The sequence below is a fragment of the Cervus canadensis genome, chromosome 32 (assembly GCF_019320065.1).
Source record: "Cervus canadensis isolate Bull #8, Minnesota chromosome 32, ASM1932006v1, whole genome shotgun sequence".
Lineage (NCBI taxonomy): Eukaryota > Metazoa > Chordata > Mammalia > Artiodactyla > Cervidae > Cervus > Cervus canadensis.
The window spans coordinates 31,957,164-32,028,755 of NC_057417.1; the positions used below are offsets into that span (position 1 = coordinate 31,957,164).

At 44.2% G+C, this 71,592-nt stretch overlaps 2 protein-coding genes, 1 long non-coding RNA gene and 1 pseudogene across 7 annotated transcripts; 3 read left to right on the top strand and 1 right to left on the bottom strand.

The window, feature by feature from the left end:
* Positions 1-812: 812 nt before the first annotated feature.
* Positions 813-34,383, bottom strand: ZNF12 (zinc finger protein 12). 5 transcript variants are annotated; one of them, XM_043454765.1, is made up of 5 exons: positions 34,247-34,383; positions 33,201-33,265; positions 29,558-29,684; positions 28,967-29,062; positions 813-1,238 (listed from the first exon to the last, which is right to left on the bottom strand). In XM_043454765.1, exons 2-5 carry the CDS (start codon positions 33,213-33,215, stop codon positions 1,204-1,206), a joined length of 273 nt encoding a protein of 90 aa, XP_043310700.1. In that variant the 5' UTR covers positions 33,216-33,265; positions 34,247-34,383; the 3' UTR covers positions 813-1,203. The 5 variants fall into 5 exon arrangements, with proteins under 5 accessions (XP_043310700.1, XP_043310699.1, XP_043310695.1 ...); XM_043454764.1 differs by lacking the exon at positions 813-1,238 and adding an exon at positions 10,069-10,318; XM_043454760.1 differs by lacking the exon at positions 813-1,238 and adding an exon at positions 20,380-26,812.
* LOC122432726 lies at positions 7,919-14,928 on the top strand. The gene is made up of 5 exons (XR_006266947.1): positions 7,919-8,227; positions 9,579-9,637; positions 11,276-11,416; positions 11,693-11,783; positions 12,121-14,928. It is a non-coding gene; the product is annotated as an uncharacterized LOC122432726 (long non-coding RNA).
* An 8,417-nt stretch (positions 34,384-42,800) lies between the features above and the next one.
* Positions 42,801-50,236, top strand: LOC122432898 (annotated as a pseudogene).
* Positions 50,237-52,260: 2,024 nt separating this feature from the next.
* Positions 52,261-63,081, top strand: RBAK (RB associated KRAB zinc finger). The gene is made up of 5 exons (XM_043454759.1): positions 52,261-52,775; positions 53,757-53,814; positions 59,171-59,297; positions 59,565-59,660; positions 59,826-63,081. Exons 2-5 carry the CDS (start codon positions 53,800-53,802, stop codon positions 61,727-61,729), a joined length of 2,142 nt encoding a protein of 713 aa, XP_043310694.1. The 5' UTR covers positions 52,261-52,775; positions 53,757-53,799; the 3' UTR covers positions 61,730-63,081.
* The last annotated feature ends 8,511 nt before the right edge of the window (positions 63,082-71,592 follow it).

The following is a 71,592-nucleotide window of genomic DNA, read 5'->3' on the forward strand; positions in this document are numbered from 1 at the left end:
GAGACGATTTTTTGAGAGTCGTTTTAATCCATTGCAGTTACTATTCTTTTCCTTTAGAGTTATCTAAACTCTAGTACTTTTTTGTTTTTTTACTGTTCTTATTAATGCTCAAATTGTTCCATCTATAGCTAACTGGAGCCTCTTGAACTTGGCTCTAATATCCTTTTACTCAACAGTAACAATCATTAGTAGCTTCCTTACTTCCTTATATGAAAGGATGTCCCAGGCTTACCTTGAAAATTTCCTACCCAAAACCTCTAGTTAGCCTATTCTCCAAAAGCCCTGATTCCTTTAGAGGGAAGTGATATTTAGGGACCACAGTTTGGGTGCTGGGGTGTTCAATGCTACTAGGTTGATTTTTTTTCCTCTAAGGAAAAAATAATTTTCTACCTGGAATTCAATATCCAGACAAGCTATTTCTTATGAGGACAAATAATGATATTTTTTGACATTCAAGAATTCAGAAAATTTACCATCCATTCACTGTGGTTGGGAACTGAAAGGTTGTTGCTGAGCCATGAAAGACACCGGGATTCTTGGCCTCCGGAGGAGAAGAATTCTATTTGGAGCCAGTGACAAGGCTTGATCACTCAGAGCTTTTGTGTAATAAAGTTTTATTAAAGTATAAGAGAGATAGAGAAAGCTTCTGACATAGACATCAGAAGGTGGCAGAAAAGTGCCTCTCTGCTAGTCTTTAGCCAGATATCATATAGCTGCTAGCAGTCTGCTAATTAAAGAAAGGAAATGTCTCAAAACTCAGAGACTGGCATCAAGTCCCTCACCCACAACATGAATTTTGAGAAAATATTGGCACAAGGTGAGTTGTCTGGGGCCATAAAATGATTGACATGAATCTTGAAGAAAGGCAGGTTTCCAAGTAAATATATTCTCATTAACACAGCTTAAGAGAACACTTGCATGAGTAAAACATACTGGTTTGTCAAGTCATTTCTGAGTCTTAGGCAAACCGACTTGAAGACCGAGTCTAGGGTAAATACATAGTTCATTAACACAGCTTAAGACAAACATTTCCATAAGAAAAATGAATTGGTTATCTCAAGGTTTGAGAAAAGTTCCGGTAGAACCAGGTGTTGTCGTCAGTTCAGTTCAGTCACTCGGTCACGTCCGACTCTTTGTGACCCCCATGGACGGCAGTATGCCAGGCTTCCCTGTCCATCACCAACTCCTGGAGCTTACTCAAACTCATGTCTGTTGAGTCGGGGATGCCATCTCAAGGTCTGAGAAAGTTTAGTTCAGGTGGAACCAGGTGTCATCATGGCAACACAGAATTTTAAAAGAAATCTCTTTTTAAATTTGTATAGAGAAGGAGAAAAAAAAATCTTTACCGCTTGTAGTTTGTTTCCTCCTGCCGCTTAAGAGAGAGATAAAAATGTCTGACATTTGCAGCCTATTTCCTCCCTTTGGAGACCCCTGGCCTTCCTATTACCCTCTCAGAGCCACATCAGAAATGAAAAGAATCACCAAAGAAAGAAAAAGATTTGGAATGTAGAAAATAGCGGAGCCAGTTCATGAGAAAGAGCTCCCCAGACCAGCAGCTATACGCCAGTCTGATTTGAGCTAGAGGATGGGCAACTTCAGGAAGGAGGTTTCTGTGGAACAGGTGGAAACTGACAGAGTGGAAATCATGCCCAAGTAGTCGGGCATGGACGAGCAGAGCTGGGGGGAAAGGCAGGTCAGATGTAAAAATGAACACTGACTGGGAACAGAGAACTTGGGGCATGAAGTGAACTCTCTTCAGGCACAAATTGGATCAGGGAGGAACCAGGATCTTGCTCCCACTTTTAGTGTGTTTCCCAGCACAGTGCTCAAAGCAACAGGAAGACCACTCTACTTTTTCCATCAGCCAAATCACACACAAGTGCATCTAACTGGTAGAGCGTAACTTGAACCCCAGCGGCAAGGAAGTCTGGGAAATGAAGATTTTAGCTTTCCAGCCTCAGTGGTATGGAAAAACACACTAGACAGAGTGAGAAGGGGTATATATGCCCACTCACCATATCCTTACCCCTTGCCGTCAATGGGGAACTCCCTGGAAATTTGCTTGTGGATCCCAGAATTTGTGGGGTGTGACAGACTGGTCCACAATGTTGAAATATGTCAGCCCTGCTGAGACCATGTGTGAAGTTCCATGCCAAAGACCAGTAAACACTGCAGTTTCCATACATAGAAGGTTCTGGATCTGTTTGTGTATCTGAGAGACTTGGAATCTCTCTTCTGGGAGAGTCATTGGAAAACTAAGGAACCCTAGAGAGGTCAGAACACATCTATTCTCCCACTGGACCATATTTACTTCATCCAGACATTCCTCCTAACGTTCTGGACCCTTGCAGTAAAAATCACATGTAGATTCTTTCTTTTTTATTTTTAATTGAGATAAAATTTACATCACATTAACCATTTTGAAGTGAACAGCTCAGCAGCATTCAGCACGTTCACCATGCTGTGCACCACCCCCTCCATCCAGTTTTAAGCATCTTTATCACTTGGAAAGGAAACCCCATACCGGTTAAGCTGTCACTCCTGGTTCCCCCTCCCAACCCACAGCAATCACCAATCAACTCTCTCTCCATAGATGTTCCTGGCCTGGATATTTAAACGGAATTTAATAACTTTAAATATTTAAATTAATTCCATATAAACAGAATTGTACAACATGTGACCACAGTCACTTGGCCATGTCACTTTGTACAATGTTCTCAAAGCTCATCCACATTGTAGTGTGTATCAGCACCGTCTTCCTTTCTGAGGCCGGGTAATATTCCGTTGTGTGTATAGACCATACTTCAGTTATCCCTTCATCTGTTGATGTGGACTGTTTCCACCTTTTGACTATTGTCAATCGTGCTGCTGTGGACACTCAGGTACAAGTATTTACGTGAGTCCCTGTTTCAGATCTTTTGGGTAAAGCCTAGGAGTGGAATCGCTGGGTCACATGGTAATTCTGTTTAACTCGTTGCAGAACCACCAAACTGTATTCCAACACCGCTGCATCATTTTACATTCCCACCCACCAGCAACATGTGCAGGTTCTAATTTCTCCATATCCTTACCAACACTCATTCTTTTCCTTTAAAAAACTATAGCTATCCTAGTAGGTGTAGGCAGATTCTTAATAAGCATTGATAAACAGAGTGTAGGCATAAGAGTTTCCTGTCCACAAAGCAAAACAGATGAGGAAAATTTGACCAGGGTCATGAATCAATCCACATTTTTTTGATACATTTCTCCATGGGATTAAATTGTATCCCATTGATCTGAAGAAGATTATTACTGAAGACCTACCTCTGCCTTGATGCCAGTGTGACCAGGAAAAAAATGTTACACATTTTGGATGAAATGCCCAGTGAATGAATAAGTTTGTGACTAAGGGAAATAAGGATTTGATTTTTTTCCTTCCCTAATTCTGACCAAGCAGAACCTTGCCCTTGGCAAAGGCTGGAACCTATCATTTAGATTAGAGGGCGTAAAAATTTTCTGAGACAGAAAGTCTTCCCTAGTGCTTGTCAACCTGCTTGACTTGAATTATTTCTCCAAGATAGGAAGCCCTTTACTTTGGGTATATGAACTGGAAACAAGTGTGTTCATCATCCTGCTATAATTTAACACAGTGCTGGAGTTTCCATGCAAGGTAACAGGTGATATAAGATTTGCAGTGGAAGAGATTAAAATGTCATTATTCTTAGATAACATGATCCAGAAAAATATAAGAACCCATTGGTAAAATACTAGAACTTATAGAAGAGGTCACACAACCTAGAAATATCAGCAGTTGCATTTGTTATTGTGATCCAGCAATCCTAGTAAGTGGTATTTCGATGCACTTGGAAGGAATGATGTCAATTCTCCCCAAATTCATCTGCAAATTCAATGCAATTTTAATAAAATTTTCCGCTGAGGTTTTTGAGAGCCTTGATAAATTTCTGTGGGAGAGGAAGAGTAAACAGGGAGCAACTTACCCTACCAATAGGAGGAAGGCACAGACTATTCAGCAGATGATGTTAGGGCAATTGGCTGATGATACTGGATCCCTGCTTAACCTCATATCAAGAAGTGCATACCAAATATATTAAAGACCTGACTATAAAAGTAAAGCCATAATATTAGCAGAAAAAAATGTAGGTGATATCTTTGTGATCTCAGGGTAGGAAATAACAAAACTCCAATACCATAGCCATGAGACAAAAAAAAAAAAGATGAATTTGATTGCTTCAAAATTTATAAATTTGTATTATGAAGGATTCTAGAGATAAACTTAGATATCAGAGGGGAAAAATATTTGCAATGTCTAAAATACTCCAGGAAATCCTGCAAATAATAATAAAAATAGACAGCAGTCTAATGGGGAAGTATGGATTTTGAAAATTTGTCCTGTACAGAACCGATTTTGTTTTCTGACTTGACTACATATTTCATAAAATCTGGAAAATTCTTAGACAATATTGTATAACATTGCTTTTCTATCATTCTATTTTCTTCTTCTGAATTCCTACTAGAATCTTGGATTAAATTGTATTTTGATCCATACCTCCCTCAAGGTACCAAAATCAGCCCAAATAGATCATATATTTAATGTAAAACCTAATACCATGAAGCTTCTGATAAAACACAGGAGAATTTTTTTTTTTTTCCTTTTTGGCCACACCACAATGCACACAGGATCTTAGTTCCCCAACCAGGAATAAAACCCATGCCCCCTGCAGTGGAAGCACAGAGCTTTTTACCACTGGACTGTCGCAGAATTCCCTGGAGGAGAAAATTTTCTGAACAATTGGTTAGGCAAAGGTCTTTTAGATACAAGATCCATAAAAGGAAAGATGATATATTAGGCTTTAGTAAAATCAAGAAATTCAAAAGACATTGTTAAGAGGATGATAAAACTGGGAGAAAATATTTACAAGTCACATATCGGATACAGGAGTTGTATCCAGAAACATAGTTCAATTAAATAAAAAGTCCCAACAATAAAAATAATCTGACAGCAGAATGAAAATAAATAGTTCAGTTCATAAGTATATAAACTAATTAAATGTATTATACAGTCCTTTTCAATTTAAATGATTGCAATTAATAAAAATGGAAATATTCACTTAGCAGCTGTTCTTTACTGTTTTGCATTATACTTATAGCCTGTAAGCACTGAATTCTGCTGACTGTGTATATTCCAGTAGTGGATATAAAGGTTTACTGATTATCTCTAATAATTCAATTGTGCATTTCAACTTAAAAAAAAAGAACTCTGAAAAAAAAAAATTTTTTTTAATTAAAAAATAAAAAAAAGAACTCTGAAACGTCAATAATAGGGAAACAAAGAATCTCAATTTTTAAAAATGGGCAAAAGATTTGGACACTTCACTCAAGCAGTTATATGTATGGTAATTAGTCACGTGAATGTAATTAGGAAACTCAGCATCACCAATCATTAGGAAAATACAATTCCTTTTTTTTTTTGGCTGTGCCATGCAGCATGCAGGATCCCTGTTCCCCGTCCAAGGACTGAATCTATGACCCCCTCCTGCAATGCTGTGAGCCTGCAATGGAAGCATGGCATCTTAACCACTGGACCACCTGGGAGTTCCCAGGAAAATACAAATTTAAGCCATGATAGGATACTACTACACACCTACAAAAATGACTATAACTAAACACACTGACATAGCCAATACTGGCAAGCATGTGGAGCTACTTAAACTCTCATACATCAATGGTGGGAATATAAAACAGTGTTTGGCAGTTTCTTAAAATGTTAAATATATATCTACCATATAACTCAGTTTTTCAACTCCTAGGTATTTACATAAGATGAATGAACTGAAACCCACCCAAATGTCCAGTAACAGGTGGATGAGTAAACAAGGAACAGTTTGTTCATGTGGTGGAATACATCTTGGGAATAAAAATGGAATATAGTATTGATACATTCAACAACACTGATGAACCTTAAAATAATTCTGTTGCCTTCAAGATGCCATTAAAAAAGGCATATGATTCCATTTATGTAAAATCCAAAAGTTCTAGAAAATGCAGATTCATCTATAGCAACTGAAAGATTAATGATTGCTTGGGAATTTGTGGGGGGGCTAGGGATAAGTAAGAAGTATGGATTATAAAGGAGCATGAAGAAACTTTGGGGACTCTGATCTGTTCATTGTCTTGATGTGATATCAGTGATAAGTGAAAGCTCCTCAGATGTGTCTGACTCTTTGCGACCCATGGACTATACAGTCCATGGAATTCTCCAGGACAGAATACTGGAGTGGGTAGCCTTTCCCTTTTCCAAGGGCTCTCCCCAACCCAGAGATTGAACCCAGTCTCCCACATTGCAGGCAGATTCTTTACCAGCTGAGCCACCAGGGAAGTCCAAGAATACTGGGGTAGGTAGCCTATCCCTTCTCCAGCGGATCTTCCCAACCCAGGATCAAACCGGGGTCTCCTGCACTGCAAGCAGATTCTTTCCAACTGAGATATCTTGATGTGGTGATGATTTTATAGGTATATCATGTGCCCAAACTTATGAAATTGTATACTTTGTACACATTCAATACACTACATGTCACTTCTACCTCAAAGCAGTACCTCTGTTGCCTGAACAGAATGGCTACCTCCCAGCTTTGTTGCCAGAATCAAATAAGTAGAAACTCTTATAACAGCTCTTGGCCTGTTAGTGATAAAAGCTCAAAATGTGCTATTTCTTACTGTTGTTATCAATACAAACATGGAGGCTCAGAGAAAAGTTTTAAGAAAGGAATTTCTTACTAAGCAGGCAGTATTACCACCTACACAGAAAGGGGAAAAGGACAGGAATCAAATGACTTGCAAGTAAAAGTAAAATTTCTTAGTTTTTCTGAAATCCGTTTTTTTTCTGTTCTTTAAAAGTGAATTATCTTAAAAAATAGTAAAAAAAAATCCCATTGACAGCCAAGGCAATTCTAATTTCAGTGTTAAATAGGATGCTTGCATGATAATTTCTCCAAATTCCCTATAATTCCCATTTTGCGTTGGTTTAAATTGCCTGGAGAATTCCATGGACAGAGCTAGTGGGGTCACAGAGAGTCAGACATGACTGAGTGACTGACACGCTCACTTTCACCTTCAAATCCTTTGGAATCGCCTGGGAAATTTTCCCAGGAAAACAAGTTTGTGAGAGAGAGAGAGAGAACCAAGTAAGCAGCTTTTCTTGGCACAGAGGATATTACTGTTCAACATTAATAACTGAGTACTTATATTTCCTTAGATAAGCTCGTGTCTGAGTGATAACCCAATTCCTACAACCCCAGAAAACACAGTATATAGAATACTTCCCACCAATCTGCAAGCCCCTTTACTACGTGGAATTGTTAAATACCCTCTGTCTTAGGTCGGTTCTCTGACTCCTCATGATCCTTTAGAATTTTTTCTGTATGGTAAAAATGCCCGAAATACACGCGCCTAACGGTTCAGGACCGTCATCTCTGGAAGAATGTGTGAGATACTCTCTCCCCTATCTTCATTTGTGTGCATTTGTATTTACCTTCAATTTTCGTGTATTGCGTCTTAAAATTTGCCCCCTCCCTTCTTTTTCATTCATGTTTTTAAAAATTGCTTGGCTGGGCCAATTTAACTTTTTCATCTGTGTTGTTGAATCTCTCCCTCGCTGGCTGGCGGCTGCGAGGAAGCCCCTCATCTCCAGGTGGGGCTGAAGGGTGACGCAGAGGAGTTGGGGCGGGGGCGATGCAGGGTGCGGTGAGAGGGGGCGGGGCAGGTGACGGGGGTGAGGTGAGGCGGGGGTGAGGTGAGGAGGTACTGGTGACGCGTGAGTGAGGGGAACGTTGAGGGGGCGCGGGGAGGGCCGGGCCCGCACAGGCCCCGCCCACATGGGCGGAGCCTCCCGAGGGCCTCCGGATCGCGGCGTCGGGCTCTGGGCGCAGGCGCGCGTCGGTTCCGGGCTGGGCGTACTTGTGGTCTCCGTCTTGTCCCCGTGCTGTTGCGCGTTGAGGTCGGCCCCTTGGTGAGTGTGGGCGGCTGGAGGCCGCGAGAAGGGGCGCGGGGCGGGGGCAGAGGCCCTGCCGCCTGGGCCGCGTCCCTGATTCGGGAGACCCCCTGAGGGCCGCGTTCGGGGAAGAGGCCGCGCCGGCTACGGCGTCTCCATCCTCCTAACCGCCGAGGCGGCCCGAGCGCGGCCCAGAGGACGGAGCGACTGACTCCCGGCCGGCCCCCGCATCCCGGAGAGGTGAGACGAGCTCCGACGCTGCCCGGCGTGGAGCCTTCGCGGCACGCGTCTTTCAGGCCCAAATACGGATCCGTGTGAGTGAGGGGGATCTAGACTGCAGGCGGCGGTGGTTTGAATGCCGGGTTTCCCTTCTTGCTTAGTCGCTAAGTCATATCCGACTCTGGGACCCCACGAACTGCAGCACGCCAGGCGATTTCCCTAGTTTCCTTAGATTTGTGGCCTATTACCTCTCGCTGCGCTGTCCGGGGCCGGGGGGCACTCCAGCCGCTGCCGGCCCGCAGTTGTGGAGGCGCGCCCGGAGTCTCTGGTCGCTGTTGTGTTCTCAGAGAGGCAGGCCCCGAGGTAGCTTCCCGCTGAAGTGAATCAGTCTCCTAGGCTCTGTTGGAACAAGGCATCTCTACCGAGGCCAGAAGGAGGGGGCTCCGAGAACTTCACCGGGAAAACCCCCCTGTCTTCCACCCTCGGACCCGAACCCCATCCGAGCTCCAGGAAAGCAACGGCAGAAACCCAGAAAAGGAGCGTGTCGCTCAGGGGAAGAGAGAAGGGGACTGGGGATAGGGAGGGAAGGCATGAAAAATGTGGCCGGTGTGGTGGGATGCTGGGCGATTCTCCCCTCCCTTCATTCTCCACTACTCCTTTCCAGAAGCTGGTCAGCTTTTTAACCATGTCCGGCATCTGGAGTTGTGTTTTTCTGTTGTTCCTGTTCTTAGAAAAGTTGTTGCTTTTCTGTTGTTACTACTCTCAATCAAGAGTAGCAGTAGTTCCCGGAGGGTTTGCCAGGATTGTGTGTTTTTGTCTCATTTGACAGAAGGAAAAAAAACTTGAAGGGGAGTTGACTAGTGAGGAATCAGTAGGAGGCACATGGAAGTCCTGGCTTGTGCTTTCCACACGATCACACAGAAACGTGTTTCCTTAAAAAAAAAAAATCCTTCTGAGTAACAGCAAGTTAAAAAAACAGTTAAAAAAAAAAAACAACCCCACAAAACACCCAAGTTCAAGGCCCCTATCCCTTTTTTCAAAACTATGAGGATTCTCAGACTCAAGGGGTTAATATCTTAGCAGTAAAACAGTTACACAAAATAGCCTTTAGGTTTTCTCCCCTGCAATATCAGTTTTAACGAAGGCATCATATTTTGAGACACTATCATCTGCTTAATAATTCTGCTTTAGATGTTTCTGTGTTAGTGGGCAGGGTTGTAAGTAGTTAAAGCAGTAAAGGAATGTTGCAGATTTCAGGAGTTAGTAAGGGGCAGCTGTTAGCCTTCCTTTCCTTCTCCAGGATCACAGTTATCCAGCTGGCTTGTGGAGCATCAAGGAGCTCTCATCATCCTGTTGCCTCTTCCTCTTCCAGGAATGCCTTCCCAGGTTTGGACAGTCTTCCAAGAACAACAGAAAATGAGCAAATGCCAGGTGAAGTGTTTCTCTTCTCTGTTCCCTATTTTGTTTTCCAGTGGATTTCCTGGTGTTATATTAGTGTGTTCATATATTAAGATGGAATAGTAGAAACAGATAAAAAGCTACCAGAATGGGGTTCATCTTGTCCTTCTTGCCCCTCACCTCATCCTGGCTGGCATCTAGGCTATACTGCCTTTAAGATGTCATCATTTCTTTCCTTTTTTTTAAATTTTATTTTTTAATATTTTATTCATGCATTTATTTTTGGCTGTGCTGGGTCTTCGTTGCTGCACAGGCTTTTTCTTTAGTTGTGGCAAGTGGGAGCTACTCTAGTCGAGGTGTGCAGGCTTCTCATTATGGTGGCTTCTCTTGTTTCAGAGCATGGGCTCTAGGGCACATGGGTTCAATAGTTGCAGCTTCTGGGCTCTAGAGCATAGACTCAATAGTTGTGGTGCATGGGCTCAGCTGCTCCATGGCATGTGGGATCCTCCCAGATCAGGGATCAAACCTGTATCCTCTGCATTGGCAGGTGGACTCTCCACCACTAAGCACCAGGGAAGCTCCTTGTTGCTGTCTAATGTAAATGTTACGGCTGCGACAGAGATTGCATGTGTGTCTTCACTGGCTCCTCATTGTCTTCAGTGGCCACACCTCCCACCTATGGAGGCACAAGATACCCCGGTGCTTTCTTCTCCGCTGGGAAGAAGACAGTAGATTGGTTACATTGAAACATTTAATGAAAGAAAGATAAGTTAAGCTTATCATTATTGTGTGGATTAAGAGAATGTATATATTACTCCAATGCTAGGAAAGAAGGCAAAAGGAGAAGGGGGCGGCAGAGGATGAGATGGTTAGATAGCATCACCGATTCAATGGACATGAATTTGAGCAAATTACAGGAGATAGTGGAGGACAGAGGAGGCTGGTGGGCTACAGACCATGGGGTGACAGAGTCAGTTATGACTTAGTGACTGAACAACAACAGAAATATGTTACTTATTAAAAATAAATTGGGGGTGCTCAAAACGTGACACTCAGGGTGGTGATGAAGTATTTTGGAGAACACTCAATTCCAAGGATGAGTCCAGAATTACTGCACAGTGTGTTCCCAAACACCCTTGCAGCTTTTCATCTTCTCATGGCCCTGCACTGTTCCTGTTTCTGTCATACTGCTGTGTGTTTTTCATGCCTCTTTGACTCTGCATATGCAGTGGTACCACATTAATAAAGGTCTGCTATTCAGTGAAGCCTGGCCGGACAACACAAAATAGAGTCATATTTTCTACATTATGTAACACTGATTTTTAGCATAGCTCTAATAATACCTTACTACAGGAAGAGTATTCGTAGATATAATTTGTCTGCTTTAAGCTCCTTGAGGGCCAGACAAAAAGGACTGATTTAGCTCAGCAGTCTTGGCAAGCTGTGACAATTTCTGATGCATGATAGGAACTTCAGAGTTTTTGTTGGAATTAATAAGTTAATACACCATCTGGATTTTCCTGTCACAATACCACTTCAGTCTATAAAGTAAACCACACAACAATGTGTAGACTGGCAGCCTGTATAATATTTATGGTAAACTTAAACATGTTAAGAATTATTTTGCATATCTTTCATGTCACTCAGTACTGATCTCTTTGGTTTAAATAGAAGTGTGCTGGCCAAGGACCCATGTCATTCAAGGACATGACTGTGGACTTCACCCAGGATGAGTGGTGACAACTGACCAGTATCAGAGGACCCTGTACTGGGACGTGATGCTGGAGAACTACAGCCACCTGGTCTCTGTGGGTGAGAAGTCTTCTCTGTGTAATGCCTCACTATTTTTCTTTCATTAGCTGCTGAAACTTATGAGCCCTTGGTGAAGCTTTATGATACTAGTGTGTTCATCTTATGGGTCAAAAGTGTTTGCTTGGGCACAGAAAGCTTTCTGTTGTCACCTTCCAAAAGAAAGGTTCAAATGGGCACCTTTATCACATGACTCCTGAACCTGCACCTTCCTCATCCTTCAGGGGCTCTGATGTCCAAGAAGCTTGTCAGAAGTCTTACCCCATGTCTTACTCACAGGGTACTGCATTGCCAAACCAGAGGTGATCATCAAGCTGGAGCAAGAAGAGCTGTGGCCATTAGAGAGAATTCCCAGGCTGGAGTGGTCCAGGTGAGTTAACCATTATCAGGTTGGGAAAAAAGAAGCCACTGGAAATGTGGAGCAGGCAGATTGGTTCAGAAGCTGGGGCCTTTGACCTCTGTGTCAGTAATACTCTTCAGGGGCCTCAGACCTTTGAAAGTAACTGAATGGCAAGCCAGCCTGCCTCAGGTAACCCGAACTGCACTTCTTTCCACCACTCTTTCCTTTCCTGCCTGACTTTTAAGGAAGGCGACCATTCTTGTTCCCAGCATTGACCACCTGCCTGCATCTTCTTAGACCTTTGCTCTTGGTTTCTCCTTCTCTAGTATTCATTTCCCTCCATTTTCACAGACTGTTTTCTTTTCAGTTCCTGCACCTGCCCCGGCATTCATTTATTCATTCTGCCAATATTCCTATCCTGTGCCACCCATGCTCTTGGAGTTGAAGATACATGGATAAACCAGCACTTTCCCTGAGCTCCTGGAGCTTACACACTTTTCTCAAATAGAAATTTAAACAAGGCATTTTACATTATTCTACTTAATTTCTCTTTACTTCCACTAGGATGTAAACTTCATGGGAACAGGGTCTTTTTTCTTTCATGTCTGTTTCCACTATCTCATATAGTGCGTTCAGCATTTAATAAAAGTTTGTCAAATAATAAATTCCTACCATTCATAAGAAAAGTCCAACAGCCCAAGAGAGAAGTGAACAAAAGACATACATGGAAAGGAGACACAAATGGGAAAAAACACAGATGATAGATAAGAATATCTACAACTTCATTGGTAATCAGAGAGAGAAAAAGTATGACAGTGAAATAGCATTTGCCAAAAATTATGACGTTGTTATTAAGATGTTTTAGCAAACAGTTCTGATCATTCAATCACTCTGTCTCCTGGGAAGTTTGTTAACAACTAGGCTTCCAATGTCTCTTCCCTTTAATGCTTCCTCAGTACTCATCTGTTATTCAGAGTTAAGCTCTTTGCTTTACCCAGTGACTGAAAAATTCCACCTCCTCTATCTCAGCCTTAACCGCCCTCTACGCTGCATTTTACCTGAGGTGTTACAGTTCTTTGTCAGTATGGCAGAGACTAACCCTGAAATCTTTTTTTCCAAAATGTAAATCTCACATTCCTTGTTTCCACTTACTTAGGTTCTAACACTTTTCTTCTCCTGTATCTGATGACCACAAAAAAACACATGTAGTACTGATCTCTCCCTAGTTTCTCTTACTTTTTAATTTTCTTTTGAAAACTGTCTTCTCTGCCTTTTATTCTTACCTTCCAGTGACCTCACTCAAAACTAGAACCTTATTCTCTGAGGCCTTATTTCATTCCTAATTGTAAGTATATATTTTAAAATCTAAAGCATCTGTTTTGTCTTGTTGTTGGCCTTATATAAACCTAGGACTGCCCTCTATTACTTAAGACTCCTCTTCTTAAACACGTCAAGCCATATTCATCTTTTTGTTGATGTTGCCCAGACCCTTACGGTTAAGTTCCATTTGATCTACCTCCTACATACTGCTCATACATATGTCTTACCCACACCTGCACCTGTTTTTGAGGTTTGCCTTTCCAGACCCTGAAGAAAGAGTTTAGGACTGTGCGTGGTGTGTAGTTAACGCTTCTGTGTTTTACACTAGTTGATGTTTGAGCTCAGGTTCACACCTGTTTTGAAGTGCTTTGTACTCTCTCCCCTCTTAGAATTCACATTTCAGTTAGTGGCTGAGCCACAAGGACTCAGACCTCACCATGCACTGGAGAGCTTGTGGGGCCTCTTTTTTAAAAATTTTTTTACTTTTCTTTCGTTTGATGGGTAATAAATAACAGATATGCTCATCTATTAATACTCATAGGTTTGACCGACTGTTCAGAAAGCATTTCCTAAGTACATAGGCCTACATCACTTACTTGCAAATTCTGATTCATAAGGCATATATATTGACACTGACCTATGACAGTTTATCCTCCATGTTTTGAATAAAAATTTCCAGGTAATTCTGGGGCCAGGGAGGGATAATTTAGGAGGTTGGGATTAATATACACACAGTACTGTATGTAAAATAGATAACCAACAAGGACCTACTATAGTACAGGGAACTCTGCTCAATACTCTGTAAAAACCTATATGGAGACTCTGAAAAAGAATAGGTATGTATTTATGTATAGCTGAATCACTTTGTTATCTGCCTGAAACTGATGCCACATTGCAAGTCAACTATACTGCAGTATGAAATAAAAATTCTAAAATTTCCAGGTAATTCTGATACTATTTGAGAGCTGCCAACTATATATCTACTCAGGGGGACTCAAAGGCAAGTAGAGATACAATGAAACCTGCTAGGAGCATAGGATGTAGTTGGGAGAGAGGAACAAAATCATATGATATATATTGAGTTATCAAGTACTATTGGATAAAGTTAGTCCTTTCCATAGTGTGTTAATAAAATATAGGCAGTAACTACTTCAGTGTTGGAGAAACTGGGGTTTAAGAGGCATTATTTGAAATAAGTATGTGAGGAAAGGAGGGGGCAGAGACAGAAGCAGAGGAGGAGGGAAAGGGAGATACATTTCCTGGAGGACTAATAAATTTTTGTGGAAGCAAAGCTGAAAAGCAGACTGCTGAGTGTAAAAACTTGTCAGACTGACTTGTAATTAATTGGGAGTGAATATTTTTAAAACTGTTTTGTCATGTATTTTTGTAAGGATATCTTGAACAAGTACTATGTCTTATTTTCCCATTGGCTTATAGGTAAGTGGGCTGTATCTGAATACATACAATGTTTTATCCCATACCTAAGATTTCCTCTTCTGTGTTTTCTGACATACACGTACACTCATATTCCTTGTTCTACTTCCTATTCATGGTTTTTGTTGGGGTAATCACCCAGTTATCTGTGTGTTTCCCTCAGCTTTACTTTCTTCTTTTAAGTTCTGATGGTCTTCTTTTTAAAACAGCAAATCTATGTGTGTTCATTATAGTTTTATGCTCCCTTTTCCAATATAGCAGATGTTTTCTGTTTTTCCTTTTTCTGATCAAAAGAGAAAATATATGCTCAGGATTTCAACCTAGGAGCTTGGGACTAAAAAGTGAGAATCACTGATGTAATAAATTATATATACATAAGAAATGTGTTAGGTTTTTTCAAATACACCTAACTTTTCTTATTTATGACCTTATAGACAAAAGCCATCAAGTCGGGTCCGGCTCTTTTTAACCCCACCAACTGTAGCCTGCCAGGCTCCTCTGTCCATGGGATTCTCCAGGCAAGAATTCTGGAGTGGATTGCTATAACCTTCTCCAGAGGATCTTCCCAACCCAGGGATTGAACCCTAATCTCCTGCATTGCAGGCAGATTCTTTACCATTTGAGCTACAGGGAAGTGCTAAATCTCATCCCACCATCCCTGGGTGGACAGAATGATCTCTGTTCACTTCCAAGGCAAACCATTCAATATCACATTAATCCAAGTCTATGCCCCAACCAATAATGCTGAAGAAGCTGAAGTTGAACGGTTCTATGAAGACCTATAAGACCTTTCAGAACCAACCAAAAAATAAGATGTCCTTTTCATTATAGGGGACTGGAATGCAAAAGTAGGAAGTCAAGAGATACCTGGAATAACAGGCAAATTTGGCTTTGGAATACAGAATGAAGCAGGGCAAAGGCTAACAGAATTTTGTGAAGAGAATGCACTGGTCATAGCAAACACCCTCTTCCAACAACACAAGAGAAGACTACACATCACCAGATGGTGAATACCAAAATCAGACTGATTATATTCTCAGCAGCCAAAGATGAAGAAGATCTGTATAGTCAGCAAAGAGAAGACCGGGAGCCGACTGTGGCTCAGGTCGTGAACTCCTTATTGCCAAATTCAGACTTAAATTGAAAAAGTAGGGAAAACCACTAGCCCATTCAGGTATGACCTAAATCAAATCCCTTATGATTATACAGTGGAAGTGACAAATAGATTCAAGGGATTAGATCTGATAGACAAGAGTGCCTGATGAACTATGGATGGAGGTTCATGACATTGTACAGGAGGCAGGGATCAAGATCATCCCCAAGCAAAAGAAATGCAAAAAAGGCAAAATGAGGAGGCCTTACAAATAGCTGAGAAAAGAAGAGAAGCAAAAGGCAAAGGAGAAAAGGAAAGATATACCTGTTTGAATGCAGAGTTCCAAAGAATAGCAAGGAAAGGTAAGAAAGCCTTCCTCAGTGATCAATGCAAAGAAATAAGAGGAAAAAATAGAACAGAAAAGACTAGAGGTCTCTTCAAGAAAATCAGATATATCAAGGGAACATTTCATGCAAAGATGGACACAATAAAAGACAGAAATGGTATGGACCTAAAAGAAACAGAAGATGTTAAGAGGTGGTAAGAATACACAGAAGAACTATACAAAAAAGATCTTCATGACCCAGATAACCACAGTGGTGTGATCATTCATCTAGAGTGAGACATCCTGGAATGTGAAGTGGGCCTTAGGAAGCATCACTATGAAAAAGCTAGTGGAGGGGATGGAATTCCAGTTGGGCTATTTCAAATCCTAAAAGATGATGCTGTGGAGGTGCTGCACATAATATGCCAGCAAATTTGGAAAACTCAGCATTGGCCACAGGACTGGAAAAGGTCAGTTTTCATTCCAATCCCAAAGAAAGGCAATGACAAAGAATGTTCAAATGATTGCACAACTGCACTCATCTCACACGCTAGCAAAGTAATGCTCAAAATGCTGCAAGCCAGGCGTCAACAATATGTGAACTGTGAACTTCCAGATGTTCAAGCTGGATTTAGAAAAGTCAGAGGAACCAGAGATCAAATTGCCAACATCCATTGGATTATCAAAAAAGCAAGAAAGTTCCAGAAAAACATCTGTTTTATTGAGTACACCAAAGCCTTTGACTGTGTGGATCACAACAAACTGTGGAAAATTCTTAAAGAGATGGGAATACTAGACCACCTGACCTGCCTCCTGAGAAATCTGTATGCAGGTCAAGAAGCAACAGTTAGAACTGGACATGGAACAACACACTGGTTCCAAATCAGGAAAGGAGTACGTCAAGGCTGTATATTGTCACCCTGCTTATTTAACTTGTATGCAGAGTACATCATGTGAAATGCTGGGCTGGATGAAGCACAAGCTGGAATCAATATTGCCTGGAGAAATATCAATAACCTCATATATGCAGATGACACCACCCTTATGGCAGAAAGCAAAGAAGAACTAAAGAGCCCCTTGGTGAAAGTGAAAGAGGAGAGTGAACAAGTTGGCTTAAAACTCAATATTCGGAAAACTAAGGTCATGGCATCTGGTCCCATCACTTCATGGCAAATAGATGGGAAAACAGTGTGAGACTTTAATTTTTTGGGTTCCCAAATCACTGCAGATGGTGACTGCAGCCATGAAATTAAAAGACACTTGCTCCTTGGAAGAAAAGCTATGACCAACCTAGACAGCATATCAAATTAAAGCAGAGACATTTCTTTGCCAACAAAAGTCCATCTAGTCAAAGCTATGGTTTTTTCAGTAGTCATGTATGGATGTGAGAGTTGGACTATTAAAAAAGCTGAATGCCAAAGAATTGATGCTTTTGAACTGTGGTGTTGGAGAAGACTCTTGAGAGTCCCTTGGACTGCAAGGAGATGCAGTCCTGAATATTCATTGGAAGGACTAATGCTGAAGCTGAAGCTCCCATCCTTTGGCCACCTGATGCGAAAAACTGACTGATTTGAAAAGACCATGATGCTGGGAAAGATTGAGGGCAGGAGGAGAAGGGAACGAAGAGCATGAGGTGGTTGGATGGTTCTACGGACATGAGTTTGACTAAACTCCGGGAGTTGGTGATGGACAGGGAAGCCTGGCATGATAAAAATGTTTCAGATAAGAACTCTGATGAAATTAATACATGTCGGAAGTTGCTTCTTGATAATAATTAAGAGGATACTCAGCCTGGGAAGCAATCCAACAACCATAACCAAGATGGGAGACCCCTGAGTCGTAACGAGGACCCTTGCGGGCAACAGAAGATTCAGCTTTGGGGACCACCTGTGGAAGGTCATGAACACAGAGCAGCCACCTCCAGTGAGACAGTCACCATCCCACCACAGAAACCTCAAACAGAAGAGAGGACCGAGGATTATGAGGAACAGGGAGGGGCAAGACACTAGTGACAAGTCAGCTCTCAAAATCCAGCAGGAAATGCACAAGGGAGAATCACTCTGAAGTTAATGCACGTGAGACATCAACCCTCTTTCAACATCAGGAAATTAATGTAAAGAAAACCCACAAATTTCTTGGAAATTTGAGAATAATTTCAGCAAGAAGTCCCATCTTAACCTCATAAAACTCAAAGAGAAAATATTTGAATGTAGTCACCGCAAGAAATCTTTTTACCAGGAGTCCCACCTCACTGAACATCAGAAAACACACACAAGAAGAGGAGCCATGTGACAATAATAAATGTGGGAAAACCTTCCAGAAAGCACAAAACACCATCCAGCAAAGAACTGATGTAAGAAAGAAAACCTGTGAATGTGACAAAGCCCCCGGGAAGTCAGCCATTACCGAGCAGCAAAAGAAGCTCTATGTATGTGATGAGTGCAAGAAATCCTTCCATCAGATCTCAAGTCCTAAAGCTGAGCCAGAGTACTCACACGAGAGAAGCCCTACCAGTGTAAGGATTGTGGGAAATCCTACACAAAATCAAACTTCAACTATCACCAGAGCATTCCCACAGGGGAGAAAACATGAGTGTAAGGATTGTGGGAAATCTTTCTGTGTGAAATCAAATCTAACTAAACTTCAGAAGATACTTACAGGGGAGAAACCTTTCAAATGCAATGACATGGGAAAACTTACTCACAGAGGTCACAATTTGCTGATCACCAGAGAACACACACAGGGGAGAAGCCCTGCAAATGTGATGAATGTGGAAAATCCTTCTGTTTGATGTAAGTCAGCACTGCACCTCCACCAGAGGTGAAGAAGAAACCAGAGAAGAACAGAAGAAACCACAGAAGAAACCCTATAAATGTACTGAATATGGGACATCCTTCCGCTCTAAGTCAGCCCTAATTATTCATCAAGTCTCTCATACAGCAAAGTAACCCTATGACTAATGAATGTGGAAAAACCTTCTGTGTGAAGTCTAATCTCATTAAACATAAAATTCACTCAGGGTTGAAACCATATGAATGTAACGAGTGTGGCAAATCCTTCTCTCTGAATTTGACTCTCACTGTCCATCAAAGAACTCATACTGGGGAGAGACCCCATGGGTGCAGTGAATGTGAGAAGTCCTTCTACAAAAAGTCAAACCTAACAAAACATCAGAAAACACACAGGGGAGAAACCACACAAATGTAATGAATGTGGGAAAGCCTTCTGTATAAAGTCAACCCTCATTATACACCAGCGGACTCACACTGGGGAGAAATCCTTTAAATGCAATGAATGCAAGAAGTCATTCTATGTGAAGTTGCTTCTTAATATTCATCAGAGAAACCACACAGGAAAGAAATCCCATGTGTGTAAAGTATGTGGGAAAGCCTTTTCTATGAAGTCAAGTCAGAAGAGAAATACTTCAAATGTAATAAATGTGAGAAGTCAACCCTCAGCACCAGAGAATACACATGGGAGAAACCTTAAAAATGTAAAGAATGTAGTAAAACTTTCTTTCAGAAGTCACACCACACTTAACATCAGTGAACACACACAGGAAGAAACCTTATCAATGTAAACAATGTGGGAAAAATTTCCTCCAGAAATCACATCTCATTGAACATCAGAGCACACTGTAGAGAAACCCCATGGGTGTAGTAAATGTGTAAAATTTTTGTTTTAAGTCAGCCCTAACCATGTATTAGAGGACTCACACAGAAGAGAAGGCTTATAAATGTAGTGAATGTGAGAAACCTTTCTGCATGAAGTCATACCTCACTGTGCATCAGAGAACTCACATAGGGAAGAACCCCTTCAAATGTAATGAATGTGGGCAAAGGTTTTATGTGAAGTCAGACCTCATTAATCATCAGAGAATCCACACAGGGGAGAAGCCCTATGAATATAAGAGATGCGGGAAGTCCTTCTGTATGAAGTCAACCCTCAGAGTACACCAGCAAACACCACAGGGGAGAAGCCTTATGAATATAACATACATGGGAAATCCTTCTGCAAGAAGTAAACTCTAAATATGAAGTGATTCACACACAAGAGATATCCTGAATGGCAGCAGATGTGAAAAATCCTCCTGTGTAGAGTCATAATGTGTCATACCTTTGTGAATTCATGGGAGAAAACTTGAGCTTATGTACATCAGAGAACACATTAGGAGAGAGGTTCTCCAAGAATGTTATTTGTGGAGATGGGGTGGAAGCAAGGTTTCTTTGATTTTACCTTTTTATGAATTTTTGAACGTTGAACAAGTGAGTGATTTACATATTCAAAAGTAAAAAAATAGAAGATTCTGAAATTGAAATCAACTTAATATCAAATTGGCAACTTGACCACACAAAAGTAATTCTTTGAAGAAATTTTGCACTCCATGTTATGATTATACATCTTTAATGGAAAGTGTTTAAGGACAAAAACGCCAGCCAAAAATCACTCATCAATTTTCTTCCTGATAATATTGCTGTTTATTTGAATCTGTTTTGTGTACATTGTAGGAGAAAGCTAAAATAAATTATAAAAGTTACTAGGAATCAAAACTTCCAGTTTAAGAGATAAGACAACCACAGAAATCAAGGAATTCATGTGACCTCCCTATGATGATAAATATGCATTGAAAAATATTATTCATTTTTAAAAATTACATATTTCATAGCTCTATCCACTGAGTAACACCCCCCAGAGTGGTGAGCAAAGTCAGTTCCCAACATTGGCCCCTACAAGGAACCAGGACTTCTTGGAGAAAGAGCTGAGTCTAGGTCACACCCAGTGTGTGCAAGGTGAGCCTGGGCCTCCTTGGTCAAAATCGAAGGAAGCACTCAACAATGGGAATGTGTCAGAGGTCAAATGTGAGTCAAACATGAGGCAATGTGATGGCACTCCCCTAGTTCTGCAGGCTGGCTCTGTGTTGGGTACGACTTTAGTGCTTGACCATGCTGATTCCACTCTGCCGTAGTCTTCACTTCCAGCGTACACAGAATTGCTAGATGAGTGCATAGAGACTTTACATATCTTTTCTGAGTCACGTCCCACCCTGTGCACATACAGGGTGCACACGGAAGCTTTTAAAAGCTCTTATCCCCACACACAAGGAAGTTTTCCAACCTCTTCCCCAGCTTCTCAGTATGTCTGCTGCTCACCTTGACTGTTATCCTGCCCCAGGTTGCTGCCCCCAGTACTTGTGCCTTTAAATGCCTTTGGCACCAGCCCTCTGGGAAGACTGCTCTGAGCCCAGGAAACAAAGGGAAGCCCTGTTCCCATCTTACAGACTGGCCAATAGGTGAGATGCACAGCCCAGTTCTATGGGAATAAAGTCTGATTCTTGCCTGCCCCAGCAGCCTGTACCTGGGGCACCAGTTGTCACCCACTGGCTGCCCCCTGAGTAGGGGGATGTTGGCTGGGCAGCCTGCCAGAAAAGGCACAGGTGTCATTTAGGCAACTGAGCCATAAAATTCTGGTTAAAACTGAACAGAATAAAACATTACTGAGGATTGTTAAGTGCGGGTCTTTAATTTTCCTGTGTTAGTGTCTTCAGTATTTCTGGAGGAGTCCTGGGCACAATGTTAACTGTACTACTCAGCTCAAAACATAGGTTATCAATGTTGGTTTCTGTGTGGACCCCATTCTTACTTCATGCCAAACTCCAGTTCCATCCCTTCCCCCACAGGCTCTCAGTGATAAAGGTAGGACCTTTAGCACTCACCATCGTAACTTCTGTAAGGGTGTGTGTAACTTTAATTGATATAAGCATTGTTTACTTGTATGAAATCTCATTCCATCCATTTTTTCCATCCATATCTAGAAGTGCTAATTGGATGTGCTACATGCAAGTACAACACACACTTCTGACTGCTAGACACCACCCCGATGCATGATCGACCTTTTACCTACCTCTTCTAGTGATGGTCACCTAAGATACCTCAAAATCTTGCTGTGGTGAAACTCCCTGTGTACACATTCTCTTGTGTATAGAACTTCTCAGGGGTTTATAAACAGGGGGACTACTGCATGATAGAGCATTAAACTTAAAAGGTATGTCCAGGTCAGTATCATTTTACACACTTCTGCAGGATACAAACATTACCAGTCACCAGGATAGAAACATTACCAGTCACTGCAGTGGAATAAAGAACAGAGTGTCACTCCATGGCCTTGGAATATTGCTCTGGTGTTAACAATGGTCTTCATTTTGACCTGTTTGAGAGGCCAACCAATGAACCACCATTTCACTAACACTAGGATGACTGGGGCCGGGGGGAGGGGGTGAGAACCTTGGAGAATCTCTCACCTGTAGGTGCCGGGAGGGGTCAACCCCTGGCTTAGCCCCTGGAAATCCACTGGGAGTTCCTAATCTGCTCACATTCCACAGGAAGAAGTCACTGTGCATATAAAGAGGAAGCATTTGCGCTCTGCCCCAATTCCACATTCACTCCTTGCTGCTGGATGGGTCAGTGGGCCATCTCCCGTGCTGCCTTCTTTCATGAATGCAGGTCTTGCCAGGAATAGTTAAAAACTTTAAAAATATTGCATTCCATCCATCAAATACAAGACAAACCATTATTTTAAGTACCTCCAAGGAAGAAAAAACACCAGTTAAATTAGAATGTATTACACTATTTCAGAGATGTAATAGTATGAAAACACTGGTGTCTCTGAAACAACAGAGAAATTCCACAACCATTATTACTGAAGAGGCAGTTGAGGGCCACATACACATGTATAGGGCCCTTTGGTGTCAGGCACTTTGTAACAGAGAAAGAATGTGGTAAATCATTTATAAGCTTTCCAAATATTTTACTTAAAATGCATACTGGGTACTTAAGTTACTTCCCATTAGTGTGGGAAACCTTCAACAAGTATACTATGAATATATAGTTCCTACATAAAACTATACACTGTACTAGAATCTTAGTACCTGTTATATAGCAGACTCAAGATCATCTAGACAAATCTGATGGAAAAGTGATGAGCAACAAAAATGGGAGCCATGAGTGACAGAAACACATGAGAAACATAGCATCTCATCTCTGCAGAAAGGGATGGATGACTCAAATAATACAGGCTATCAAGCTATTCACTGGAAAAGAAACAAAAGTGAGTCCTTACCTTAGCATGTATCATCAACAACACGGTAGCAATGACCCATGAATAACATAAATTAACCTAAACAAAATTAATGTCATGCATTATGGAAAGAAAGATACACCTGACATCATATCAGGCTCCAAAAGTTCTTAGGTCAGTAATGTAAAAATTGAGGAATACACATTGAATTGTTTCAAGTTTTCTAATACTCAAATATTTGAGTGTAATATTTACACCAAAATTTACAGAAAAGAAGATCTTCTCTGTATCAACACCTCAAAAAAAGTGATTTGCCTAAAGCCCACTTCTCAATTGCATAACTCCTACAAGCTCTATATCTTTTGTTATCACTAGAAGTAACCTAAATCAATCTACAGTTCAGTTTTTCACAAAAGAAATAGTCCAGAGATAGAGTGGCTACACAGCTGGCTGGTTCAGTGGCTCAAAGCATCATCCAGGTCCCAGGTTCTTCCCGTCTTTCTGCTCTGCCATTCACAAATTATAACCATTGTTGAAAGACACAGCCAGGCAAGGAAACGTTGAACAGGATCCCACTTCACCTGGCATGATTCCTTGAAGCTTTGAAGAAATCTTTTCCAGAAATAACCTGCTCAAGATATTTCCTTTACCTGTCTAGAATGGGGTCCTCCGAATACTCTAAACCAATTACTGGTGATGAGAAAGGGATTATCATTATTTGTTGAAACTAATCAGGATTTATCCCCTGTTCTGTCAAGAGGATTAGATACCCAGACTCGGGCAGCCAAAAACAAGGAATGAGTGACTAGGTTGGTCACTCAGCAACACCAGCTACAACCCGTACAAACCTGCTCTCAATCCATTCAGGAAGGAACAAACTATGGTGCTTAAAAACACCACTGTATCAAATAAAAATACAGTTAATTTCTAGGTTACATAGTACATGTGCTCTGCACACTTACAAAGGCATCTAAATAAAAAACAGTAAGTGAAAAAAATAGATTAAAATGAGACTATTTTAAGTACATTTTTTAAACCATACTGATCGCAATGAGTCCTACAGCTGTCCCTTACTGCAGAGACTTGTGGCATTAACCATTTTAAATTATCTATGCAATTTTCTATTTTATGCACAGATTTTTATCTTGCTGATTCAGATACAGTTAAAACACTATTAAAAACATTGGCTTCCTTATGGAAGACTTAATTCACTAACAATGATAAAATCCATTTATAAATGCCAGGGAAGAGCACAAAGAGAAGTATACTTCATATCTTTCAAATATTAGTTCATTATCTATACATATTTAGATGCTAGCATAGTGGTGCTATTTAAAATACCTTAGAAATTATTCTAATAAGGATACATTGCCTTTTCAAACATGATTCAAGCCGAACATACAACCCCTGTAATGCAGCATCCTAAAAAACAAACAGAAACACCCAAACACCCTCAAGAGCATGAGTCCTGCACCCTCAGGATCCACTCATGTGTGAGCTTAATGTTGCCATGCTGCCATCTTAATTAGCTACCCAAGGATTTTACAGTTTCTATGTACATAAGGAGCATGTTTATTCAAAACATCCATCCTCTGTGGTTTCTTTTTTTTTTACAAAAGCTTGACATTTTATCAGAAACGTAAATTTTAGTTTCATAATTTCCAGCAGAATGTTTTCCACATTCCTTGAAAGATATCCCCTTGGTCTGAATTCCCTGACATGTAAAAGTTTGAATTCATAGTGAAACTATGTCCAATACTGATAGATTTTTACTCCTGTCAGCATGTCATGTGGCCTAGTTACAGCTGTGGTTTCCAACCTGCAAACTTTCAGGTTCCAAGTCTGACAAATACTCACAGGTTTGTTCACACCCACCTGTGTGAACTCTCCAACTTGGGATGGTAGGAGTTCCTTATTCATTATATGGAGAGGGTTCTGCGACATTATAAGAGATCTGACTTCAGAGAAGCCTTCCCACATCAAGTACATTCATGTTCCCTCTCCTATGAATTCTCTGATGGCTGTTGAAGGCTGATTTGTGGTAGAATTTTTTCCCACATTCAGTACATTCATATGGCTTCTCTCCTGAGTGAGTTCTGTAATGTACAGTGAGGTATGACATCCGAGAGAAGGCTTTTCCACATTCGTTACATTCAAAAGGTTTCTCTCCTGAATGAATTCGATGATGTATAGTGAGATACGACATCTGAGAGAAGAATTTGCCACACTCATAGCACTCGTAGGCTTTCTCTCCTGTGTGTGTCCTCTGGTGTCTGTTAAGGGCTGAATTCTGGCAGAAGGTTTTCCCACATTCATTACATTCGTAAGGCTTCTCTCCTGAATGAATTCTGTGATGTATTGTGAGGTATGACATCTGCGAGAAGAACTTCCCACATATGTAACATTCATAGGGCTTCTCTCCTTTATGTATCCTCCGGTGTCTACAAAGGGCGGAATTCTGGTAGAAGGTCTTCCCACATTCGTTACATTCGTAGGGCTTCACTCCTGAGTGAGTTCTGTGATGTATCGTGAGGTACGACAACTGGGAGAATAACTTTCCACACTCATTGCACTCATAGGGCTTCTCTCCTGTGTGGACTCTCTGGTGTCTCATGAGGGCTGAGTTCAGGTAGAAGGTTTTCCCACACTCGTTACATTCATAGGGCTTCTCTCCTGAATGAGTTCTGTAATGCACAGTGAGATATGACAGCCGAGAGAAGAACTTCCCACACTCGTTACACTCATAGGGCTTCTCTCCCGTGTGTGTCCTCTGGTGTGTGGTGAGGGTAGACTTGCGGCAGAAGCACTTCCCACACTCGTTGCACTTGTAGAGTTTCACGCCTGTGTGAATTTTCTGGTGGTCATTAAGGGCTGACTTCTGGGAGAAGGTTTTTCCACAGTCATGACAAACGTAGGGTCTCTCTCCGGAATGTGTTCTCTGGTGCTGTGTGAGGTGTGTCTTCTGGCAAAAGGCTTTTCCACAGTAGCTACATTCATAGGGCTTCTCTCCTGAGTGAGTTCTCTGGTGTTGAATGAGGTGTAACTTCTGGTAGAAGGTTTTCCCGCATTCAGTACATTCATAGGGCTTCTCCCCTGTGTGTGTTCGCTGATGGACAGTGAGGGTGCCCTTCTGGCAGAAGGATTTCCCACACTGATTACATTCATAAGGTTTCTCTCCTGTGTGAGTCCTCTGGTGGATAATAAACTTGGACTTTTTACAGAAGGATTTCCCACATGCGTTGCACTCATAGGGTTTCATTTCCAAATGAGTTGTTGGGTGCACACTGAGGTTTGACATTTGGAGAAAGGCTATTTCAGATTCGTTCCACTTGTAGGGCTTCTCCTCTATATGGTTAGCAAACACTGTATCCTTCTGAAAGGCTTTCTGGCATTCGATATATTCAAAGGGTTTCTCCAAAATGTGAATGTTCTGATAAATACTTTCTCCATTTAGAGCATAAGCCTCCCCGTTTTGGTTAAATTCATAAGGTTTATCTCTGAGATGAGTTTTTTCAAGCTTCACATGGAGAAGTGATCTCCCACAAGCACTACATTCATCAGGTTTCATTCTTGCATAGCTGCCATCACTACTAATATATTCTGAAATAGACTTTAAACTCTTTTCACATGAGTCACACTGATAGGATATTTTTCTTGAAGGAACAGGGCTTGTTTCCACATTACAAGTCTTACCAAGACCATTACCTCTCCCTTCAGGCAGGGTTTTGTTGTTAATGGATTCAGTTTGCCTTGAATGTTTGTCTTCATTTTCCTGGCTTCCTTCCATCAGATCATGAACTTTCCAGACTTCTTCTAAAAAGAGGCAAGATTAACCAATTTTTATGCAACTTCCTGGGTAAGAAATGACATGTGACTTGTACACCATTCCATTGTGGCACAGGTGCTAGCTTCTTGGACAGGTGAAAACCATTCCAAGTGTATTTTTCCCCCTTATTATTTTGGTTTGAAATAAACATGCACATGCATACACACAAGCTCCACGATCTCCAGTGGTGAAGAAAGCTGATAAAAACAAGTGGTAAAGAATCCACCTGCAGTGCAGGAGATACAGGTCTGATCCCTGGGTTGGGAAGATCCCCCCGGAGGAGGAAATGGCAACCCACTCCAGTACGCTTACCTGGGAAATCCCATGGACAGAGGAGCCTGGCAGGCTGCAGTCCATGGGGTTGCAAAGAGTCAGACATAACTGAGTACATGCACACATTAATATTGCAAAATTTTGTTCAAAACTGGGTACAGAAGGTAAAATAAAAACATGGAGTAATGATCTGAAGAGAGAGGATGCTGGATAAATGCCTGATTTTTAGGTATGAAAGGGCTCAGAGCAAACATGTCAACTGACGGGGCAGCAATGAGTTTAGCTGCCGCACAAGGACCAGGAGGACTCGGTGTGCAAGAGGCAGGTCTCCACTTCACACCAAGTTGCTTCATGTTGCGTGGAGACACGGAGCACAGTCTAAGGTGCTACCACCTACACTGAGATGGTCTGGTACCAACTATGCCCCAGCTTATATTCCATTGCAAGTCTCTGCTCCTGTTGTTTTACTAAATTTGCCTGACTTCCAGCCTTTGATCTACTCAAAATCAATCTTTCCTGAGGCAAAAACCTGAGGAAAGATAGGTTTCCTCAGAATCTATCAAAACTTGAGGAGGGTGGGTGGAGAAGCCCAAGCAAAAAACACAGTCAACAGACTTCTTGATCAGACCTTGATTTTTTTTCTAAAGCATCACCCTGAGATGGAGTCAAAGTCAAGGGAAGGAAGAGACTGGTATGATGATTACAGCTGAAAGGGAAAACTTTAAGGAGGGGTTGAATACTTGAGTTCAGACTTAAAGAATGTGTAATCTGGACAAATATCCCATACCTCAGTGAAACAGAAGAGACCTTTAGAAGTGTGGACCAAATGAAGTTTAGCCAGAGTTTCAGGAAACAATACAAAATTAAAATTTCCAGGCAACAAAGGGACAACATTGTATGATTCTGAAAAGAAGAGGAATTTAAACTGCCTTTAAGAATCAACAGGGAATGGCTGTAGGCTCATCCTGTGAGACGAGTGATAAGATGGATTCAAAAGTCAGGGGAACACATCTTGCAAATCCAATGAGAATGTAGAAGCACCTCCAGCTCTCTCAGGAAACACCGAACCAGGAACTGGTAGACACAGCAGCATGAGACACATAAAAGCCTTAAATACCCGAGATGGGAGGACCTTCTGAAGAACTTGGGGAATAAACCACCAGAGGGTGAGGCAGACCCTTCAGGGATGTTTCTGGAGGGGGCAGGGTGGGGGTGGTAAGTGAATCAGGACTCGTTTCTCTGTCTCCTGCTTGACTGAACACCTGCTCAGACAAGACATGATTCAAGGTACTGCCGACAGAACAGAAAGTAAGAGACAAGATGAAAGTGAGCATCTGGTGGAATAGGAAGACCCTGTGATGCCATCACCAAACTCCAGCAGGAATGACCAGTGCCTGTGATCAGGACAGCACAGGTGAACTAAGTTCACTGGTTTATGCACCAAGATGGGGGTGTGAACTCTGACCTCAAAGAAAGAGAAGTGAGACGTGAAGCTAGGGACAGAAACAAGCCTGAGGCATTTCATGGGAAAGAAGAAAGAAGGAAACTAATGAGAACACGGAGAGTCAGGAGTTATTCTCTAATGACAGACAATATATATGCCTGCCAACAAAATGCCATAAGAAGTTGTGAGTTTTAAGAGGAGGAAGGAAGCGAGCAGGTTTTGGTTCACAGCAGAAGCCAGAGTGGGAAGCTCTACCAACACAAACTGCTGTGGGAAAGGAAAAAGCCTTAGGGAGTGAGATTCGAGTTGCTGGAGTTCAAGAACAACTCTCCTCAATCACTTCTCAGGTTTGGCACCATTAAAAAGCTCTAGGGAAAAACACTCCTGAGTGACCACCCTCCTTACTGCCACCCCCCTCACACACCTGGGCGACTCTGAAGCAGGAATTCTCCTTCCACCACCCACGGCTCTTCTCCTTGCTCCAATTTGGTGATGACTTCTGGTTTGATAATGTGACACCCTGTTAACAGATACAAGAGAGAACTTGAACTTGGCTGCTGGGCTTCCAGATTTGTCATGTAAGCAAAAGGCTGGCTTACAAGCTACAGGACAGAAGTGCCATTAGTGCTGTACCAGAATCAGAACCTACCTGGATGTAGAGACCACATGGCCTACCTGGTACCTCAGATGATTCCAGTTGTTCCATCAAGTTTAAAGTGTGTGTGTCTGTGTGTGTATATGCTCGGTCAGCTGACTCTAGGCAACCCCATGGACTGCAGACTGCCAGGTTCCTCTGTCCATGGGATTTTCCAAGTAAGAATACTGCAGTGGGCTTCCATTTCCTACTCCAGGGGATCTTCCCAACCCAATTCAGTTTTGTAAGATTGAACCTGAATCTCTTACATCTCCTGCATTGGCAGGTGGATTCTTTTACCACTGTGCCGCCTGGGAAGCCCACAAGTTCAACATTAAAATCATTAAGTTAGAGGGAAATCTAGTTTATCTCTCTCCTCACCCACAGAGATGAGGTGGCTGTAGTTCTCCAGCATCACGTCCCTGTAGGTCGTCTTCTGCTCAGGGTCTAGGTGCTGCCACTCTTCCTGCGTGAAGTCCACAGCCACGTCCCTGAATGACATTGACCCCTGTAATGGCACCACAGTGGGGACTGGGTGACATGGAGCAGATACACGGGGACAAGAGCTTACCAAGCTCACTGGTCAGATTTACACTGTGTACCTTTTCTATGTTATGGGCCTTATGGAAGGAAAATAAATATTAAACACTGCCATGAGTTTGCTCAATGTACAGGAAAAAAAGAAAATACAGCCTTACACTGTGAGCCAAGAACAGTCCTGAGGACAAGACCAGCAGACAGAGCCTGTGCCCTCAAGGAGCACAGGCCTGAGGGCAGTGTGCAAACCCAAGAGGCACTGCACTCCTTCATTCTGCTTCCAGAGCATTAATAATGTTGGTTGGTTCTCCTCTGTCCTCCCCGGCCGCTCCTTCACTGGCTCCTCCTCTCCTCTGAGTCATCCTCAAGTCATCATAGGGCCCTGGGGCTCAGTTCTTTTCTTGTACCCTTTGCTTTGATGGTGATCCCATCTTGCCTCATGGCTTTAAAAACCTGTGCTGTGCTGTGCTGCATTTAGTCACTCAGTCACGTCCAACTCTTTGCGACCCCATGAACTGTAGACTCCCAGGTTCCTCTGTCCATGGGGATTCTCCAGGCATGAATAACCTTCTACATTTCAACATTTCCCAGTGTATATCACCAGCCCAAGCTTCTCTTCTGTTCCTGCCCTGAGCTCCTCCTACAGCTCACAGAAGGAACCGAGCTGTAGTATTCACCACAGTTACCAAGGCCATGAGCAAGCCAGGCAGCACATCCCAGTTCCGTATTTCACTACAGAGATAAGCCTGCCTTGACCTGACCCCAGCCTGCTCCCCAAACTACTGGAAATAGCTTGGTTCGTCCCGCCCTCATGCCCAGCCAGGGACTTGGAATCCCTTCATCCCCCAATACCTTCCAGGGAAGGAGCTCACTTACTCCTGATGAGGGGCACAGAGCGCACAACAGAACCAGAAACTGCCACACCCAGACCTGTGAGTGTGGATCTTCTGAGTAAATTCACAAACACTCACACTCACACAGTCATTATAGCCTGTTTCCTCCTGTACCGTCACCTCTAGAATAGAGACAATAATGGTGCCTGTCACATGACACAGATCAGTACCAAACAGGTTCTTTCATGGAAAGCACTTAACACAGTTCTTTGGACATAACTTGCTTTTCAGTACCTGCTATTATTGTTGTTTATCTACTGTGCATCTCATCACTCTGCAAATCAGAATGAATCAGAAAACACAGAAGTAAACTTGAAATAACTAAACGTAATGGGTCTGTTAAATTTATGCAATTGCCCAGAAAAGATTACAAAACAGTGCCAGTATGTTAAAACCAATAAGGTTCAGGTGCTCTCAACAGATGGGGAAGGCAATGGCAACCCACTCTAGTATTCTTGCCTGGAGAATCCCAGGGATGGTGGAGCCTGGTGGGCTGCCATCTATGGGGTCGCACAGAGTTGGACATGACTGAAGCAACTTAGCAGCAGCAGCAGCTCTCAACAGAACATGGAGACAGGAGTGTTTAGGAGGAGGTTAAGGAAACGACCTCGTCAAGCTCAGGGCCTATCAGAGAAAATGATGAACTCCTGATGTTGACTGAAAATCAAAGTTCTTCATGTGGAACAATCGAAGAGGCAGGAAGGCTCCTGTCCCCTGACCCCAGGCTCTACATGCAGAGATGACTGGGACCCAGACTTTGCTGGTCTGCGAAGGCTGAAGGTGCTCTGCTGTCAATGAGACACACCAGTAGAAGTAGTCACTGCCCAAGGCAGACAGAGGCCTGTACAGCACTGCCCTGGTCTAGCCTGGAGAAGCCTGTCTCAGAGAGCAACAGCAAATCTTCCAGAACTCAGCCCATACTCCATCCAGACATCACCAGACATACCTGTGTCTGCCCCCTGAGAACTGGGGGGTCCACACATTCACACATTAAAAGTCTTTACCAAGTACAAAAGAGTGGCTGACGCAGTGCCCAGAACCAGAAAGAGAAAGTAAGAACCAGAAAAGAAGCACAAGACCAATGAATTCCTCCCACCTCACCTCCACCCACCTCCTTGAAAGAAGTTGTACTCCAGTACTGACCAAGGAGGGTGCTCTTATCCATTTGCGTTGATAAGACTAGGAATCTTGTGATTTTGAGGAATTTTTGAGATGTTTTTTAAAATGAATACTATTCAGCCTCTCAAAATGAAAAAAATGAAAGAATTATATGCTATTGCTGGAAAATCAAGTAAAAAGACAAAAAAAACTTGGAAAACAATGCTCACTAACATGACTCCAACTGGAAACATTTATAAATACTTAAGGCTACTCTGTTAGTCAATAAGAGAAGCAAAATAAATCAGTACTGAGACAGGAAGATGGACTGTGGACAAGAACAGGCCCTTCATATAAAAAGAGAAGCATACCAGTCTGAAAAGACCACATACCGTACGATCCCAACTATGTGACATTCTGTAAAAGACAAAAATACATTGACAGTAATAAGATGAGCAGCTGTTGGGGGCTGGGGGCAGAGGGAGAGACAAACAGGAGGTGCCCAGGATTGTTTCCGGCAGCAAAGCAGTTGATTACTGTACTTCATTGGTGGCTGCAGGCCATTCACTACACATTTGTCAAGACTTGAACACAGAGGGACCCCTAATATAAACTATGGACTCCAGGTGATAATAAGGTATCAACAATTCAGAGGATGCACCACACAAGTGTGAGATGATAACATCAGAGGAAACCAAGGGGGACAGTTATAGGGAACTCTGTACTGTCAGCTCAGTTTCCCCATAAACCTAAAACTGTTCTAATTTAGTCTATTAATTAAAAAGAAGAAACAGCTTCTAAACCTATTGAATGTTCTCAACCTCACTCATGACTAAGAAAAAACCCAAGGGTATGGACATGCACTACTAACGGGCCCAGGACCAGCAGCAGTGGGAACTCACTGAGGCCTCCCCCTTGCCTGTCTGCCATCCAGCTGGAGCCTCAAGTCCCCCTGACTTGATTCCCCCACCCACCCCCAACCACATATCATATCAAGGAAACCTTTAACACTCAAGGATAAAAGTGGGAAGGACATGTAAGGCATGCAATAGATGGTGTTTGTCAGTTTTTGCAATGAATGTCAAGAAGTTGAGGCTTGTTCTGTGGCTTTAAGAACTCCGGAGGATCCTGGGATCTACACATAGAACGTGCCAGAAACACTTGGTGCTGACCTGCTCTCTATGCTTTGTCTAACCCTATCTTTCAGCTATTCCTACTTTTCCATTTTAAATTCTGAGCTATCAGGCCTCCTAAAATGTTATTACAAATCAGTGAAAGTGCTAGCCGTTCTTTGGAGTCAATCCACGCTTCTCTATCCATGGAATTCTCCAGGCAAGAATACTGGAGTGGGTTGCCATTCCCTTCTCCAGGGGATCTTCTTGACCCAAGGATTGAACCCGGGTCTCCTACATTGCAGGCAGATTAGTTACAATCTGAGCCATGAGGTAAGCCTACAAAGCAGAGTAGGGAGTAAATAAGTAAACAGCAAAACTCACCAGAGATTGATTCATTTTCCGCTGCTCTTGGAATAACCTGCAGCACTGTGAAAGCCGAGGCGGACCTGAAGGAGGAAATGCAGGTACTGAAGCGACCCAGGAAGAGCTAGTGTGAAGAAGCCCTGCCCAGCACTTCACTAGACACTTGTGGGAAACCCGCCCTTTCACGTTCCAGTAGGGCTTGGAAGAACAAAGACTGAGTACCCACCCACAGGCCTGTAACTCCCACGTGATTACGGTACTGCGGGGAAAACACTTTTTCATCAGTGGATGAACATCGAATCCTATTAAAATAAACTTCCATCATTAAATATAAAATAATAAAAATAAACAGTTACAGTTTTCTTTTCTTACTAACTCTGTTAAGATCAGAAAATCCAGAGGATGCTCTAAGTAACGCGATACACTCAGGCGCGGCTCAGCCTTTCAATTATTTGTACAAACTTAATCGCAATGCTCAAAAAAGATCTCTTATTAAGAAACTGACAGAGCACTTGCCCTAGGAGTCTGATCTTGCTGACGATCCCATCTGCAGACCCAGTGACTGGGACAAGTCACCTCCCTTCTCAGGCCCAATCACCTCTTCCCTCAACTGAGGCAGCAGGACAGACGCCTCGAAGACTCATCCCGCACTAACTACCCGGTGCGAGTCTACCGGGCAGAACCCGCGGAGGAGGGGGGCGTGGCGTGTCAGCGAAGGCTTAGAATACAGAACCAAGTGCTGATGAGTCTTGAGAGACACATGCAGGATCGCGAGAAGGCGAGAGAAAGAGGAGGAGGAGCCTCGGGGATGGAAGAAGGGGTGGACGCAGCACTCCGGGCCAAGCCTGGACCCCCACTGCCCCAGGACACCCAGAACTCACAAGCCCCGGGGGAGCCCAATCGGAGCAGCCGGTCCTGCCCTCCAGCCCGGCCCCTCGACCCCCGCCAAGCGGTCAAACCTTCCCAGTCGCTCTCTCGTGGGGTCCGGAGCGGGCTCCCCAGGCCCTTCTCTCCGAGGGGCGCAAAATCTACAGCCGCCTGGAGGCCACAGACGCACCACCTACCTCGTCGGGACTCGCTGACTGGCCCCGGGCTCCCCAGGCTCCGTCCGGGAGCTGCTCCTCAGGCGCGCTGCTCTCGCCGAGTCCCTACTCTCCGCCTCCCGAGGCCGCTGGGCCCGAGGAGCCAGCTCTGGGCCTACGGGACAAGCTCTCTTCAGGCCAACGTCGTTCCCGAGGCTTCACCGTCTCGTGTGCTGCAGACGGTCGGGACAGGGCCCCGCCGCTCCTTAGCCGTCGCCGCCGCCCTCCCGGCCTCTCCGACCCAGCCCGAGGGCTCCGGGGCTCGAGCTCGGGGGTCTCGGCTCCAGCCTCCGCCCGGCCCGCGAGAACCCTCGCGTGCACAGCCCGCGTCCGCTGGATGCCGGCCGTGCCGGGCGGCGTTCCAGCCCCGCAGGCCCCGGAATCCCCGCCCGCCGGAGGCCAAAGCCTGGGAACTAGGGCAAGCGGTGACCGGGCCAGCGACAGGAAGCGACAGCGCCGGTGCGCGTGCGCGAACACGCACACAGAACGCGGAGCCGCAACGCAGGAGGACGCCGGAAGTCCGGGCACCGGGGCCCGCCTCCGGGAGCCGGGCAAATAGCAAGACTATGTTTCCCAGAAGTCTCCGCGCCGTGAAGTTAGGGAACCTCTGAAATGTCTCCACCTCCTCTGGAGGTGAAGCAATGTTGTGCTGAGAGGATGGACCCTCTGAACCAGGGAATCAACATTCCATTTGTCTTCACTCCTGTAAGGGATCAAGGAAAGATATGACCTCAGGTGGGGTCCTGTGTGATTGCCTCTTGGATCCCTGGTCCTTTCCTTGCCCAGAGGTATTTTAGGTTAGATCTGAGGATCTCCGACAAACCAGAGAAGGAGTTTATCCTGTTTGGTGGTGGTGGTTTAGTGGCTAAGTCGTATCCCACTCTTGCGACCCCATGGGCAGTGGAGCCTGCTCCACTGTCCATGGGATTCTTCAGGCAAGAATACTGGAGTGGGTTGTCATTTCCTTAACTGAAATACTAACAGTTCAGTTCAGTCACTCAGTCCTGTCTGACTCTTTGCCACCCCACGGACTGCAGCATGCCAGACTTCCCTGTCCATCACCAACTCCCAGAGCTTGCTCAAACTCTTGTCCATCGAGTTGGTGATGCCATCCAACCATCTCATCCTCAGGAGAAGGAAATGGCAACCCACTCCAGTGTTCTTGCCTAGAGAATCCCGTGGACAGAGGAGCCTGGTGGGCTGCTATCCGTAGGCTCGCAAAGAATCAGACACGACTGACGCAACTTAGCATGCGTGCATGCATTGGAGGAGGAAATGGCAACCCACTCCAGTGTTCTTGCCTAGAGAATCCCGTGGACAGAGGAGCCTGGTGGGCTGACGTCTATAGAGTCACAAGGAGTCAGATACGATTGAAGCGACTTAGCGGCAGCGGCAGCATCTCATCCTCTGTTGTCCCCTTCTCCTCTTGCCTTCAGTCTTTCCCAGCATCAGGGTCTTTTCCAATGAATCAGTTCTTCGCATCAGGTGGTCAAAGTATTGGAGTTTCAGCTTCAGCATCAGTTTTTCCAACAAATATTCAGGACTGATTTTCCCTAGGATTGACTGGTTGGATATCCTTGCAGTCCAAGGGACTCTCAAGAGTCTTCTCCAACACCACAGTTCAAAAGCATCAATTCTTCTGTGCTCAGCTTTCATTATAGTCCAACTCTCACATCCATACATGACCACTGGAAAAACCATAGCTTTGACTAGACCGATCTTTGTTGGCAAAGTAATGTCTCTGCTTTTTAATATGCTGTCTAGGTTGGTCATAGCTTTTCTTCCAAAGATCAAGTGTCTTTTAGTTTCATGGCTGCAGTCACCATCTACAGTGATTTTGGAGCCCCCCAAAATAAAGTCTCTCACTGTTTCCATTGTTTCCCCATCTATTTGCCATGAAGTGATGGGACCAGATGCCATGACCTTAGTTTTCTGAATGTTGAGTTTTAAGCCAACTTGTTCACTCTCCTCTTTCACTTTCATCAAGAGGCTCTTTAGTTCTTCTCCACTTTCTGCCATAAGGCTGGTGTCATCTGCATATCTGAGGTTATTGATGTTTCTCCCAGCAATCTTGATTACAGCTTGTGCTTAATCCAGCCCAGCATTTTGCGTGATATACTCTGCATATAAGTTAAATAAGCAGGGTGGCAATATACAACCTTGACGTACTCCTTTTCCTATTTGGAACCAGTCTGTTTTTTCATGTCCAGTTCTAACCGTTGAGATACTATGTTTCATTAAAATGCTAGGATACAATAAATGTTCAGCCATGATATAAAATAATATTAATCATGGGCATATGGTTTCTCCAAGGAAGGAACAGAGAATAGAAATTGTTGCTTTTCTAGATTATACAATCAATGCATTAAAACAGTAGAAAAATCAGAAGGTACATACAAATTGAAAAAAGAAAATGGATACCTGCGATCTTACCTTTTAAACAGGATATTGTTTATGTTAGATAAAAATGTCATTTTTCAAAAATAGAATCATAAGGACAATGATTTATCACTATATTTTGGGGGTGAAATCATGTAACTATGTTCTTGACCAGTTACTTCTCAAAAGCTGGTATGGGTAAAATTAAAAATAAAATCTGCAAATCCAGAAAATCCTATTCCCAGATGTAGAAATAAAGAAAACAGTTTTATTGTTGAATAACCATGAAAGAAGGCTGTGGGACTTCCCTGGTGGGCCGGTAGTTAAGACTCTGCCCTCCAAACACAGGGGGCTCAGGTTCAGTCCCTCCTGGAGGAATTAAGATCTGGCATGCTGTGAGACTGATAAAAAAAAAAGCAGATGGTGTTGTGCATCACAAGGGAACCACTAATGTTTGTGTAAATGAGATGAACCTCAACTTTTTATATAGTTCAGGAGATAGAATCCATTGCATACATGTTTAAGATAATAGTAATTTGTATTCTGTGAAAAAACTTGACAACATTTTCGGCTTGGAGGAGGCAAAGATGCTATTTCCTTGGGTCATCAGAAATCCGGGTTGATTTGACACCAGCTGCCTCCACCATGCCACCTAAGTTCAACACCAACAAGATCAGAGTCATATAGTGAGTTGCATAGTGGGGAGGTCGGCACCGTGTCTGCCCTGGCCCCCAAGACTGGCCCCAGGGTCTGTCTCCAAAAGAGGTTGGTGATGACATCACCAAGGTAACTGGCGATTGGAAGGGTCTGAGGATACAGTGAAACTGATCATTCAGAGCAGATAGGCCCAGATTGAGTGGTACCTTCTACTTCTTACGGAACTGCTAAAGCCCTCGAGGAACTGCCAAGAGACAGAAAGAAGCAGAAAAACACTAGACACAGTGGAAACATTGGTTTTAATGAGATGGTCAACATTGCCAGGTAGACGCGTCATCCATCTCTAGCTAGAGAACTCTCTGAAACCATTAAAGAGATCCTGGGGATTGCCCAGTCTGTGGGCTGCAATGTTGATGGCTGCCACTCCCACAACATCATAAATGACATCAACAGTGGTGCAGTTCAGTGCTCTGAACTTTAGCCTGGCAAACTTCCAGCCCACGTGCCACAACTAAAAGCCCCCTTGAGCTGCAATGAAGACCCAGCACAGCCAAAGTAAAAACAAAGCAAAATAAACAAACAAACAACAACAAAATCCTGGTTGTGGCAGTTTTTTTTTTGGCTGCGTCACAAAGTATGCCAAACCAGCGGGCTTAAACAACAGAAATGAATTGTCTGACAGTTCCTGCAGGTTGCAAGTCCAAATTAAGGCGTCGGCAGCAGTGGGTCTCTTCAAGAGCTGTAGGGGAAGATCTGCTGCAGGTGGAGGGGGCAGTTTCTTCACTACATATACACTAGGTAGGTACGAGGTAGGTACCAGGTAGGTGCTCAGCAGAAACTCCGATCCTGGGTCTGCTTATCCACAGCAGCATGAATCTGCTTGAGGGGTTGTTGTGGACCTGTCGGCAGGAGGACTAGAGGCTGGCTCAGCCCTGGACCCACGGCTTGGCCATAACCCTGCCATGTTAGGGTCTAGGTCATGGTTCATCCCTTCCTGCTTATTTCATTCGATGGTGAAGTGCTTTCTTTAGGACTTCCTACTGTACCAACGGGGCTTCCCTGGTGGCTTAGTAGTAAAAAACCTGCCTGCCAATGCAGGAGAGGTGGGTTCGATCTCTGATCTGGGAAGATCCGCTAGAGAAGAAAATGGTAACCCTTTCCAGTATTCTTGCCTGGAGAATCTCATGAACAGTGGAACCTGGTGGGCTACAGTCCTTGGGGTCGCAAAGAGTTGGACACAACTTAGGGACTGAACAGCAATTGCACCAGCCTGGGCAGCTCATCCCACCCAGAGATTTCCATCAGAAGCATTTCAACAAAAAAGTTCAAATTAGGCTCTAGCTCAGTGCTATGGAATTAGAATCTGTGAGCCTGGGTCCTGGCATCTGTTTATTATTTTCTCCATGTGATTCTCAGCTGAAAGGATTGTATTGACAAACCACTTTCGTTTCACACTGCTGAAATTTCTGCAGTATAGTTATCTTAAACTGCATTCATAGGAGGGAGAAAGAAGAGAAGTGATAGTTTTGTTTTTCCCCTTGAATACACTGTTACTGAACCAAATATGAGTCTGCTCACATGCACACAGTAAAGCCAGTCTCCTGACACTGGGACGTGAGGAAGGAAAGTGGAACAAGGTGACAAGCAAGGAGTCCAAGCAGCTAGTGGTCAATAGGCCCCAACTCCCCCAGTGGTTTTCAGGGAAGAGTTTTTAAAGATGGGGTGTGGCTGTTGGTAGGAATATAAGGTGCAGCCACTATGGAGAACAGTATGGAAGCCCTTAAAAAAGTGAAAATAGAGCTACTATGTGATCCAGCAATCCCACTCCTGGGCATATATCAGGAGAAACCCATAACTCAAAAAGATAAGGTGCACCTCTATGTTCATAGCAGTATTATTTACAATAGCCAAGATGTGGAAGCAACTTATGTGTCCATCAACAAGTGAATGGATAAAGTTGATGTGATACATATACACAATGAAATGTTACAAAACCTTAAAAATGAATGAAACAATGCCACTTGCAGCACCATGGGTGGAGCTAGATATCATAATACTAAGTCAGGTAAGTCAGAAAGAGAAAGACAAATACAATATGATATCACTTCTGTGTAGAATCTTAAAAAATGATACAAATGATCTTATTTACAAAACATAAATGGACTCACAGACATAGAAAACAAATTTATGGTTACCAAAGGGGAAATGTGAGGGGTAGAGAGAAAAATTAGGCGTTTGGAGTTAACATATACACACTACGACATATAAAATGGACAATTGGGACTTTCCCAGTAGTCCAGTGGTTAAGACTCTTCACTCCCAATGCAGGAGGTGTGGGTTTGATTGCTGGTCAGGGAACTACAATTCCCATATGCCACATGGTAAGGCCAAAAAAAATAGACAATCCTCAAGGACCTATAGCACAGGGAACTCTACACAATATTCTATAATAACCTAGGGAGTTTCCTGGTGGCCTAGTGGTTAGGATTCCAGGCTTTCACCACTGTGGCCAAGGTTCAGTCCCTGGTCAGAGAACTGAAATTCCACAAGCTGCACAGCATAGGGAAAAAAATTCTGTATTAACCTAAAGGGGAAAAGAATCTGAAAAAAAGAATAGATATACATAAATGTATAACTGAAACTAAGACAACATTATGAATCAACTATACTCCAGTATAAAATTTAAAAAACATTTAAGTGAAGGAAGAAGAGTGGGGGAGGGGTGGTTGTGGGGTTGTGTGATTAGCTTGTGGACCTTCCTCTGATTGGCTGGTGTTGAGGTAACCGGGAGTCAACATCATTAACCTTCTGGTTCCTACTGGTCTGGGGTCTATATGCTTGTGACTTCTTCCACCTGATAGGGTTTTCAGTATCTGCAAAACAGCTCACAGGGCTTGGCCCAGAATATTATCTATACCCCTTGAGGAGGAACTAAAGGACGCTGACTTTGTTTAATGGCTAAACTATTATTATTTTGTCTCTTTTTGGCTGTTTTCCTTTCTCTATGCATGTTCTCACTTCTTTGATTAGATTTACTCTTTGGAACTTAGAGAAGGCCTAGGAGGCTAAAATTTTCTAAAGACAAGATGCAGGGGAAAAAAAAAAAAAAAGATGCAGGGGAAGACAGGAGGAGAATTCATCCCAGAAGACCCTGAGGTCTTGCTTAATTACAGCAGCAGATTCAATCTGGGTTGTTTGTGCCATTTTTGGTCAACATAGCAACAGATCCCATACAATTGTAGCCCGATTGGGCTAGGTGGACAGGGGAAGATTGGATTATGCAAATCCAGATTTGAAGATTAATTAAATAATCAAGCTATTTTGTTGTTCATAAGAGACACTTTCAGGAAGACAGAAAACCAACCTTCTAATATTTGAGAGGTTGTTAACTGGAAGAGAGAGTGAATTTCTGTTTTGTTATGAAGAGACCTAATCAGCACTGACAGTTGAAAGACTGATGAATGCAAACTTGAACTCATTTGCCTCCTAACAATTGAACGAGTGTCCACAGCAGAAGGACACAGGTCCTCAAGCAGCAGTGCTTTTCCCAGAAGTGCCCACACGAGGAGAACCAGTCCAGTAGCAGTTGGGGAGGACCTCAGACGTGGTTTGCAGGGCCTCTGAGACCTAGTCCATCTCAGAAAGTCGTGGAGAGCAACCCAGAGAGACAGTCTCCACACCTTGGATGAACTGCTCTGACTCTAGATGACCAACTAGAAACATGAAAGTGATCAAAATACAAAATAAAACTTTGGGCACACCCTGAACAACAGAGGTACTTCTCATCAAAGTCCAAACAATAATTCAAAAGCAGGGCTCAGAGCCGAAGTTATGAAAAAACCCAAGTGTTCGTTGACAGATGAATAGATAAAGAAAATGTAGTGTGTATGTTGATACAATTAATCCATAAAAGGGAAGGAAACTTTTAAAATCTATACAGACAGCATTTATTTATTTATTTATTATTTGATATTACTTTTTTTTATACACGGGGAAAATTCAGTAATTCCACTTTTAAGAGGAAAAGTTAGTATTTCTCTACAGAAACAAGTTTCAGCCATAGAGGCATAAGGGGCTTCCCAGGTGGCCGTAGCGGTAAAGAACCTGCCTGCCAATGCAAGAGATGTAAGAGATGCGGGTTCAATCCCTGGGTCAGGAGGGAGGGCATGGCAACCCACTCCATGCCTGGAGAATCCCATGGACAGAGGAGCCTGGCGGGCTGCAGTCCATAGTGGTGCAAAGAGTCAGACACGACTGAAGTGACTCAGCCTGCATGCTCGCAGAAGAGGCACATGCACGCACAAGAACACAGGGGACACAGGACTACAGCCCCCAGCCTCCCCCACGTCTAACCCCCCGATGAGACCTGCTGGCTCTTCCTCCAGATGCTTGGAACCTGACTACTTCTCTCCATCTTTTCAGACATCCCCTTTCTGGACTTACCCACCCCCCAACTCCTAACCACATCTGGGTCCCCCTAGTTCCAACTTTTGCTGAATCTCCACCCCATTTTTTCACATCTTGTGGCGTCTTAGTTCCCTTTCGAGGGATTGAACCCAGGACCTCAGCAGTGAGAGCACAGAGTCCTAACCAATGGACCACTAGCAAATTCCCTCCACCCCATCCATTAATACAGCAGGTGACATTAATTTTTTCCCTTTCGATGCAGATTGGACCGTGGCTCCTCTCCTTCACTGGTTTCCCATTGCACTTAGGATACATCTGAACATCTTCAGACCCAGGGTTTTCTTTCCTTCTTGCTCACTGTGTACCATCCACACTGGCTTTAGGGGTCTAAGAAGGAAACTTTGATTTAGGCTACCACACTTCTGAACCTTGAAGATGTTACACTAAGTGAATCAACCAGATACAAATGGACAAATGTTATACAATTCCACTTCTATGAACTCCCTAGAGGGGTCAGATTCGGAGACAGAAAGTAGAAGGATGGATGCCAGGAGCTGGGGGAGGAGGATAGGGAGTTAGTGTTTGATGGGGACAAAGTTTCAGTTTGGGAAGATGAACACATTTTGGAGATGACACTGCAATAGTTGCACAACAACTTGAGTGTTTGATACCACTCAATTGTACCCTTTAAAAGGGCAAACCTGCTGGGAAGGGATAAACAGGGAATCCAACACCTGAAGGATGGTTTTGGAGGATGGTCAGGAGTTGGGTCAGTGGCAGGAAATACAATTTCCCCTCAATCCCCGGGAGAAGTGGACACCTCGGTCAAACAGTTACTTGTGTTTTTCTTCAAGCTGGTTGCCAGATTGGAATGACCAGTGACGTCAGAGGCTTCTGACCTTCCTGATTGGAAGAGCAGACTCCCATGGTGCTCGACGGCGGAGGTGGACAACAGTATCTCCCCAGAGTATCCTCCATTCCCAGTTCATCCTCAGCTTGAAGAAGGGACATCACGCTTGCGTTTGGCCAGGATCCAGAAGAGCTGAGACAGAACTGAGTCTAGGTTGCGTGGAAGAAGAGTTCGGGAGAAATCATGGCCAGTTGTCGCCTGAATTCCCAGTTTGAGGACCAGAGACCCTAGTCCAGCTCTTCGGGGCTCCCCATGGAGGTGATCGTCAGTGAAGAAATCCCAGGACCCTCAGGTGAGGGAGCTGGGCACGAGAAGGAATTTCAGGGGGTTAACACTGGGGAGGAAGGGGTACAGAGGTCAGGAAGGAGCTCCTGTATAAGGTGTGGAAGGAAGGAGATATTCAGAAAGTCAGAGACTTGGGGAGGAGAGGACAGGAGCTGGAGACACAGAAAACCTGGGAAGCAAGAAAGGAGGTTAGGACCTGAGACCCAAGGATGAGAGGAAGGAAGAGGGGAAACAAAGGGAAGGTTCCTTTTTTTTTCCCCGAGTGGGAGAAATTGCTTCTCTGGTGAGTTGGCGGTAAAGAATTCACCTGCCAATGCAAGAGACTTGGGTCCACTCCTGTGTTCTTGTCTGGAAATCCCATGCGCAGAGCAGCCTCATGGACTACAGTCCATGATGTCACAGAGAGACATGACTTGGCGACTAGAACAACACAGTGGGAGAAATTATCTACCATGAAGAAAAGATTTTCAGGATCGGAAGCTGGAGAAATGGCCCCCCAAAATGGGGGGAGGGGTAGATGAATATCAACAGAGAAAGATGGAAAGGACAACAATCTATGAGACTGGAGAGGCTGGATGGGGAGAGTTGGGGATGGGAGTGGGGAAGCGGTGGTTGGATTCCAAAGACAAAAGCTTCATATCGTAGCCTCTTTTCCTTTCTCAGCCCTCTGGGCCAGCTCCAGCTCCCTGCCTTGGCGCCCCGGCTCTAAGAGGAAGTGGTCAGCGGCATTTGGAGCAGAGGCAGAGGACAAGGCCCAGGACAGCTGGGTCGTGAAGTAGTTGAGTGGGCTCAGGATAGGGCTGAAGAAACAGCAGGTGCTCTTGGCGCTGCCTGAACACCACGTGGTCTTCAACAGGATGCTTGGTAAGGACCCTTCCAACCCCGCAACCCCCTGTTCTATAATTAAAAATAAAACTTGCAACGACTACATTTTTCCGAGGGAGAAGAATTCCCTGCGAGCTGATGGGCTCTCAGTCCCTGGGGGACTCGGTACTGATCACTCACCAGGGGCACCTAGGAATGAGGCAGGATTAGATTAGATTTAGAAATGGTACTGATGGCTCAGTGGTAAAGACTCTGCCTGCGGTGCAAGAGATGCAGGTTCCACCCTGGGTTGGGAAGACCCCCTGGGGAGGAGAAAGGCTACCCACTCCAGTAGTCCTGCCTGGAGAATCCCACGGACGGAGCCTGGTGAGCTACAGTCCACGGGGTCGCCAAGAGTCGGCGCGACTGAAGCCGCGGAGCAGGCCCAGCGGAGGTCAGTCTTGGAGATGAGAATCCTGTGTGATTAGCTTAACTTGGCAGCCGCGCCCCTGAGAATTCTTAGCCCTGACCGAATCTAGGCTGTTTGAATCTACATGCCTGACACGACTGTCGGGTGAGAAATTGGGATAATTTGATGACCTCTCCAGGTACGTGCATGCATGACGGAGGGGCACCGGTCCCTCTCATTTGCCGCCCCTAGAAGGGAAGTCAGCCCCTTTCCTTGTCCAGTGAAAGGTCTTCCCTCCCCCGACCCTGGGCCACATCCCAGAATTTCCCCATTGGAGGCACCATTCTCCCTCTTTGCTCTGGAATGTTCTCCCGGCAGCCCCGTTCCTATTGTCTAACATCTGTCCTCTTTTCACAGAGGATCATGCCATTAAGAGATTCCTGGCCTGGGACAGAAACCTGAAGGTATCCGACAAGGTGAGTCATCACTGAGAGGGATTTCTGCTCCAGCACCTGTCCAGGGGCAGGGTGGGGTGAGGGTACTCTCTAAACCCACATTTCCACTCCCCTCTCCACCCTGATGCCTTGTCAGCAACTCCCTCTGGGGGCCTGGAGGTGTCCTCTGGGGTCTGGGCCCTAGGCAAGCTCACTTGGTGGTGGTCACCTAAGCCCCCACTGTGCTCGGAGGAGACTCATCTTTGCTCATCAAAAGCCACCCAGTGCTGGCTGCCCTCAAACCCACAGCCCCTGTCCTGGGAGCATCATGGGCTTTTCGTCCTCTCCTCCCCAAAATAATCAAGCTCCCCCAGCACGGGGCGGGGGCTCTTTTCCGAGGGACACCACCCCGTCCCCACCTCCCGCTCTTCGTGGTTGTCGTCTAGTAGCTAAGACATGTTGACTCTTTTGCGACCCCATGGACTGTAGCCCACCAGGCTCCTCTGTCCAGGGCATTTCCCAGATAAGGTTGCTGGAGCGGGTCGCCATTTCCGTCTCTCGGGGATCTTCCCGACCCAGGGATGGAACCCGAGTCCCCTGCACTGGCAGGTGGGTTCTTTACCACTGCGCCACCTGGGAAGTCCTCCCGCTCCCTTCTCTGTCTTTCCTCTTCTGGGATGTGACCTCTCTCTGTTTTTTCTTTCTGTCCCTCAGTATCTCCTGGCGATGGTGATTGCTTATTTGAGCCAAGCCGGCCTCTTCTCTTGGCAATACCAGAGGATCCATTTCTTCATAGCTCTGTGAGTAGCTTGCTCCATCTCCCCATCAATGCTCAGCACCCTGGGAGGGTGGAGGGAGAGGTATGGGGCTCGTCCCTTTTTCATCTTTAAAAAAAAAATAACAAACCTATTTGTACTGTTTATTCTGTGTGTGAAAATGACAGGATTATAGTGGAGTGGTTTCTTTTTGAATTGAAGTATTTTTTTTCTTAATATATATATTTTATGGAAGTACAGTTGACTTACCATGTTTCAGGTACACAGTAGGTTTATTCAGTTATACATATACACATATTCTTTTCAGATTATTTTCCACTATAGGTTATTACAAGGTATTTTGACTATAGTTCCCTGTGTTAGTCGCTGAGTCGTGTCCAACTCTGTGATCCCATGGACTGGAACCCAGTGTCCACCGCTGTACTATACAGAAATCTTTGTTTCCTGCTGCTTATTTTTTTAATTAGAAATCTAGCATTCTATTCATGCTAAGTCAAACAAGTATAGTCAAAATGTCATAAATTTTTTAGTTAGGCCAAAATTCATAAATTTTCTAAGATATATATACATATAATTTATATGTATGTATGTATACAAAAGCTTTTCTGCTACACTTGATAAAGTCTTGAGAAAGAACATAAAAAAAAAGATATGGAGAAATTGGAAAACATAAACTAAATGAAATGGGAAGACTGAATATGAAATAGAAACAGTGAAACAAACTAGATAAAAGTAAAAAAATCATATATATATCTGACCTGTATATATATATATATGAAGTATGTTTTTTACACTGTTGTCAAAACAAACAACCCTAATATCAGTCAAAAGACTGGAGGAAACAAAGAAACCCTGCTAAAAGGAGAGGAAGAAAGAGCTGACACCATCCTGCCCCCAAGTAAACAGGCTTGAGAGTTCTGTTTCCGGTTTGAATTCTTCTGTCTCACTCCTTCCCACATCAGTACCAAGTGTGACCATATTCCGTTTCTGGCTTCCCACGACAAAAGGCCACGATTGGGGTCCTCACTACACAACTCAAATCTGGCGTAAAACCCTCCACACTGATGCTTCTTCCAAGTCTCTCCCAAGCCAGTCAGCTTTATTTGCCTGAATATTCTTCCAAAGACACAGGTCTGACCTGTGTTCATTGGCTAATTACTCACCAAAATCAAGGCCAGAGTTCAGGGTTGGAAGTCAGCCCTCTCGACAGTCTCCATCACACTTGCTAACTGTCCTAATTCTTTATTCCTTTGTTTCACTGTTCCCTTCAAATGCCCTTCCCTCTATTTTATATTTTATATTCACATGTTTCTTTCCAGATATCTTTCCCATACACATTTATCCAAAGAAAAATGACCTTATCCTTAAATTGAGTTCGAACACCAAAACCTTCACAATGAATGCCTGAGATCCCTAACTTCTACATCCTACTAACACTTTCCTTAAAATCCTATTATAATGTGATGTTTTGCATTATAATAATTTCTTCTCTCCCCTCCCCCTTCCCCAATCCTGTTACACTAATCCAGTTTTTGTCAAAATACCCATTGGTATTTTCTTCAGCACAATTCTTTTCCTTTTCCAACAGTTTGTTATAGTGAGTCTCCAGGTAATCTGTATTGCATTTGGCTATAAAACATTCTTTCACTCATTCGATGAAACCTTATGAAGGGCACCCTATGTGGGTGGGGCTTCCCCAGTGGCTTAGTGGTGAAGAATCCACCTGCAATGCAGGAGATTTGGGTTTGATCCCTGGGTCAGGAAGATCCCTGGGAGAAGGAAATGGCAACCCACTCCAGTATTCTTGCCTGGGAAATCTCCTAGACAGAGGAGCCTTGGAGGCTACAGTCCATGGGGTCACAAAAAGTCAGACACAATGACTAAACAACAATGCGCTGGGGAATATGAGGTGATGGGAAGAGAGACTCAAGAGGGGCTGCTGAATTAATGCATCAAAATAAGAGCAAGCCCTAAACACATCGTTTGGTAGGAAAGGCATGGATGCAGAAATAGACAGATCAGCTCCAGCTCTCAGGAACTGTACATGTACCTACAACCTAGGGAGCCAGGTGTGTGCACATAAAACAAGCGGAAAGAACAGAGGTTGGGATTTGGTCCTCATCAGCAAGGCGTGAGAGATGCCCTTCTGAAGGTCCCGCCTAGCAGTGGCTCTTTGGTGACCGGGGATGCTGGGAGGGCTGGACAGGTTGTGTGAAGATGCTCAGCCCGCATCCTTTCTAGAAAGCTGACCTCAGGCGAAGGCCCTTCCTGTCCTGCTCCTGACAGCCACCTGATGTCTTTTCAGCTACCTGGCCAGTAAGATGGAAGAGGACAACCACGCCCCCAAACAGATCATCTTTTCGTTCCTCTATGGAAGGAACCACTCCCAGCGTCCCTTGTTCCACAAACTGCTTTTCCAATTCATCTGTTCCATGAACTGGAAGATGAAGGTCACCCAGGAAGAGTGTGAGAAGGTGGGTGGGCTGTGGGGGCTTGGAAGTGGGGGTGGTGAGGAGAGGAGGGGTCATGGGGATTGAGGGAAAGAATTGGAGGCTGAACAAGGGGAGGAGAAGGGTCAACTTGGAGAGGCACCGTCATTTCAAGGGGCTGTTCATCTTTCCAGATCCAAGCTGTTCACCCGAGACTCTGGGTGTGGGATCGAGATCATGCCCTCTTGCCCTAGGGGCCCCCCAGGACCACGAGGGCCTGAGATCACCGGCCTGAGGAAAGGTAGGTCTGTGTCCTCGCAGATGTGGGCAGAATAATGTGTTGTTCATTGAGGATTCCAACTGTGGACCGCCATCACCTTCCAACCTGTGACTCAGGCCAGCCGGGCACACAGCCAGAGGCTGACTCAGTTCCCGGCCACAGCCTGACCACCACACACAGACACAGTACAGTGGGATCCGTGGGCGCCAGGCCTCGGGGAAAACTACTGTCACAGAGGCATGGGTTTGGCTGCAATCATTTCATCCAAAACAATGGGGTCCAAATAACAACTTGATGGGATATTGGTTTTTGTGAAAAGCGAATGTTTCAAATTTTTTCCATATATTGTGTTTTGAGTTTCTCTTTTTAATTCATCTGTGGCCCTTCATCCCTCTGGGATAGCGATTCTTAGAATTTATCTAAAAAAAAAAAAAAAGAATTTATCTTCCACAAAGTCATTGTCTACAAATAGGATGTTAGACAGAACAGCCTACATGGTCAATGATAAAAGAGAAACTATGACTAGCTTTATTTTCATCCAAATTTACTTTCAAATTCCTTATCACCAGATCACCTGTGGTTATTTCCTCTGACTCACCACTCCTGCACCAGTACTTGTTTCCCACCTCAAGTTTATGGTCAAGGGAGTTTATCAGAACCAGTGAAAATTAAGAAATGCTACCTTCAGCCTGGCTTATTACGATCTACCAATAGAGTTATAGATGTGGGCAGAGAATTAAGCAAAGGTTTGGTTTAAGTTGTAAACTAACTGTCTTAGTCCACTCAAGTTTCCCTAACAAAATACTACAGACTGGAGATATTCCCTGGAGGTCTAGTGGTTAAGACTCTGTGCTTTCAACACAGGGCACGAGAGTTCAGCCCCTGATGGTGAAATTCCATGTGCTGTGCAGTGCGGCCAAAAAAAAAAAAAAAAAAAAATACTACAGACTGAATTTTTGTTAAAAACAACAAAAAACACAGGCCTTTTTATCATGGCAGTAATCTCATTCATGGGGACTCTACCCCATGACTTAATAACCTCTCAAAGACCCCACCTGCAAATACCATTACCTTGCTGTAGGTTAATTTCTCTGTCATGTCCAACTCTTTGAGACCCTATGGACTATAGCCCACCAGGCTCTTTTGTCCATGGGATTTCCCAGGCAAAAACACTGGAGTGGGTAGCCATTCCCTTCTCCAGGGGATCTTCCTGACCCAGGGGTGGAACCTGGGTTTCCTGCATTGCAGGTGGATTCTTTACCGTCTGAGCCACCAGGGAAGCCCAATACCATCACCTTAAGGTTTATGATTGCAACATAAGAATTTTAGGGGGACACAACATTCAGACCGTAACACTAACCAAGTTTAGGAGTAAGTATTATTTAAACATTAGGATCCAGGCTTAGGATTGGGGATCAGGCATCCGGTTTTATGATTCATAGTGTTGACTTTTTCACAATGTTTGTAGGATGGTTGAAAGTTCAGATTTTAAGTGGTGCAAAAGGACCGAGGTGAGTTAAGACTACAGCAGCATTCTCTGAGTGCCAACTCCCTGAGCAGAATCACCTAGAATCTTGGCTGTCAAGCAAATTCCTAGGCCTGACCTTAGGCGTATTCAGTCATTTCTGGAGTCGGGGTCACCAAAGTCCAAGAATCACACTTGAAAACACTGGTTCAGGATTGGGGTTTAGAATGGAGAGTTTGAGATAAAACCGGGATTATTAATTAGCCTAAACTCTGGTTAGAATTGGCTGAGAATGTAAATAATCTTTCTGTAGTGATTTTATTTAGTTACTTATTTTTGTCCGTGCTGGTTCTTTGTTGCTGTGAGGGCTTTTCTCTAGTCGCAGTGTGTGGCTTCTCATTGCAGCGACTTCTCTCGTTGTGGCGCTCAGGCTCTAGGGCGCTCGGGCTTCAGCAGTTGTGGCATATGGCTTAGTTGCTCCTTGGCACGTGGGATCTTCCCAGATCAGGGATCAAACCCATGTTCCCTGCATTGGCAGGTGGATTCTTTACTACAGAGCCAGCAGGAATGCCCGTAAATAAACTTTATATCTGGAGAGTCACCGCTTTGAAATCTAACACCCTAGCTCTCTCACTTCCAAATCACCCAGAAGAGATGCGGATTTTCAAGAGAAAGTCAATCCAGACACTGATGACAGCCGCAAGGAAGGACACGAGAAGCCTCTGTGCAGATAGTGGGAAAGGACCCAGCATCTATTAGAACGAACTGAAGAGAGTTTTCGGTCGTACTCCTAGGAGCAGAGTGTGCTTCCAGGAGTCTTTGGTGGGACAATAAGAAATCAGGGTTTTTTTCAGGTTCTCTTCTTTCCTAAGGCACCACCCCAATTTTCAGATTCAAATCTCCCCTGAGATAGATGTTGGAGGCCCCATTTTTATACACTTGTTTGCCCTAGTCTAGATTCATTTGAAGGGGAAATGTAGGGGCTTGGAATAGGAAGGAATTACTTTAAAATATAAAATTAGAGCCATAGCATCATGATAGATGACTTAAAGTTTGCCATCATTTTCACTGGCTTATTTTGAGAATGTTGCCTGTAAAATTATTATATTTATTTTTATATATCTACTTTAAATAATGTGTTTTGAAAACATGTTATTCCTACAGTTTTGTGATGGATATTATAGTTGTTGTGTATAGGTAAATACAAATTTGTATACATTTTCAAGAGGTTTTTGTGTTTTTAATCTATTATATTTACATAATATATTGATTCTACTTGTAGCTAGGTGGGTTATTCCTCCTAACTTTTGTAAACATGAATTTTAACTTCTAAAGTTCTTATTATTGAATTGTGGAAATTCAGCTGTAATTTTTTTAAACTTGTCTTGAGATGTTTGTGTGTAATTTTAGATTATTGAAGAGGATAATGCTGTGTAGCTTTTAGGGAAATATAATAAAGATGAAACTCTTCTCACAGTTATGATGTGTGTGGTCATTACCAGTTCGGTTTGCCTGTTTGCAGTCAAATGAGATGTTATGTCGCTTAATGGTGTTGCGATTATCCAACCACATTTCTTAACTCTAAAAAATAGTCCTGAATTATTTTCCATGTAGAAAAAGCAATAGAAGATGAGGCAGATCTCACATCATTAAAAAATTCAATACTGAGAGACAAGTGCTGGGTAAAAGGAAAAACAGCTTTATTGAGGAAGCCGGCAACGCTGCAGAGAAGTTGGTTTCACGTCCCAAAATCCAGCTCACCCCTCGCCAGGTTTTGCTCAAGGATTGTAAAGCAAGTAGAGGAAGGGGTTACATGCTGAAAAGCGGTTATGGGGTGAGTCATCAGTTCATGGACATTCTTTTCATCTCTTGGTAATTTGAAATGAACACCATCAACCTCCAGGCAGGAGACCCGGAGACTTTGCTCTCTCAATGCAGGAGGCCTGGGGTTTAATCCCTGGTCAGGGAACTAGATCCTATATGCTGCAACTAAGAGTCTGCATACCACACCAAAGATTGAAAGTCCCCTGTGCTGCAACTAATGCCCAGGGCAGCCGACTAAAATTTTTTTTTTTTAATGGCTTGGAAAAGCTAGATCTCTTTTTCCCTAGAAGGGAAAGGAAGGTATCCTAGACTAATACTCTGTTACTGCTAAGCTCTGTTTACTAACACTTTAATTAGATATCTCACAAACAACCAGAAGCAGACATGATAACCGCCTTCCCTTAGTTACCACAGTTGTCTGTGGACATTTAAGACTTAAAACACTCAAGGAAAATATTATGGCTTTGTGGTAAAGAATCTGCCTGCCAATACAAGAGAGGTGGATTCAATTCCTGGGTTGGGGAAGATCCTCTGGAGGAGGAAACGGCAACCCACTCCAGTATTTTTGCCTGGAAAATTCCATGGACAGAGGAACCTGTCAGGCTACCGTCCATAGGGTCACGAAGAGTCGAACATGATTGAACAACTGAGCATGCACAAGGAAAATATTAGGGCACCAGGACATAAAAGGCAAGATGCCTGAAGAAGCGATGACATTACAGACATTCCCTTAAATTAAAAGGAAATTTGATTCCCGCTGCCAAGAGGCCCATCCTCTCAACACAGCACTTCTTCACAACCTGATGAGGTGAAGACACTTAAGACGTTCCCTTAACTTCATGGGGCGTGGAGACTTCTGGGAAATAGAGTCCTGGTATTTGCCCGGTTCCCGGGGGCGGGCTCTGGCAGGCGGACTTCCGGCGTCCTCCAGCGCTGGAGCGCCTCGTCCAGTGTGCGTGTTCGCGCACGCGTACCGCCTCGGCGCCGCTGTCGTTTCCTGTCGCTGCCGGGGTCACCACTCACCCTCGTTCCCAGGCTCTGGCCTCCGGCAGGCGGAGATTCCGCGGCCTGCGGGGCTGGAACGCCGTCCGGCCAAGCCGGCGTCCAGCGGGAGCGGGCTGTGCGCGTGACGCTGGCCGGGAGAAGGCTGGAGCGGGGACTCTCAAGCTCGAGCCCCAGAGCCCTCGGGCTGGGTCGGTGAGGCCGGACAGGTGGCGGCGGCGGCTAAGAAGCGGCGGGGCTCGGGCCCGATCGCCTGCTGCGCACTGACCTGTGAAGTCCTGGGAGGGGCGTTGGCCTGAAGGGAGCTTGTCCCGTAGGCCCAAAGCCATCTCCTCGCCCGCAGCGGCCTCGGGAGGCGGAGAGGAGGGACTCGGCGAGAGGAACGCGCCGGAGCAGCAGCCGCCGGCCGGAGCCTGGGGAGCCCGGGGCCTGTCAGCGAGTCCCGACGAGGTAGGTGGTTGCGTCTGCGGCTCCAGGCGACTGTTGATCCTGCGCCCCTTGGAGAGCAGGGCTTGGGGAGCCCGCTCAGGCCCCCACGAGAGAGCGACTGGGAAGGATTGACCTCTTTGCGGGGGTCGAGAGGCTGGGCTGGAAGGCAGGACCGGCTGCTCCGATTGGGCTCCCCCGGGGCTTGTGTCCTGGGGCAGTGGGGGCCACAGGCTTGGCCCGGACGTGCCGCGTCCGCCCCTGCCTCCATCCCCGACGCCCCTCCTCTTTCTCTCGCCTTCTCGCGATCTTGCACGTGTCTCTCAAGACTCATCAGCACTTGGTTCTGTATTCTAAGCCTTCGCTGACACGCCACGCCCCCCTCCTCCGCGGGTTCTGCCCGGTGGACTCGCACCCGGTAGTTAGTGCGGGATGAGTCTTCGAGGCGTGCGTCCTGCTGCCTCAGTTGAGGGATGAGGTGATTACGCCTGAGAAGGGAGGTGACTTGTCCCAGGTCACCGGGTCTGCAGGTGGGATCGTTAGCAAGATCAGACTCCAGAGGCAAGTGCTCTGTCCGACTGTATTGCAGTTTTCTTAATTAAAAACAACAACAACAACTTTACAGCGGTAACCAGGTTGAGTCAGATCATTTATAATGCCATGCCTTAATGCGCATTTATCCCACTTTTGAAAGCTTCACAGTCTTCATTCCCATGGAATCTTTTATTTCAATCAGTTTAAAGAGACAGTAAGAGGAGTATTTAAACAGTGCCACAGGGAGGATTTTTTTTTTCACTTTTTATTTAATGGTGGCACACTCTTTGAAAAGTGAGTCAGTGTTTATATTCACCCGTGAGAGTAACCTGATGTTGTTGGAGTTACAGGGGTTCAGGTGTGTGTTTCTCCTGTAGGACCCCTTTAGCCTCTTCTGAATGTTTCCAGGAGGTTCCTGCCTATGTAGGCCAGGTTACTCACGGCTTCAACTAATTGCTTCCCTTCCTCTAGGTACACCAGTTCACAGTCTAGCTTTTTCCAAGAGCAGCAGAAAATGAATGAATCCCAGGTGAGTTTTCCTGTCTGTTTATATATACTCACACTTTGTTCTGTAATGCCTTTAAGGAAGTATATAAGGATCCACACTTTTTAAATGGGCAGGTAGAAATAAATAAAAGACACTGTCAGGTAAAATACACGTTACAGGGACAGATTGGCACCTGGACTCTGTTTAGTTCACATGTATAGGTAGTATGATGCTTTAGGATATTTACCTGGAATCCAGCTGTAAATATGATCGATTTTATAGAAAAAGGAAAATACCATCCATCCCTTATGTGATTTGTGTTGACTACAAGGAGAAACCATTTCTTGGAGATTTTCGTGTGCACGTGAGAAGGGTGCCTGCTGTGTGCTCGGAGTGTTCGGTGAATGTCGTTCACATCAAATTGTTATTGTTGTGCAGCTATACTGTGTCCTTTCTGACCTGCCGATTTTCCCGTCGATCATGAGCGAGGGCTGTTGGAATCTGTGGTTGTGGTTTTGTCTGTTTCTCTTTGCAATTCTGTCAGTTTTTGCTTCATGAATTTCATTAAAAGATACCTAAATATTTAAGATTTGTTATGTCCTCTTGATTAATTAGCCACTTTGTCATTGTTCAGTGACCTCCCATCCTGGTAAGAATGTATGCTGTGAAATGGAATCTCTGATATTTATAAAGCCACTCCAGTTTTCTTTTGAGACATGTGATGTGCAATATCTTATTCTGTCCTTTAACTTGTAACCTATTTGCATCTTTATATGCAAAATACAGCATTTGAAGACAGCATATAGTTGGGTCTTGTTTTTTATCCAATTTGACAATTAATTCCTATTAATTGGGGTGTTTAGGCTATTTACATGTAATGTAAGTATTAATACAACCAGTTAGGTTATAGTCTGGCGTCTTTATTTTCTGTTCATCTCATCTTGTCTTCCTTCCTTTGAATTGACTTTTTTTAATAATTCCATTTTATACCCTTTGTTGGGTTGTTAGAACACTTGTTATTTTACTAGGTACTTTAGGGTTTATAATATGTAACTTTATCATAGTTTATATTCAAGTTATAGACTATTTCACTTAGAGTATAAGAAGCTGCAGTTCCATTTCTCCCATCTTGGTCTTTACACTGTTGTTGCATTTTATTTTTGTAGGTCGTACCAATCCCATAATACATCGTTATTTTTAATTAGTAATCTTTAAAAGAGTTTTAAGTGATGAGAGAAAATGCATAGTTCCATTTCTGCTGCTTTGTTTTGATCCACGTTTTTATCTGCTGTCATTTTCCTTCTGCCTTTCTTCTAGACCATACCATACTGTTTGTTGCTCAGTCATGTCCAACTTTAGGTGACCTCAGGGAATGTAGCTCACTTGGATCCTCTGTCTATGGAATTCTCCAGGCAAAAATGCTGGAGTGGGTGGCCATTCCCTTCTTCAAGGGAACTTTTTGACCCAGGGATCAAATCCGGGTCTCCTGCATTGCAGGCGGACTCCTTACTGTCTGAACCACCAGGAAGCCCTGTATTTCTTCTAGTTGATGATGAATTCTTTCAGCTCCTGTATGTCTGAAAATGTCTTTATTTTACCTTCCCTTTTAAAGGAATCATTGCTGCTATTGTTTTTTTCTCCAGTACTTTAAATGTGTTCCTCCAGTGGCTTCTTGTTTACATGGTTTCCACCAGAAATCTGATGTTATCCTTATCTTTGTTCTTCTGTATATAAAATCTTTTTTTTCCTCTCCTCTTGCTGCTTTTATTCTCTTTATGGCTGGTTTTTAGCCATTGGATTGTGATGTGTCTTGGTGAAGGCACATCTCATTTTACTATGCCTCAGCCTATCCAAGAACAAAGAGAATCATTCCATTCATTCTCTTTCAGGAATGTTTTTAAATTTTTCTAGTATAGATTTTGTACTTTTCTGTTGGTATTGTAAACTGCATGTATGCCCGAATTACATCTTTTTCCTTTTTATGTAATGAGGGCTGTTGATTTTATGTGTGTTAACTCTAAATTCTGTTACCTAACAGAGTTCCTTTTATTGATGTAGTTCCATTGTTGATTTTCTGAGTTTTCTAGGTATAATATATTATCTGTGAATAGAAATACTTTTACTGACATTTTGTTAGGCCTGTAATTGTTTTCTCTAATTGGAGATGATAAGTGTTTTACCTTGTTTCTAATCTTAGTGTAATCTTAGTGGGAATGTGTCTGTTATTTCCCCATTAAATTAGTCCTGACTGTAGAACTCAGAGGACTGAAGCATAAATATGTGTTTATGAACTTAAAGTGTATATATGGGGTTGTATGTGTATATATCACACATGCCATGCCCAGTAGCGTATGAGTATGTATATACACAGGGCTTCTCTGATGGCTCAGTGGTAAAGAACCTGCCTGCCAACTCAGGAGATTCAGGTTCAACATGAGTTGGGAAGATCCCCTGGAGAAGGAATTGGCAACCCGCTCCAGTATTCTTGCCTGGGAAATCCCATGGACAGAGGAGCCAGTGGGTTACAGTCCATGGGTTTGCAAAAGACCCACACAATTTAGCAACTGAACACCACCACTACATACACATATTCATCTTAGTGAAGTATCCATCAATTCCTATTTTCTTGAGGGTTTGTTTTTTTTTTTTAATTAGGATGCATTTGAATATCTTCAGAGGTCTTTTCAAAGTCTTTGGAAATGTGACACTTTTTTTCTTAGCTGTATTACAATAGCAGATTGCATTAATGAATTTCCAAATATTAAACCAGATGATATGCTTAGAAAATGTCCCATTTGGTTGTTTTTTTTTTTTTGATTGCTCAGTCTTCTAACCCCTGCCACTTCTTGTCTTCTGAACTAACTTAAACCAGAAGACTTTTACTTCCTATGTGTGTGCTCAGTCAGGTCCAACTGTTTGAGCCCCTTTGGACAGTAGCCCGCCAGGCTCCTCTATCCATGTGATTTTTCAGGCAAGAAATATTGGAGTGGGCTATAGTTAAACTAGGGTAACTAGTGTTGTTGTTTTTTTTTTTCTCTATAACTTTAGGATTTTTTTTCCTAATCGTAAAATTTTGGAAATTTTGTCTGAATATTTCTTGATCTATTTTTCCCCCAGTGTTGTTCTTTGCAGATTATCTGGCCCCTTTCAAGGATGTTTCATTTTATTTTGTTTGTTTATTTTTATGATCTTTGGTTCGGGAATCTCTGATGATTTTTCATTGTTCATCCTCTATAATCTCTTTCTGAAAATGTTGGATCTGGCTTTCACCCTGTGATTTTTCTTTCATCATTCCAATTTCTTGTTTTGAGAGAAATTTTCTAAGTTGCATGTCCTGTGTCCCATTTGATAATCAAGCTTCTTACTTCAGGTTTTTTTTTTAAATTCCACAATGCAGTCTTCAATTTCTAAGTATCTCCAGTTGCTTGTTCTTAGCAGAATGTCCTCATTTTCTGGAAGCAATATTCTGTTTAATTTATTATAAAATAGAAGTCAATGTGAGTTGTTTTCATTTATGAATTTGGTTTCATCATTGTTGAGTTGTTTATCCTGATGTTTATTTTTTATTTATGTTGTTTTTCTCAGCTGACAATTCTTGATTTTTAAAAAATTTCATCTTTTGAGAAAATAATTTCTAATCAGTGATGGCTCAGTGGTAAAGTATCCACCTACCAGTGCAGGAGACACAGGTTTGATCCCTGGATTATGAAGATCCCCTGGAAAGGAAATGGCAGCCTGTTCCAGTATTCTTGCCTGGGAAATCCCATGGACACTGGAGCCTGGTGGGCTACAGTCCATGGGGTCCCAAAGAGCTGGACACAACTTAACAACTAAACAGCAACAACAGTGTGAACACACTTAACCAGTGACCACACCTCTTTCCTCCTTCCTCCAGGGAGGGGGTGGCTGCAGAGCTGTGGAAGGGAGTGGGTGGGGGTGTGTCATCAGAGAGGCATCACTGCATTTTTTCCTCCACATGTTTTATTGTGAGAAAATACACATAACAAAATTTAATATGGTATCCGTTTCTAAGTGTACAGGATAGTGGTTTTAGGGACATTCATGTTTTTGTGCAGTCATCACCCCTATCCATCTCCGTCTGTTTCTCTTTCAAAACTGAAACTCTGTACCCATTAAACACTGACTTCCTATTCCCCTTCCCCAACCCCTGGCGATCACCATTTTCCCTCTATTTCTAGGATTTTGACTACTCTGAGTACCTCATCTAAGTGGAATTATGCAGTATTTGTCCTTTTGTGACTTATTTCACTCAGCATAATATCCTTAAAGGTCATCCATGTGGTACCATGTATCAGAATTTCCTGCCTTTTTAAAGCTGAATCACATTCCATTGTGTGTATTATCACATTTTGCTTAACTATTCATCCATCGATGGATGGTTGCTTCTGTTTTAGCCTTTTTTCTCTCCCATGCTTTTAGCTTTTGTAAATAATGTTGCTATGAACCTGAGTGTACAGTATCTCTTCAAGGCCTTGCTTTCGTTTTTTTTGGAAGGTGGAGACCCAGAAGTGGAATTCCTGAATTATGTGTTAATTCTGTTTTTCATTTTTGGGGGAGCCACCATGCTGTTTTCCATGGTAGCTGCACCATTTTACCTTCCCACTTACAATGCAAAAAGGTTCCACTTTCGCCACCTCTTGTGAATTGTAGAGGATTCCCTAGGTTCAGAGGATTTCCCCTGAACTCAGCTAAGCTTGCAAAGCCTGGCCTGCCAATGTATAATTAAAATGGTTCACTTCTCTCCTGTTAGACCACTCGCCAACTTGTATGTGTCACTCTAATGATACCTCGAGCAGTCATTCAAGCAGCATATTTCACTGCTCCCAGAATGAGATGCTTGAGATATCATTTGAAGGCAGTAAAAATCTTAGCCAAGCAGGTGGCTCCAAGTAACTGATGAGAACAGAGGGGCCAGAGGATGAAAGCACTGAACCAGGATGGCTGACTGCTGGACTGCACCAGCATGAAGAGGTGGGAGGCTGAGGCCCTGCCCGTAGAGGCCACTGAAGGGAATGACAGGGAGTGGAATGCATGTGTTCACTGACCCAGTGTCTCCCCAGTGGGCTGTAAGCTTTTTTGAGCCGGAGTGGGGTTTCATCTTTTTCACCCTCTGATAGAGAACTCAGGTACTTTAAATGCAAAGTTGGAACTCTTTTTTATTTCTTTCCGTTTGAGAGTTTTTTGGAAGTTTTGTTTTTTGACACATTAAAGAACCCAAAGGTAGTGTGTTTCTAACATGGCTTGTTTTCCTCTCAACATCTGCTAACACAAATGAGGCTTTCACTCTTCACAGTTACCTTTCCCAGTGAGCTGGGTGAGCTCCTGTCCTTGTGTGTCAGGTCCATATCACCCAGTTCCCATCATGGTGCCATTACAGGGGTCAGTATCGTTCAGGGATGTGGCCGTGGACTTCACCCAGGAGGAGTGGCAGCAGCTGGACCCTGATGAGAAGATGACCTACAGGGACGTGATGCTGGAGAACTACAGCCACCTCGTCTCTGTGGGTGAGGAGAGCTGCTTTCTGAGTTGCTGCTCTGTGGGGGCTTCCGGCTTAAGGATTATGCTTGACTTTGAAGAAATCAATGATAAGACCATTTAATTCCTTTTGGGCACCAGGTAGAGTAATTTATATCTTTGCTTCTCCATTGAATGGCTCTAGTTTGATTAAGTGCAAAAATAGACATTTTATTCTGCAGCTCCTGAGGCAGTAGCTTCTGTTTAGGGACCCAGAACCCAGCAGCTGATCCATGTTGGCTCTTTCTCATTCACAGGGTATGACAGCACCAAACCCAACGTGATCATCAAGTTGGAGCAAGGAGAAGAGCCATGGGTAGCAGACAGCAAGTTCCTACAGCAGCAGCATCCAGGTGAGGTGGTGGGATGTGATGTTTGTAAATGGTCACTTAGTTTTATGTGTGGCGATTGACCCTAAAGCTAGAGTCAAGCCTGCAGTAGGCCCTTGAATACTGCTCTCATCTTATAATTTGGTGTGTTCAGATTCACAAGATTTGTTTAATTTTATTCTTTTTTAGAAAAAGTCTGGAAAGTTGGTGACCTGATAGAGAGAATCCAAGAAAATGAGGATGAATGTTCAAGGCAAGCTGTATCAATCAACAGCAGAACCCTGACCGAGGAGAGAGAGGATGCGTTTGATAAAACATATAACATGGAAACAAGTCTTGCTCCTTCAAATCTAATGTCTCATAATTGTGTCTCATGTGGGAAGACTTTGGAATCTACTTCAGAATTAATTATTAGTGATGGAAGCTATGCAAGAAAGAAACCTGATGAGTGTAGTGAATGTGGGAAAACATATGGAGAGAAACTCTATGAATTTCATCAAAATGGGGAAGCCTGTTCTCAAAATGAAGAAAGTATTCAGAAAATTAGTATTTTGGAGAAACCCTTTGAATATAATAGATGCACAGAAGCCTTAGACAATGAAGCCGTTTTCATTACTCATAAGAGCACTTATATGGGGGAGAAGCACTATGAATGGAATGATTCTGGACCAGACTTCATCGAGATGTCAAATTTTAACATATACCAGAGATCGCAGATGGACTTGAAGCCCTTTGAATGCAGTGAGTGTGGAAAATCCTTCTGCAAAAAGTCAAAATTCATTATACATCAGAGGGCTCACACAGGAGAGAAACCTTATGCGTGTAACGTATGTGGGAAATCCTTCAGCCAGAAAGGAACTCTCACCGTGCATCGGAGATCACATTTAGAGGAGAAGCCGTATAAATGCAATGAGTGTGGGAAAACCTTCTGTCAAAAGTTGCACCTCACACAGCACCTGAGGACTCATTCAGGAGAGAAGCCCTATGAATGTAACGAATGTGGGAAAACCTTCTGCCAAAAGACACATCTTACCCTACACCAGAGAAACCATTCAGGAGAAAGACCCTATCCATGTAGTGAATGCGGAAAATCCTTCTCCCGTAAGTCAGCTCTTAGCGACCACCAGAGAACCCACACGGGAGAGAAGCTTTACAAATGCAATGAATGTGGGAAATCCTACTACCGGAAATCCACCCTCATCACACATCAGAGAACACACACAGGAGAGAAGCCCTACCAGTGCAGTGAGTGTGGGAAGTTCTTCTCTCGGGTATCATACCTCACTATCCATTATAGGAGTCACTTAGAAGAGAAGCCCTATGAATGTAATGAATGCGGAAAAACCTTCAACCTCAACTCAGCCTTTATCAGACATCGGAAAGTACACACAGATGAGAAGCCCCACGAATGCAGTGAGTGCGGGAAGCTCTCACATCTCACCAGCCTTCACACAACTCATCTAGGAGAGAAGCCCTATGAATGTAGTGAGTGTGGGAAAACCTTTCTTGAAAACTCAGCCTTCGATGGGCACCAGCCACTTCCCACAGGGGAGAAGTCATATGAATGTAACATATGCGGGAAGGTGTTCTCTGAGCTGTCGTACTACACCATACATTATAGGAGTCATTCGGAAGAGAAACCCTATGGGTGTAATGAGTGTGGGAAAACTTTCTCCCATAACTCATCCCTCTTCCGACACCAGAGAGTCCACACAGGAGAGAAGCCTTACGAGTGTTACGAGTGTGGGAAGTTCTTCTCTCAGAAGTCTTATCTAACGATACATCACAGGATCCACTCGGGAGAGAAACCCTATGAATGTAGCAAGTGCGGGAAAGTCTTCTCTCGGATGTCAAACCTCACTGTGCACTACAGAAGCCATTCGGGAGAGAAGCCCTATGAATGTAATGAATGTGGGAAAGTCTTCTCTCAGAAGTCATACCTCACTGTGCATTACAGGACTCATTCAGGAGAGAAGCCGTATGAATGTAATGAGTGTGGGAAAAAATTCCACCACAGGTCGGCCTTCAACAGCCATCAGAGAATTCATAGGAGAGGGAACTTGAATTTACTTGACATGGGAAGTCTCCTCTGAAGTCAGTTCTCATTCTAGAAAACCCTCTGCACATAATGGGTGTGGGAAGTCCAGCTGAGAGTCAGATACCACTGTCTGAGAGTTCCTGTTTCTGAATAAGGAAAAGCGTTTAGGCATTGGATTGATTCTAACCTGAATTTTCACAAAGACCAATCCCTAAAAACACAAGAAGAAACGCTTTCAGCAACTCATTGGACACATAGACAGTTTACACAAGAGTAAAACTCTATAAATATTTAATATTTATTTTGGATTCCAGTAGTCTTTGCATATCAGGGAGTCATACCGAGGCAAAATCTGTTGAAGCAATGAATGTGGAAAATACATTGTCTTGGCAGTTGTTATACTAAAAGCCATATTTCTGACATAAAATCTAATGTTTATAGGAACAGTATCAGAAGCTATCAGCTCTGAATAAACCTTTATTGTAGAAAATGAAGTTTTAAAATCTTCTGGAGTTGATAATGAGGACTCTAGCATTAAATATGTACATGGCAGTTTCTATCACATTTCCAAAATGTGATTAACATTAATTCTATGCAAGTTTGGATTTAAATAATTTGTGAAAAGGCAGTATTCTTATTTGAGTATTAAGCTGGCAAATGTACTAATGTAAGCATATTGTGTTGAGGTGTTTGACAGGTACCAAATAGTTAAAATTCATAATTTTCTATTCTTTTGAGGCATTTTCAAATGGGCTTTTAATGAGTACTTCATCAACAAAGGAGCCAGTGACTTTTGTATAGCTTCCAACTGCACTGGAGCAAAAACAACTTTTAAATACTATTTTCATAAACCATGAATAGATCACTTGGAATCTAGTCTTTTCAGTGAAGGACAGCTATACTGCTCACACTCTATAAAATACACCCCTCTCTCCTGCCACTCTTGTTTTTTAACCCACAGGTTTGAGTGTGCAGTTTGCCACTATGATGTAGTCCAGAAATTCTCCCTGTGCTTTATTTGATATGAATCTGGAGTCATTACTTTCTGTACTGACTCTTATTCCAGAATTTTGAAAACAAATTGATGCAATATTTCTAGCAGTCATTTTTGGTTGATTAACGCAGTGTCCCTTTTACCCTCTTTACTCACTGGAAGAAGTTAGGTGTCTACTATTACTTCACATAACACAGAGGGTGAATCCTGAGTGACCTAAACCAATCATGATAATTTCATTCTGATTATTGATAACTTGTTTATAGTGGTCACATGACTGAATCCTGGGCTAACATAACAGAGACAGTTCTGGAAAAATGATAACAAAAGAGTGATCAAATGGGTCTTACTCCAGGAATGTGAGGATACATTAATAAAAAAAAAAAAAAAAAATCACTGTAATCTATCACGCTGAAGAAAAGTAATCTATTATGCAGGAGACTCGTGAAATTAGCATCCATTTGTGTTCTTAACAAACCACATATAGAAAAGAACTTCCTTTATTGGATAAAGAATATCTTCTGCTACAACAAACAGCATATTGAATGGTGAAATGTTGGAACTTTTCTCCCAAAAGGAAAAAAGAGTGGTATCTGCTGTCCCTAGTTTTATTCAGTATTGTGCAGAAGGACCTAGCCAGGGAAGCAAAAGAATGAAAAGACCTAAGGATTACAAGTAAAACTTGCTTGCAGATGACATGCTTTTGTACATGGAAAATCTTAGGGAATATTCAGATAATTAAAATTGAGCAGAATCCCTGCATACAAGGTCATTATGCAAAAATTGGTTTTTAATATACCAGCAACAAACATAAAGTGAAAAGTTTAAAGCAATACCACTTACAGTAATAACAGAAATCCTTAAGTGCCTGAGGGGGGGAAATTATCTAACACTGTGTTTTCAAGAATTGGGTCCAGAGAAATTCCAGAAGATTCAGTGTGATATAACCTGTTAATTGTTTCCAGGACAGTCTTAACACATTATTGACTAGAGACTCATTAATGCCACAGGCATTAGTTTCTGCAAAAATCCCCTGGTCAATGGTGTGTCAAAAAGATGTCAGTTTTCCCCAAATTAATTCATATATTCAATGCGATCCTAAAATGCTAGCATTTTTTAATGGAAATGAATTCTCAAATTCATGTAAAAAATGTAAAGACCAGTAACAGTCAAAGCTATCTTCTAAAACAGATAGAAGTAGAGGACTTATAGTGCCAGATATCAAGAGCTGTTAGAAAGCCATAGGAATTACCCTGTGGTATTGGCACAAAGGTAAACAAATTGATCAGTGAAATTATAGTAGAGATTCCAGAAAACCTGTACATAATTCAGTCACTTTTGCAAAGGTGATAATGTGTTGTAATGTGGGAAGGCTATTGTTTCCAATAAATGGTTTTTTGATTAAATTTTATAATTTAACAGAAAATAGACCAATTGAAATGGAGTCACAGATTTAAGTATGAAATGTAAAATAGTCAACTTTGCAATTCAGACACCTGGCAGCAGAATCTAGTGTAGAAGAATGCATGGTAGATGATCAGATCATATTTGGGATTTGCAGGCTACACGGTTTCATTTACGACTGCTTAACATTGAACAGAGATGTCCCAGTAAGACCATTTGCAGACACTGGTGGAGGTCTGGATTTGGCCAGCAGGCTGTAGTTACTGACCCCTGATCTAAAAAGAACTCCTACAGATCTACAAGAAAAAAGAAATGGGTGAAAGACTTGGACATCACAAAAGAGACTATCTGCACTGCAAATAAACACGTGAAAAGGTATGTTACTTTTCCTAGTAATCTGGAGAAGTGAAGTGAAGTTGCTTCGGTTGTGTCCGACTCTGCAACCCCATGGACTGAATGAAGCCTGCCAGGCTCCTCCACCCATGAGATTTTTCAGGCAAGAGTACTGGAGTGGGTTGCCATTTCCTTCTTCAGGGGATGTTCCTGACCCAGGGATTGAACCTGGTTCTCCCGCATTGCAGGCAGACTCTACCGTCTGGGTCACCAGGGAATTCCTAATCTGGAGAAGGCAGATTTAAAACCCCATGTGGCACTGCTGCCCACCTCTGAAGTGGTTAAAATGAAAAGCATAAAAAAGCATCAAGCTCTGGCAAGGATGTAACAGAAACCCATCTACACTGCTGGTGCTGTAGCCCACTGATAGAGCCATCTGGGAAAGCTGGCACTTGGAGCCAAACCTGTGTGTCTACCCTTTTAACCCAAGCCTAGCAGTCATGCATGCACGTGTCCATTGTACATGTAGATGTCCACCAAAGGACATGTCCTGGAATGTTCATGGCGTAAAACTGTGAAAAACAACTCTGAAGGCACCTGTGCAATAGAACCTTAAATGTCAGTGGTGTTTCCACCAATGAATGCTATAAAACAAAGAGAAAAATGAAAGTCGCTCAGTCATGTCCAACTCCTTGTGGCCCCATGGACTGTACAGTCCATGGAATTCTCCAGGCCAGAATACTGGAGTGGGTAGCGTTTCCCTTCTCCAGGGAGCAGGGAGAATGAGTGAACAATAAGCACAGGTAAAACAGTTTCACATCTAATGCTGAGTGAAGAAATCCAGACACAGAAGCAAACAGACTAGGATCCCATCCATACAAAGTATAAGAACAGGCAAAACTTGTCTATGCAGTTAGAAATCAGGATAGCAGTCAGCTTCAGCAAAGACTTAATGACAAGGAGTATTTATCTGGTGCTGGTGATAACTGGTTTCTAAATCCGGGTGCTGACTATCTGAGTGTTCAGTGCACTCAAGATATGTGTGTTTTTCTGCATGTATATTACACTTCCATAAAACGTTTTTAAAAGTCAAAGATGTCTACCATTTTTGTTGCTCAGCCCTTTAGCCATATTTTTCTAGATGTACATGAATATGCTGCATAACAGGAACTAAATGGTAGATTTTGCATAACTGTGCAGGAAATACTCTTAGTTTCAAGGGCCACTACTAAGATTTCCTACATTGTGACCTTAAAGGTTAGTATAATGTATATTTTCAGTAAATATTTGGAAAGGAACAGGGCTATTACATACATTGTCATGCTCCCCTTTGGCATATGTAAATAGGTCTGGAACATATAAATAGGTCTGGACCACCTCTTCAATAAAGAACTGATGTGTGTAAGCCTTACCAGTTTTCTCAGGTGAAGTATTTTTTTATATTTCTTAATTTGGGGTGCATCTTAACCATCACCTTGTCACAGAAGTGGCCTTTCCTTGAGGTCAAATACAATGGTGAGTTTGACGTGATGAGAAATTTAAGTTTTCAGGTTATCCTTTCAATGAACGTAAAATACACAGTTAACAGTGCAAATGTTACTGCGTGAAGGATATAGTTAAGACCTTACAGCATAAAAGGTAAAAACCCTCAGCATGGGAAGTGGGGAAGGTTGGCTTGGAGTATGGCACAGCAATGAAGAATTAGGACATTAGTTGGAGTGAGAGAGAAGTCACTCAGCGTGTCCAACTCATAGCGACCCCATAGACTGTAGCCTACCAGGCTCCTCCATCCATGGGATTTTCCAGGCAAGAGTACTGGAGTGGGTTGCCATTTCCTCATTTCCTTCTCCAGGGCATCTTCCCCACCCAGGGATCAAACTCAGGTCTTCCGCATTGCAGGATGGAGTGGGCTGTGTATTATTAGTGCCTTGCTTGCTGGTGGAGGCGTGACCAAGGAGTTAGGTGTGACCAATGGAGGTGTGACCCTCACATTGGCTCACCGTTCCCTCTGTCTCCTGGGCTCACGCACTAGGTATGTGGTCAAGCCAGGTCACGCCCACCACTTGCATCATAAGCCCACTTAATATATTTACCCATGTTCAACTTAGAGCCAGTTAACTCCAGGTTTTATCTCTAAATTCTCTTAAATGGGTCAAAAGACCTTAATGCAAGACCACTTACACGTGAGGGCAAAAATTCACCAACGGATCCTTATTCCCTCCCAAGTTATGTCCAGGTTTGTTGTCCAACCACCTGAGCCCTTTAGAGGGGACACATATGATATGTGGTGATGATAATGTCACAGGTTTCCCAAGTTATATGAGGGCCATAAGGGGAAAAGGTGACTCCTCGGTCACCACAGGTAATCACGACAAAAAATAAATTCCAGTTCATATTGAAGAACTCAAAACCCTTACATTATAGTTCCTTCCAGACTGGTGAACGGCCCTTGAATCGCTGACTTGTGAGCAAAGGGTGTGGAGTGGGAACAGAGACAATACAGCTGTGCCCGATGGAGTAACAGGAAACAGATTTAATCTCCTGCTAAACAACGAAAAAATTGGACCCTATAGACGAAACCAGGGCTTCCGGAGTTGGGGCGTGGCTTTTCCCTGGGGGCGTGGCATTCATAACAAGTTGGGGGTGGGCGTAACAGTTGAGGGGCGGGGCCAGGCGGGGGCGTGGTCAGCAGTGGAGTTCGGCCTGGGCTGAGAGGCGCATCAGCTCCACAGGCGAGAACCGCTCAGGCCTGCGGGCCGGAGAACGGTGACAAACCTGCGAGTGAGGCGCCAGGCCCGTGGAAGCGGGGAGACAAAGGGCGGGGCCTCTGACCACCCACCGACCACCCACCCCTCGCCCCCTCCCAGCCGCCCCGCCTGCCCAGCCATGTGGCGCCCACTGATCCTGCTGCTGCCGCTGCTGCTCCTCCCGGCCGCCCCCGGCCCCGCAGCCACTGCCGCTCCCATCCCGGAAACCAAAACCCAGGAGAGCCTGCAGCAAAGCCTCCTCCAAGGTCACAACAGCCTCTCACTGGGGGTAGGGGAGAGGAGGACAGCAAGGGCGGGAGCCAGAGGGACACCAAGAAGGGAGAGACATAGACAGACATACAGGGAGGGGGCCTGAGGGACAGAGGCGATTGGGCAGGACAGATGGGGGGCAGGAATAAAGAGATGATGGGACAGAGGGAGGTGGGGCGGGGGCAGGGACGGGTGAGAACAGGGGAAAGGATGAGGGTGGACTGGTCCGGCCCTGAGAGTCAAGAGGATGGAGAGATACGGGGTGGGAGGCAGATGGGAACAGGCCTGGAGGGCCATCCGAGATCCACCCCCCCACCCCTGCTCCAAGCCCGGGAATCTGCCTGTGGCCCCTCTCCAGGAACTGCCCTGCATAGAGAACCAGGGCGCTGGCTGGGGAGGGCACCCTTCCAGCCACACCTGGAGCCAGCTTGTTCTTCCCCAGGTCCCCAAGCTGGAGAAAACAGAGGCCAGCGGGCAATCGCAAACCACCTCCCTCACTTTGGCTGTCCTCCTGTGGCATGAGGTGGCTGCCACCGCGGTGCAGCCCTGAAGCCCAGGAGGCAGAACTGTGGCTCTGTGAGAAACATCCAGGGTTATGGGGGGGAACTGGGGCTTCCCCCACCCCAGTGAACACCCCTCAAGACCCACTTCTGAGGCCCCCTTCCCCAGGCTCAGCATCAGGGGCTGGGCGTGGGCATCAGAGCATTGGCAGGGGCAGACATGTACCCTCTCTTGCTTCTTTTTGGATTATTAAAATTGTTTTGAGGTTAAAGCAATAACATGTTCATTGACACCTCTGTTCTGTGTTCTGGGGTCCAGTGTTGGGAGCACAGGCCACAGGGCTGTCTGGGCCCTGTGGGCAGCAGAAGTCGTAACTCCAGCTCTGGGGATCCCAACTATTGTCTGGAGAGACTCCTACTCCATCCAAGCCGGAGGCACTGGCCCATAGTGACATCTGCCTCCAGGTGGGCAGAGGGGGAATGCCTGGGCATCAGGAAAAGAGCCAGGGGCGGAGATGGAGGCCAGAAAGGGCAGAGAGCCTGGGGCTGGTAGAAGAAGGCAAGATGGGTGAATATGAACTGGCCCAGCAAGGGTAGGGGTGTAGCTGGCACAGGTGGGGTGCGCCAGGGGCCTGGAGTGACCATGCCTGATGGAGATCTTGGGCAGCAGGAAATGGGTCCCAGGTGGAGCAGGGAAGCCTCCAGGTGTGATGGTTGCCCTGCCTGCACTGTGGCCGTGGTGTGATGCTGAGTGTCAACAACTGACTCTCTGAATAAACCGAACCCTGATTGGTAACGCTTGCCAATTTTCTTTTCTTTTTTGGCTGGGCTGGGCGTCATGCAGGATCTTCCCTGACCAGGGATCAAACCTGTGTCCCCTGTAGTAGTAGCATGGAGTCTTAACCACTGGACCACCAGGGAAGTCCTGTCAATCTTTACAGTGTAAATAATCCTACTCTGGCCGATCTAAACATACCAATATGACCTGTACATTCTGCTTCTCAGAAAAGACAACTAACTCTGTCTTTCCCCTTCAGCCTACTGGTGCACACAATCAATGATTTTTAGGTCCCTGGCCAGCAGCTCGTCAATGCAATTGGGGCTTCAGTGATCTCTCTCTGCTTTTTTCACTAGAGCAGTACTTTATGCTACCCATCATTTCCATTGACCATACTTGGGCTGCATGATGCCCAGTTATCTGAGGAAGACAGGCCAAGGATGTTAGTATTTTATTTCCAAAAGTGGGTTTCACCATCATGGGATATAAATTGAGATCTGAAAAAATCTTATGCTGTGGGCAGGACTCCTCGTTTCCAGAAAGACCTCTCAGGAAACACAGGATGTTTTTCCACCTCCTTTGCCCCCTGCTCACCTGGACTGGTAAAGAACCCGCCTGCCAATACAAGAGATTTGGGTTCAGTCCTTGGGTCGGGAAGATCCCCTGGAGGAGGGCATGGCAACCCACTCCCTTATTCTTGCCCAGAGAATCCCATGGACAGAGGAGCCTGGCGGGCTAGAGACCATGGGGTTGCAAAGAGTCGGACACGACTGAGCGCACACAGACACACACAGCTAGACTCACAGTATGTGTGAGTTTGAAGAAGCAATGAGTGCAGAGTTGACCCGATCCGGTCTCTCCAGGATCCCCTCTTCTCGGGTCCTTCTTCCCCTCACAGGAGACATCTATCACGATGTCACCTGTGACTAGCACGCGTAGGCTCCAGAGCGGCTCACCGACCACCCTGGGCAGGAGTGTGTAGGATTCTCGGTGGAGAAATGAGCCCACGAGGGAAGGCGGGCTTCCTGGGGCGGAAACCACCACGGTCTCGGACCTGCGGGCAGCCCTGCCCTCTGGCGGCAGAACTCGGAACTGCATCGCCACCTCGCGTTCGTTCTTTACGGAATTGTTCCCCCTCTCCAGGTGGGCCCCCTCCGTGTTGGGGACCTGGGGACATCCCAGTCGTGAGCGTTCTGTGGGCTAACAGTCTAATAAGGAGATAGACAACACTTTGATTAAAACAATTACTGCTGTGAATGAAGCAAAGGTGCGAAGGAGGTGATAAGGGAGGGGCCATTGAAGACCAGGGACGTTAATGAGGTTTGCAAGCTGGCCTCTGGGTTCCAGGGGCTGGAACCTTTGCCTCCGGGGCTACTCTGGGCTGGAGAGCAGGGATTCTCGCTGGGCTCCCCATGCTGGTCTCTTCCTCGTCTTCCTCCTCCCAGGCTCTGAGTGCTGGGCTGTGGGCCCCCTGGTGCTGGGACCTTTGGGTGGCCCCTGCCCGAGGCCTGGGCTCCTCTCTCCCCAGAAAGGGATCAGGGTTTGGGTAGCAAAAGGTCTTGGGGGAAGTTCTTCGTTTTCCGGATGCACAACAAGCCAAACAGCGACGTGCGAGGCGCACAGCAAAGAAAAGGGTTATTATTCACGAGGCCTCCGGGAAAGAAGAGAACAAATCTCGACGCACCTGCTTGAGGGGGAGGGGCTTGGGATACTTGTGGGATAAAGCTGCGGCGTGGGGCGGCACGTGGGGGAAGGTGATTGGAGAGAAGTTTAAGGTGCGGTCATCCTAGCACTGCGCAGGCGCGGCTGAGCTTCCGGCTTCTTCTGGAAGCCGAAGGGCGGCTCTAGCACGTTCTGCAGGTGGAGCTCGTGGCTCTCTGACGTCAGAAGGCACGTTTCCACGTGCCCACGTGGAAGGTTCGCGGGATCAACCGGTCTCAACCAGTGGCTTCAAGTTCCCTGAGAAATAACTTGGGCAAACATGTTATTGTTTAGGCCGCTTGGAGGATGTTCACGTCTTTTGTACCGACAGTTAAAGCCAGCTGGATGCTGAAGTCAGGGTACAGTTGATTATTTATTAAGCAAGTTATAGTTTAATGGATCTGAAGACTGCCCTCAAGTTTCAAAAGGACTGAACCCTCTTCTCCCTGATGCCATAGACCCGCCCCAAGACCGAGATGGAGGTGAGAGTTCCAGCCTGAAGACCTGTGCCCGGGAGACCCCTATGTCAACCCCAGGTCAGTCCGCCCTGGAGAGAATCCCAGAGCCCCTGGAAAGGAGGGGCTGGGTTGGTGGGGGCAGTAAGGGGAGTGGCGGTGTGCCCCTGAGAAGCGTGGGGAAGACTTGGGAGCCCGAGGAAGCCGCGCCAGCTGGAGAATGTGCGCAGTTCGGGAGTAAAGCGGAACTGAGAGTTCAGGCACAGACACCCGGCTCCCGTCCTCCCCCGGATGGTCTCTGCTGAGATGGAACTGCTTCCTGGTCAAATTTTGGGCCTCCATTTCCCCATCTGCAAAATGGGAACAGGAGTGCTCTTCCCACAAGAGGCAGATCCCCGTTGTCTTGGGCTGCTGTGTCTGATGGGAGTGTGAAGTCTGAGCGTATGAAGAAGGGGTATGCTAATCAGCTTTTGTAGGTGTTATCATAGATGATTTGGCCTCTGCTAATTGTAGGGCTAAACTGTGCGCCAAAGGTGTTCCAGGGTTTGTCCCGGGAGGGCATGATGTCCCTCTGGTTTAGCGGGGAACTTCAAGTAATGAATTCAGTCGATGCCATTGACTTCTCCATCTTATCGCTCAGTCATCCTATCAGTTTAATCCCAGATACAATTTGCTACAAGATTTTAAAAAATATTTATTTTGGTTGCTCCGGGTCTTAGTTGCAGCACGTGGGATC

Excerpts from the sequence above, each read along its gene's own strand:
- RBAK (XM_043454759.1), top strand. Across the intron at positions 59,298-59,564 it reads CAGCCACCTCGTCTCTGTGG|GGTATGACAGCACCAAACCC; the intron begins GTGAGGAGAGCT and ends TCTCATTCACAG. Across the intron at positions 59,661-59,825 it reads CCTACAGCAGCAGCATCCAG|AAAAAGTCTGGAAAGTTGGT; the intron begins GTGAGGTGGTGG and ends ATTCTTTTTTAG.
- ZNF12 (XM_043454760.1), bottom strand. Across the intron at positions 29,063-29,557 it reads CAGCCACCTCATCTCTGTGG|GGTGTCACATTATCAAACCA; the intron begins GTGAGGAGAGAG and ends ATCTGTTAACAG. Across the intron at positions 26,813-28,966 it reads CCTGCTTCAGAGTCGCCCAG|AAGAAGTCTGGAAAGTTCAT; the intron begins GTGTGTGAGGGG and ends GCCTCTTTTTAG.